The following is a 72,089-nucleotide window of genomic DNA, read 5'->3' on the forward strand; positions in this document are numbered from 1 at the left end:
GAAGAGAAGAGGAGAGAGAAGGGATGGGATGGGGAAGAGGAGAGGAGAGAAGAGAAAAGAAGAGAAGAGAAGACAAAGTCCTGGAGTTAAAGTCTAGAATATGAGTGATTATGGGAAGGAGTAACTAGACAAGTAGGAGAACTAGCAGAAAACAGTATCATGAACACCCAGAAGAGACCACTTGTGAGGAGGGATTGGTCAACAGTAACAAATGCTGCAGACAGGCAAAAGAAATGGGCGAATCAGAGAAAAAGCCATCATGTTTAGCTAAGAGATCAATGTTAACCGTGATGAGAGAGATTTCAGTTGAACTGTGGGATTGGAAGCCAGATTTTGAGTTGGAACATTGCTCACCTTTTCCTCTTCTTCTTTCTCTTCTTCCTCCTTATGCTTTTCTTCCTCCTCCTTCGTAATAATATACACTTTTTCTTCCTTTCACTGAGGTGCTAAAAAAGAACTTGGGGGTGGTGGAGAGGAGGAAAGGTGATCTCTTCAACAAAAACTTGATTCTTACACCCTCTGCGATCTGAAGGCAATCACTTTACCTCACCATATCTCTGTTTTACTCATCTGTGAAATGAGGGGTTTGAAACTAGAAGAGAGATTGTGTGGTGTCATAGATGGTATATGAGATCTGGAATCAAGAGAACCTGGGTTCGTATCCTGCCTTCCTCACTTACTAGCTGGGTCATCATAAGCAAGTCGTTTAAACTTTTTGAACTTAAATTTCTTCATCTGTAAAATGGGAATAATAGTTATAGTACCTACCTCCAAAAGTTGTAGTGAAGATCAAATGATATAATGTACATAAAGCATTTTGCATACCTTAAAGTTCTATGTAAATGTCAGCAATTTTATTATCTCCAAATCTAAAAAAATGCTGCATGTGTAACACACAAATAGTAGTTATTGTATTTTCTCTTCTAGAAGAACTGTGTACCCCAGGGCTTCCAAATACTGCTTTTAAAGAATTCCTGAACAGTGAGTAAGCAGTCTTATGAATAAAACATAGCACTGATTAAAAAAATGGATACATAAATGAATAATTTATTATCAGTTGTGAAAAACAATGAACACTGGCCAAACAAATTTGCCAGCCAGGGGATGATTCCTTATCTTTGTACATCAATAATTGCATTTCTGAGAAGGTGACCATGGATGCAAAGAGTATGTTCTTTGTTCCCTTTTTTATTTACAGTAATATTGTTTTAAGAACAACTTTGAATGAATAAGTCATTTTGACTATTATAAATACCCAAATTAACTACAAAGGACCTATGAAGGAAGGCACATCTGCAGAAAGAACTGATAAATGGAAGTATGTACAGGATGATTTTATATATATATTTGTGTCTAATGGTAGCCATCTCTAAGGGTGGGAGGGAGGGAAGAAGGAAAAAAAAGAAATTTACATGATAACTTTATTATATATTTAAGAGGAATAGCAAGTTGTACATAACAGATTTGTAGTTTCATGTGCATCTTTCTAATTATATTATGAAAATGCTTGTTTTATTCCATAAATTAAAAAATAAAAAAAGGCAAATTGATCTGCTTCAGGACTTACTATGTGGCATCTGCATTGTTTAACTACTTAGTCACGTATGTAGGAAAATGACCAAAAAATTGGCGTCTATTCTTTACTGAAACATACAACATAAAGGGATTAGAAAACATATGGGGAGTGAAAAGGGAAGAAAGGATGGGCTGGTGTAGCAATGTAGTCTTGGTGAGAGACAAGTTGGTTGTGGTTATTATGAGTTCTAATCCCAATCCCTTTCTACCTTGAATGAACACCTAATCTAATTTCTCTGTCATTTCCTGTCACATTCAGCTCCTCTCAACTCTTTGGTAGGAAGGAACACAGAGGTATGTTGCTAAGAACTCCTTTGCTTTTAAAACACTTTGCCAACACAAAGGGCTCTTAAATGTAATTGATGGTTACATAACACCTTTCTTCATTATTAGCAATCATAAATGTCTAACATTCAAAATGCAACAGACAAATTCACTGTTTGGCACTTTATAGACATTAACTTATCAACAGCCCAAGAGGCCAGACTGAAGCACCAGGAAGTGAAGACCACTTGACCACCCAAAGGGAGAGCCAGAAGAAGCCAGATTTCCTGAAAAATGTTCCAAATAAGTATAGTAATGATAACTGTCATTTATATAGTGCTTCTATTAAGTGGAAAGCACTGTATATATTTTATCTCATTTTATCCCCAAAATAACTGTAGGTACAATGGGCTATTATTTATAGGTTAGGAAAATGAAGTTAAGTGACTTGCCTGAGGTTACACAGCTACTGCAGTAAATGTCAGGGTCAGGACTCAAGGCCAGGTTCTCTTTACTCCAGTTGGAGAACTTGCTTCCATTTCATTCCTGTGACAAAAGACAATATGCATGCAATCCTTTTCAGAAAGTTTTGGAAGATTGTCCCTACCTCCTCCCTGACAGTTTTGAGGAAGGTACAACAGGTCTTTGTCATTGTTCAGTTGTGTCTGACTCTTCCTGACCCAATCTGAGGTTTTCTTGGCAAAGGTAATGGAGTGGTTTGCCATTTCCTTCTAACCCTTGTTAACAACAGGTAACTCATTGCAAATTTATCCTGCTTTTAAAGAACCTCAGGACAGCTAGGTGGTGCAGTGGATAGGACACTGGACCAGGAGTCAGGAGCACCTGAGTTGAAATCCAGCCCCAGATATTTACTAGCTATGTGACCCTGGGCAAGTCACTTAATCCTTTTTGCCTCAGTTTCCTCATCTGTAAAATGAACTGGAGAAGGAAATGGCAAACCACTCCAGTATCTTTGCCAAGAAAACTCCAAATGGGGTTAGAAAGAGTAGGACAGGACTGAAAAAAAAATTACTGAACTACTACAGAAACTTAATTTAAAGGAGCGTTACCTACAAGCAAACTGCTCCTTTGTTCTGCTTGCCAAGCTTCCCCACCTGGCCTGGCTCTCCTTTCAGGTGGTGAGTCCAGTTGTCGCTTCAGAAGTATTCCAAATCAGAGTGTATTAGGGAACAGGTGTTTATTTTTCCAGGATCTATTCTATCTCCGGAGAGTGAGTGGGAAATCATTATTGGCTGTTTTGTTTTGTTTTGTTTTTTCCTTCACAGGAGCTGCTACCCATATGTGACAATTTCTAAGCCTTCTCAGAACTGATTCAAGGCAAACCCTTTGGTGGAAGATGTCCCACCTCCATCACTGTTTTTCTGAGCAAACTGCCTGTAGCTTAGGCCCTCCCTGCCCAGCAATGGGGTATTCAGATGCCTCTGCCGTCTCTTTCAACGCTGCCATTCCGTATTCTACGAATCACGCTGGGGTGATTTTGTAAAGAGTCGCAAGAAGGAAAGAAGAGGCTGTAGATTGAAGGGTGGAGGTGTGATGTTGGGTGTTTATCCGAGGAGTAAGGAGAAGGGGGCGTGTCAGGTTACGTGAGAATGTTGGCTCAGGAAGGAGGTGTGTCTGCATGTCCTTGTGTCCTTCTACTCAGCACTAACTAGTAGGCAGTCCTTGGCTGGTTTAGGGGTGTGCTGTGGGAGTGGGATGGGAGGGGGCAGAAGGCGGGGCCTAACGCGTCACTTCGAGAGTGTAGTGAGAGAGGAAGGGCAGAGCCATGCTGCAGCAGCTGCAGTGACAGCAGCGGAAGCTAGAGCATTGGGGAGTACGGTCCCTGAGCTCCGGAGCTCCAGAGAAGGGTTTTTCGCTTCGGATACACTGGTCCATTCGGAGCCCATGGGAAGAGCGCAAGGAGAGGCTACGTCGTTGGCAGCGACCTCAGCCAGACGCAGGTCGTGCGGTAGGCTACAGGCAGAGGCAGAAGCCACAGCTGCTGGAGAGGGAGGTGCATCTTGCGCTTCGGTACCGAGCATCAGTGTGGATTCTGGAGCAACTCCCAGTGGGCGCTGGGAAGTGCTAAACCAACCAGAGAGAGACCTAAGAGCCCTACCGCCCAGATCGAAGAAATCCTAAAACGCGAAGCCAGGCATTGACCTGGGCATCCAATTCCAGACATCGCGGGATGTGGATCCAGGTACCTCTATTAGTGCATCCCCACATACGCTTCCAAGGAATGAGAGCGCATAGACAGCTAGGTCAAGATCAAAGAGAAAGGGGATCAGGAGCCGCACCCTAGGAAGAAAGAAGCAGGGAGCTCCACTCAACGAAATCTGGTAAGCCAGACCCGCATACGGGGAGTGGACGCCTTGTGGAAGGGCGCACAGCGTAGCAGGCGGTATGCGGGAGGAGACAACCTTGGCGCAGGCGGCTCACGGGGAGGTCCGGGGACCCGAAGAGGAGCAGCAGGGTGGAGGAGACTTCCCCGGGGCTGCTGGAGGTGGCGGTGGCTGCTGCAGCAGTGAGCGCCTGGTGATCAACATCTCGGGGCTGCGATTTGAGACACAATTGCGCACTCTGTCTCTGTTTCCTGACACACTTTTGGGAGACCCCGGGCGCCGAGTCCGCTTCTTTGACCCCTTGCGCAATGAGTACTTCTTTGATCGCAACCGACCCAGCTTCGACGCCATCCTGTACTACTACCAGTCTGGGGGCCGGCTACGGAGGCCCGTCAACGTGCCTCTGGATATCTTCCTGGAGGAGATCCGCTTCTACCAGCTGGGTGAGGAGGCCCTGGAGGCTTTCCGGGAGGATGAGGGCTGCCTTCCAGAGGGTGGTGAGCACCAGAAGCCCTTGCCTTCGCAGCCCTTCAAACGTCAGGTCTGGCTCCTCTTTGAATATCCTGAAAGCTCAGGCCCAGCTAGGGGCATCGCCATTGTCTCCGTACTGGTCATTCTCATCTCCATAGTTATCTTCTGCCTGGAAACCCTGCCCCAGTTCCGGCCAGACCCCAGAAGCAGAAGTGATGGTGGGAGGGTACATTCAGGTGGCCCAGCCCCCAGAGGGAGTCAGGAAGAAGATGAGGGAGACCACTCAGTATATAAGCTGTTAAATCCCAGTGTCATTGTCCAGGGAGGAGTTGTATCAGGACCTGGACCATCATCCCAACTGATCCCACTTGGGGGTCCTCCAGAGTCTGGCTCTTTCTTCACAGACCCTTTTTTTCTGGTAGAGACCCTCTGCATAGTGTGGTTCACCTTTGAGCTGCTGGTTCGTTTCTCTGCCTGCCCAAGCAAGCCAGCCTTCTTCCGCAACATCATGAACATCATAGATTTAGTGGCCATCTTCCCTTACTTTATCACCTTGGGCACAGAGTTGGTGCAACAGCAGGAACAGCAGCCTGGAAGCGCTGGAGGAGGTGGCAGCCAGAATGGGCAGCAGGCCATGTCCCTGGCAATCCTGCGAGTCATTCGCCTGGTCCGAGTTTTCCGCATCTTCAAACTTTCCCGACACTCCAAAGGTCTCCAAATCCTGGGCAAGACGTTGCAGGCCTCCATGAGGGAGCTCGGGCTCCTCATCTTCTTCCTCTTCATTGGAGTTATCCTCTTCTCCAGTGCTGTCTACTTTGCTGAGGCTGACGATGATGATTCACTCTTTTCCAGCATCCCTGATGCCTTCTGGTGGGCAGTGGTCACCATGACCACAGTTGGCTATGGGGACATGTACCCCATGACTGTAGGGGGCAAGATTGTGGGATCTCTGTGTGCCATTGCAGGCGTCCTCACCATTGCCCTACCAGTACCGGTCATTGTCTCCAACTTCAACTATTTTTACCACCGTGAAACAGAGCAAGAGGAACAAGGCCAATATACACATGTCACATGTGGGCAGCCTATACCAGACCTGAAAGGATTGGGTGGGGGACTTGGCAAACCAGATTTCTCTGAGATTGCTCCAGAACGGAGACCCAGCTACCTTTCCACCCCACATAGGGTTTATGCAGAAAAAAGGATGCTAACAGAAGTTTGATCATTGAGAGAGAGAAGTTGGGGATTGAGGGGAATGGAGTAATAAAGAACTGCAGTAGTTTTATAGTCACCCCCTATCTAGAACCAAGGTCTTCATCATTCCCTCTAACTGGAGTGACATAGATGGCTGAACTGTGAAACCCTATTGCCTGGACCTCTGACTCCAGTGACCAGAAGGATGTCTCTTGATATTTAAGATACATGATACACTTCCAGGGGTGTCATCTGATCATTCTTACTTTCCTAACAACTCTATGGAATATCTTATCTCATTATACTACCTGAAGACTGATTTTTCCATGCTTTGTCTGTAGTCTCAAAAGAACTAGAACTCTTGGGACCACTTTGGCACTCCCAACCTTAGTTTTCATCTGCTGAATTTCCATCCAAAGATGGAGGGTCAGGAACAACTCACTCAATCAACTATTTTTATATGGTGCCCTTTGTCATCTATCTATTCAGAAGACCCTGCCTTTAGCATCATGGATCTAAAACATTCTAATCATCTCTAAGTTTAACTAGGATGACAGATTTCAGGATCTAACCTTACCATTTAGAAGATATATAGGGAAATCTAAAAACAGTAGGATGATGATGATGATGATGATAATGATGATGATGATGATGATGATGATGGTGTGTGTGTGTGTGTGTGTGTGTGTGTGTGTGTGTGTGTGTGTGTTTTGGTACAAACATGCAACCCCTGATCCAGGTTTCTCCACTTCCAGGAGAATTGGTTCTCAAAGCCGAATATTAGTTATATGCAAGTGCCTTCCCATGCAAAGGGAATGGGGACCAGGGAATCACCAAGTCCAGAGAAGCACAGAAATGGAGTCACATATAACCCTTGGTTCAGTTTTTTGCCTCTGAAAGGCTGTAACATCTTGGTGCACAGTACAGTTTTCTCTATTGCCCTAACTGCTACACAGTAGCAGCTTTCACTGGCTCATCCGCCCAAAATGCTTCCAAGCCCTCCACAGCTGCCACATAGACTCAATGTTCTCCCTCTAACCTGGACATTTAAACTTGGGGATGCCTCTGATGTTTTGCTAAAGCAAACATCTGGCTTAAGCCCCCAGATTGGCAGATGCAAGGATATTGTAAAGTGGCCAAAGAAAAGATTTCTGAGCCTCCACAACTGTTTTCTCTTTTCATGGGCAATAGGAAATACCTATGTTAAGAAATTAGCAATTATTCTTTATGGGCAATCCTATTGTTAGAATCTTTTTGTTCAGTTAGATGAGCATTTATGAACCATATAGATCATATAGAAAGAGTACTGAATTTGGCATCCGAGATCCTGGATTCCAAACCTCCTGCCACTTAGTACTTAGATAACCTTGGACAAAACTTCGCCTCAATTTTCTCATCTATAAAATGAGGCATTGGACTTGATGATTCCTAGGGCCCCTTCCTGCTCTAAATCTGTGACTCCGTAACTGTCATTCATTTCTCTTTTAAGATTTTGATCCTCCATGCACCTAGGAACTCTCCTTTTGTTTTTCTATAGGGTGAGGTATTAGTCACATCTCTTCTGTGTGAATTTCAGAATCATGAAAGACTATCAGCCAGGTTTTGATTTTCTTTTTAAGGTTTGAGATTGCTTGGCAGAGACTTCTTTTCCCTCTAGGTGTGTCTAATGATGGATGTCCTTTTAAGGACAATTTTAATGAGTTGCACCCTAGATTAGAAGTTGACAGATTCACATTTTAGTTCCATTCTAACTTCCTTGGGTGACTTGGGGCAAATCACTTTCCCTCTCTGTACCTCAGTTTCCCCATCTCTTAAATGGGGAGTATAATCCTTCCCTCTCCCTACCTCATGAGACATCTCAATAAACTTTTCTGGTCAGATTGGAGATGATGCTATGCAAGCATATGATCTTATTAACAGGCATTGGCACCTTAGTCTTTGCCTTCTCTCTCAATCTTAGCCAAGGAACAATTCCCTCTTCTCCCCTTCCTGTATGAGTTCCTAGATTTCAGATCTAAAGCTAAAGGCAAGGAGAATGTCAAAAAGAAGCATATTTGAGTTCTCAAACTTCTTAAATCCCTCCTCAGTGTTGGGGCTGGTGCAGTCCTTACTTTCTCATCTTCTCTGGAGGAGAAAAGGGATTATCTGGTCTCAACCAGTATCTTTCAAGGATAAGGGACAGCTGCAGCTCCCCTAAGTTTGAACTACAGCTGGGGTAAAGCAGTTTTTTGATTCGGTAACATGCCGTCTAGATAAGAGTTGTTTTTCTGAAGCCCTTCAGTTACATCTGCTGGCCAGTTAGAGAGGGGAGCATTAAAGACACGGGGACAAAGGAAGAGTCCTGACCATGGATAAATATGTGAGTGTATGTATATATAATCCTATTCATAATCTATTACAAAACATTTCCTTTTCAAGACAGTGCACATATGAAGTTAAGGGTTTGTGGAAAACTGTTATTTCAAGGGATTCCTGTTGTCATAACAGCCTTTCAGCCTGTTTTCATATCTTCTGACTGGGAGACCAAACGGAAACAGCACAGTCCTGGTTTCCCAAATAGAGAGACCTTGATGATTCTTTTAGGTGCTACTGGTGGCCAGGGCAGGGCATATGGTTGGTCAGTCCCTGACATGGATCAAATGAATCATCAAACTTCCTTTGGTCCTTCTTTCATGCTACTTTGCCAGCTCTGGCCTCTCAGCTTCCTCAGTCACTTCTGCTTACCCTTCACTCACCTGTGTGCTTGTTACCTGTTTGAGAAACCATTGCTAACATGGACTCCAGAAAAACACAGGGATGTCTTGGAGGGGAGGAGTCTTACTTGGAAAGAAGAGGCTTTCTGACGGGATGATGTCTCTTTCCACTCAGAAGATGGCTATTCTCAGGTCTCATAGATAGAAACAAGTAAATCCTCCTTCTCTTCAGAGAACTTCCCAGCTGCTAAAAGGGAATTCTTTATAAACATGACACTAAAGAAAAGTTTCATAGACTAAAACCTTTGGAGGCTGTGGCTCAAGCCTAGTTTCTGTGAGGTTTATTAAATGTAGTCTTCTGAGACTTTTGTCTGCTTCCTGGGCTTTTGTTGCTACAGCTGTTGCTGTGGCAGTCGGACAACTCCATTGGGAAGACTGTGATGCTCAAGCCATCTGGGTCCCTGAGCATGGACCCAGCCAATGCCCCAAAGGAAATTCTGGGGACTTCCAACAAGAGGCAATGACACATCTCTGCAGAGAGACTTGAGCTCTTCCTGTTTCATCCCACAGGAGAGGAGGGAGTAAGAGCTGCTGTTTCGTTTAAGGTAGGTGTTACCACAACAAAAACGATCTGGTTTTTTAGGTAACATTTGAATCCCTGAGGGAGGGAAAGCTGTGCTTAATGTGATTCTGTATTCTTAGGCAGCATCTGTCTTTTATAGCTGGGATCAGCTGTAGCATTTCTGCTGAGACACTAGGTTTTCTCTCTTGGGTAAATGTGAAGGGGTTTACTGGGGAATATCCTATGATATACAATCATTCTTATGCTCTAAAGACAGTCAGTGTACCATCTTTCTATGTACAAAATTGCCTTCTGGTCATACTAGAATGGTAGAGAAGGAGAGAGGGAGAGAGAGAGAGAGAGAGAGAGAGAGAGAGAGAGAGAGAGAGAGAGAACAATAAAGAGGAAAAAATGGAGACATTGAAAGACAACACAGAGACAGACACAGAGAAAAACAAAGAAAAACTGAGATGATCTGTTGCATAAAAGATATTGTGCTAGGTACTATGGAAGAAACATACACATATTTATATTTCTATATAAAAATATATATGCATCTACATACAATATATGTAATATCTATTATGTTGTGCCTCTCTTGCTCCACCCTGCCCAACAATCCTTCAAGCCCTGTTCTTCTGCTTAATCATATTGAACAAAATCTTGTCATAAGCAGTACTTTCTGCCTCCCATATACCCCATATAATTGCTAGGTCAGATTCTCAAGGAACAACAGGGATGAGCAGCCTGATGGTATATGGTTGAGAGAATAGGTGCCCTATCTATCCTCTCACTGATTTGACTTTATATATTGCTCAGAAGAAGGAAAATGTAGTCCAAACCCCCTTTGTGATGGGTAATTTAAAGGAGAGAATGAAACACATTTTATTTTCAAAATCATAGGCTCTCCTTTTTATACCAGATTATTTACCATGACATATCTAGTTAGTGTCAAAGTGAGAACTAGATCCCAAATATGTCAGGTATTTTTTTGGATAAAGCCTAGGGAATTTGAATATTTGGGTCCATTGGCCTAGTCCTAGCTCTATCTACCACTGACACACTATGCATACAATTTCAGGCTTTCCTTCAGATACCTCCTCCCTGCATGACTATCCTCAAAGGAGTCTCTGTGTCAGGAAATCTGCAGGATTTACATTTTAGAGGTGTGGTTGGGGAGGAGTAATAGCTCAACTTCACTGAAATTTGACTATAAGTATTCACGGAGCCCATACAGGTTGATCCCTGAAAATCAGATATATATACATATGTATGTATGTTTATATAGATATTTATATAATGTATATAAACATATATATGCATGTTTGCATATATACATATAAAATTACAAGGATAGAGCCAGATGATGCTACTGCAAGAGTTGGAGAGCCCCACTGAATTTTAAACATGCTGTAAATAAGAGGTAAATCAAGGAAGGAATAAGATTGCTATCTTGAGTGGATAGGATGATGATAATAGATGAGAGAACAAAATGAGAACTACTTTATTTGTGTTTTGCTTCTTATTTCTCTACCAAAGATACTCCAGATTGGGAAATATAAAATAAAATCAAATAACAAAAACTAAAATCCAAGATGAGTGAGGTGACAGAAAGCTACCTAGCTGTCTTCAAGACAGTCACCAGAACAGAACAAACTACACTCCAAGTACTGATCTAACTTGTAGATGGAACAGCTGAGCCACTGTTAGGAATCTTTGATAGACACTGTTGAGAAGAGTTGAGTTGCTGTTGGACCAGAGTTGAACAAATATCTCTTTTTTCAAAAGATGTCTTTCATGAGATAGATTCTCCAGTCCATAGGCATTAGCTTGGGTCTATGTAGAGCTTGATTGATTGCTAATGAAGTAGTGGAAGACATAATCAAAGGGTTTGTGAGCACTTGGGTGAACAGTGATCACTATAAAAACAATGTGGGTCCATTAAAAAGATAATACCAATCTAATTTACTATTTCGACAGTTATTAGACTGGAAGGCATGCCATAAACATTGTGTTTCCAGATATCAGCAAGATACTTGACAAAGTATCTCATGATATCTTCATGGGCACTTTGGAGAGAAATGGGATGAATAGTATGGTCAGGTGGATTTGGAACTAGTTAAATGACTGAACCCCAAAAATGATAATAGTGGATTAATGACAACTTGTCATTTTTGAGGATGGTAGGCAAAAAGGTCACCATAATTCAATAAGTCAACAAGCATTTATTAATTTCTTACTATGTTCCATGCACTGTGAGGATAATTATTCCTGTGTGATATCAAGGGCTGAAGAGGTAGAGAAATACTATGGAGAACCTAACAAAATCTTCCATACCATTTTAGCAGATTTTTTGATACTCGGTGATTTCAATGTGAAAGTGGGATAGGGAAGTCTCAGTTTCTTCATCAGAATATGAAGAGTTTGAGCTAGTTAGGGTCCCTTTAGCTCTAGGTTAATGATCCTAAGCTTCAATAGGATGTTTTCCAATAAACTATTGCTGCTGACATATGGGAAATGACATACACATTGACCTTAATTATCATTATTTCCTATAGATGTTTAACCAATGTAAGACAAACACACATTGAGAGATGCCTCCCCTCCAATAAATAAATACTCCAACAAATGCTTGATCACTTTGTTAAGTGGAAGGAGATGCCAGCCAAGCACAGCACTGCTTTAGAATTCCACATTTGTGAAACATTACAGAAGAGGATCTCAGAAGGTTTTGAGTAGTGAGTTGCCTCATAAAACAGAAAAACATTGTCTACTAAAGCCTTGGAATGACAATCAGATCATCCTAAGAGTACTCAAAGATAAAACTGACAGGGCAACAAATGGAGAGAAAATAGAAAAAAAATGATCAAAATTTGGAGGCCAGAAAAACCTGAGAAAATTTGACTATCATAGAAGCAAGATGAGCAGAACAAAAGAGGCAGTAGTTCTAGTTCTGCTGACCTCTGTCCTGGTCTACTCACATCTAGAATATTATGTTCAGTTCTGGGCACCACATTTTAGGAAGACCTTTGTTTAATCTAGAGCACATTAAGTGAAAGGATGACCTGGATTATGAAGTTTCTGGACACTGTATCATAGACGGTTTTTTTTTAATTCATAGAGGATGTTTTATAAGAACTGGAAATATTTAGCCTGGAGAAGATAAGACTTAGGGGGAAATAAATAGGTGTATTCAAAAAACTGAAGCATTATCATTGTTGTTATTCAGTTATCTCTAGTTCTTCATGACCCCATTTGGGATTTTCTTGGCAAAGATACTGAAATGGTTTGCCATTTCCTTTTCTAGCTTGTTTTACAGATGAAGAAGCTGACACAAACAGGGTTAACTGACTCTCCCAGGGTCACACAGCTAGTAAGTGGCTGAGGCCGGATTTGAACTCAAGAAGAAGAGTCTTCTTGAATCCAGGCCTGGCACTCTATCTGCTGTACCACCTAGTTGCCCTTTATTATTATGGCATTATTATGTGGGGTGATTATTGCACTTGCTTTCTGGGGCCCATATGGCAGAACTTAGAATAATGGTTGAAAGTTGCAGAGAGGTGGATTTAAACTCTATATAAGAAGTTTGCCAACAATTAGACCTGCCCCTAAATGGAATTAACATATAAGGTGTTGAGTTTCCTATTACTAGAGATTTTCTAGTGGTTGCTAGGTGACCACTTGTCAGTGTTATTGTAAAAGAGACTTTTGACCAGGTATGGGTTGGACTAGATAAACTGTGAAATAAATCTCTTCTAACTTTGAGATTCTATGTCTATCTGTCACTGACAGAAGTAGGTATAAAAGACCTATGTCTGGGATCTAATCACCTTTTCGCTAGTATATTACATCTTTCAGGGGTCAGAGAGTAAATGATATCTAAGGGTGATTTCCCAAGGGCTCATCTAGGACAGTGAGTGACTGTCATTAGAGACTAAGAGAGATGGGTTAAGGGGAAAGTCACTATCGTGGACATGATCTATTCCCTGGAGTAGAGAAGAGCAGGGATTTAGTTTAGTGAAGTGCTTAGAGGTAAATAAGACTTCAGTGTGTACTATCGAAAAACAGAGTTCCCGTCATCGAAATCAATGGGTGAACAGTAAGTGAACTTTCTGTAGCCTTTAGAGTCAAGGGGATAATTCTGGTACTCTACTATCTTCTCCCATAATGGACTGATGTGAGTGACTACCACCTTTCTCTGTGTCTAATGACAGTCCGAACTTTTGTATTGAGCACATAATTTTTATTTCACGCAACTATGGAAGATGGAAGAATTGAGATGATTGTGATTTCTGAGATACATGTCCATTAATTGCATTTTATTGCCTTTTAATATAATTCAAGTGCTTACTATTATGATCCTTTGCATAGAGATGTGATTGCCCCAGCATACTATGGAGGGGGGGCGGTGAATTGTAAGTGGGAGGCCATGCTAGTGAGTAAATAAATCATACTCTTAGACTAAATGAGGCCCCAAGTGGTGATACGGCAATGTGGGTTGATGGACAGCCGCTGTTGTTCTTGGGTCTGATAGAGGATTGCACACACTCAACCGCTGCAAAGTGATTGGAGTCCTTGCCATATGGGGAAGTCAGAAGGAAGAGTTGGTTTTGTAGAAAACATGATTAGTTCTGGTTTGGCTATGTTTAATTTGACATTCTTGTGAGACATTCAAATGCCCTGAAAGAAGTTGAAAATGCAGGTTTGGAACTTGGGAAAGAGGTGAAAACTAAAGATATAAATTTCAGAGTATTATGGTACATTGGGAAGAGTGCTGGGTTTCAATTCCAGTCTTGCCACTTACCTTTGGTCTTTGGCAAGTCACCACACACCTCTGGGTCCCAGTTTCCTCATCTTTAAAATGAGAGGACTAGATTAGATAATTTCTAAAGCTCATCTGTCAATTATAATACTATGATCCACATAGAGGTGAGAGTTGAGAGGCAGCATGATTTAGTGGGAAAATGACTGTTTTTGGACTTAGAGACCATGGAATCAAATCCTAGTCCTGCTATTTTGCTGCCTTTTTGACCTTGGACAAATCTGGGTCTCAGTTTCTTCATCTACAGGACGTGGAGGTTGGATTAGATGATTTTAAAGGTTCCTCCCTGTTCTAAATCCCATGAAGTTCATAGGGAAAGAAGGTGGAGAGAGAAGAGAAAATGGGTAAGACAGAACTCTAGGAACACACACTTTAAGGGGTCAAGAACAGGAAGAAGGATGATAAAAGGAGAGGAAAAAAGCTCCAGATTCCATTGGAGACCTTTTTTGGGGGGACATAGTTTTGTACAACTGGAGAGCAATGTGAGAAAATGAAAGATAGAACAGCCAAGAAATCAATAAGAGGCAGGAAAATATTAAATTAGCATTTATATGGCACTTTCAGGTTTGCAAAAGTATTATACATGTCTATATATGTTAATATATCCCATATATTAATACATTTCATATTAATATTAATACCACCCATATATTAATATAGTTCATATTTATATATGACTGTATCCCATGTATTAATATATTATATATTCATATCCATATGTCTCTATCTATCTCATATGTTCCTCATAACAACCAAGTGAGGTAAATGTTATTATTAATATACATAGGAGGCAGCTAGGTGGTGCAGTGGAGAGAAAGCTGGGCTCGGAGTCAGGAAGACTTGTGTTCAAATTCAGCATCAGGCATTTACTAGCTGTGTGGCTCTGGGCAAGTGGCTTAACCTTTGTTTGCCTCAATTTTCTCAACTGTAAAATGAGGATAAATAATAGCACTGGGGTGTTATGAGGATCAAATGAGATAATACTTATTAAAAAAAAGTGCTTAGCAGGGCAGCTAGGTGGCACTATGGACAGAGCACAGGAAAACGAGTTCAAATGTGACCTCAGACACATAACTGACTGTGTGACTCTGGGCAAGTCACTTAACCCTGATTGCCTCCAAAAAAAAAGTGCTTAGCACAATGCCTGGCATATAATAAGTTCTATATAAATGCTATTCCCTTCCCTTCCTCATTTTATGAATGAGGACACTAAGACTGAGAGAGATTAAGTGACTTGACCAGTAAGTGAGGCAGAATTCAGTATTCCTGCTCCCAAGTCCTCTACAACCATACCACATAACTCCCTCAATCAAAATAGCTCCTCAGAGGCAGGGCCTGAGAAATTGCTGTTCCTTGACTTGGAGAAATCTAAGGGAAAACTTAATAATCTCTTGAGAGTCATAAAGGATAATTCTATAGAAGGTGACCTGAACAGCAAATAACTATCTTGGAAGAAATAAAACTATTCTATCTTCATTCAAGAGATTTTTTTAGGGGGCACTGCTGCTACTTGAGATGATTTCTATATTGTTTCAGACCTTTTCTGAAAAACCTCTAGTGAAAGAGTTATAATATAAACTCTCTTGTTAATCTTTTTTTAGGGCAGCTAGGTGGTGCAAAGGATAAAGTGCTGGGCCTAGAGTCAGGACAACTCATCTTCCTGAGTTCAAAATCTGGCCTTAGATACTTATTAGCTGTGTGATCCTGGGCAAGTCACTTAACCCTGTTTGCCTCAGTTTCCTCATCTGTAAAATGAGCTGGAGAAGGAAATGGCAAACCATTCCAGTATCTCTGCTGAGACAACCCCAAATGAGTTCATGAAGCAAAAAGACTTAACAATAAACAAACCCTTGCCATCAGGAAATTTTCCCTCAAATTTCACATTCTAGATTTTAAATTTAGATACTCATTCTTCTTTCATGAGTTTAGTATTTAGTATCACCATTAGAAGGTGAATAGCAGAGGAAAGAAGAAAAAGGCCTGTATAGCCTCAAGAAGAAATAATCAATTCCATTGTTGATTTTTTCAGTGAGGCACAGTTAACTCATCATGACTTATTTCTCACCCTATCTGCTGAACCCCCTATAGAAATCACAGTATGTGTCAACACTGAAGTCACACCCCTATACGACTACCCCAGTGCTGCCAATTCATTCTCTCCCAAGTTACTGTTTCCCATTACAAATTCTTCTGATTTCTGAACTTTCTTGACTGAACTGCACCAAGGATTCTCTCACATATTTCTCCTGACTTGTTCCCTTCTCCCCACATCCTTCTCGCCCCACCAGTAACCTGAGGCATTCTAAACTATCTTTTGGGAGGACAGATCTGTGGGACCAAAATATTCCCCAAGGCAATGAGAGTCCAGGTGACATCCCTGAACAGTCTGTCTCATTACAAATCAGACTATCAGAGGTCTCAGTTTCCTCATCTGTAAAGCAAAGAGGTTGGATTAGGTGATATATAATATTACTTCTTGCTCTAACTATGGTCCTATGATCCTTTGGACCAGCAAGTGGGGGGTGTCAAGAAGGAGAGGAGAAACACATGGGGGGTGGAGGGGAAGAGACACAGAGAGAGGCAGAGAGACAGATACAGAGAAAAAGTGAGAAACAGACAAAAAAAGACAAAGAGAGATAGAGATAGAGAGACAGAAACAGAGACCAAGAGAGACAGATAGAGATAGAGAGACAGAGACAGAGAAACAGACAAAGGCAGAGACAGTAAGAGACAAAGAGAGACAGAGACAGAAAGAGGCAAAGAGAGACAGAGACAGAGAAACAGAGAGAGATAGAGACAGAGAAACAGAGAGACATAGAAAGACTGGGTAATTGTTCACAATTCCATTTTCTCACCTCTCCCACCCCAATACAAGCTAGTTACAATACTCTCTAATCTAAATCCAAAACTTTTTGCTATTGTCCTCCCTACCCTCCACCCCCCACCCCTCACCCCCCACTCCCCTTTTGTACATACCCGTTTGCTTGAACAGTCTGTCTTGGACAAAATCCCAGTGATTGCAGGTTTGCAGTTTCTGTGTGGCAGAATCTTACAGTGGTTCTCATTGCAGATTCTCTGTGCCTAGGGTGATTGGTAGGTAGAGAGGGAGGCGGGGTTTTCCCCAAATAGGCAATACAGGCAGCAGAATTCCACCTTGGGAATAAGACCTTTTAAAAAGGCCTTATGCTGTTCTCTCCATTAGTGGCATTCCCTCCATTTTCTTCCTCTATTTAGAGGTACTGTGGCAAAGTGGATGGAATGCTGGGCTTCCAGTTAGGAGGACCAGATTTCAAATCTGGCTTCAGGCATGTATGACTTGTATGACCCTGAATAAGTCACTAAACTTCTCTGAGCCTCAGTATTCTCATTTGTAAAATGGAGATAATAGTAGTACCTACCTCATAAGGTTATTGTGAGGATTGAATGGAATAATATATGTGAAGTATTTTGCAAACCTTAAAAGCATAATATCAATGCCAGTTATTACTTCTTAGTAACTGAGATGATGTAACTTTCTATATTGCTGCAACTGATACGTTTTCCTTCTCTCTTGTTGGTATGGTCTGATTTGTAAAACTAAATTTAGCCTGGTATCCTGGGGGACATTCTGACCTGACAGGTTTGCCTTGTACAGAAGGGATGTTCCACAGTAGTAAAATGAACCCTACCATCAGACTTCCACAGTAATTATTTTGCAAGATAAAAGTCTTTTGGTCTTGCTCTGGGGAACTGACCAAATCTTTCCTTCAAGGTCAAAAGGAATTGTGGTACTGAAATGCAGAGCAGGCACTAGTAACAGTGAGGTTTCCTATGAACCATTAGGACTTGTGATACAAAAGCTTTCAAAAACAGGGTAGATTTTCATTGGTTTTTCAACATGTGCTCTTTAACATGCTAATAAGTAAGAAAATACATAGATATCACACTTACCAAAAACAAGACGAGATGGAGCATGTGTATGATCTTGGGCAAACTATTTAACTTTTGGGGGCCTCAGTGTTCTCATCTGTAAAATAAGGAGCTTGGATGATTTGACCTCTAGAGTCACTTTCAGCTCTATAGCATGGAAAATAGAGTCAGGATGTAAAAGATCTTGGTAGGCCACAATGTTGGCGCCAAATAATAATGATAAATGTAAAATCTTGTGTTCCTACTTTTGTGAATCTGTAACTTTTTCTGGGCTTGGATTGTAAAAAAATTGAGGGGTGTAGGAAGGTATGAGGAGACATAGAAAAACAGAGCATCTCCAAGGGGGAGAAGAAAGTATGCCATGTGTATAAATAAAGAAATATAAAATATATACAATGTAAATACAAAGTAATTGGGCAGGGAACAACACCAACGGCTGAGGAAATCAAAATAGGCCAAGCCTTCTAAAAAGATGGACGTGAAGAGGGAACATATTCCAAGCATGCTAGACAGCCTGTACAAAGTCACAGAGGTGGGAGATAGAATGCCATATATAAGGAAACAGCCAGTAGACCATTTTGACTTGAATGTAGAACAATTTCAGTCATGTTTTTAGTCATGTCAGACTCTTTGTAATCACATTTGGGGTTTTTTTTGGGCAGAAATCATGGAGTGGTTTGCTGTTTCCTTCTCCAACTCATTTTACAGATGGGAAAACTGAGGCAAACAGATTTGTGACTTGCCCAGCATCACACAGCTAAGTGTTGTAGACCAATTATGTTCCATCAAATACATTACAGGCTACTTTGGTGAATAATTGAACATTTATCTGTGGTCTTTTCAATAACTTACACTTTTTGACCTTTTTTTGGGACATCTGGGGATGGAGGCCTTCAGCCCTGTGCTGGCTTGATATCATGGTAATTTTCTCAACCAGCTTTGAGGCAATTACTCTTTTTCTGGTTGCTTCCTCCATACACTGAATTGCTTCATGTTTGAAGCTATATCCTAGCTGCCATCCATAAGCATAAATGAGGGAATTTCCATGGAACTCCCTACTTTCAAGGCCAAGTTCAAATCCTCCCTATTTTTTAAGAATCAATTCCCATAAAGCCTTCACCAGACACTCTGGCACACAGTGATCTATCTCAACTGGAGATGCAACTCACTGGAAGTGAAACTCTCTTCATGAATAGGCAAAAGTTTTTCCTTTTTTTTTATGGTAATTTTTATTTATTTTTTTTTGTTTTCAACATTTACTTCCACAAGATTTTGAGTTCCAAATTTTCACCCCATCTCGCCCCTCCCTCCACCCCAAGACGGCAAGCATTCTAAATACTCCTTCCCCTAGTCTGCCTTCCCTTCTATCTCTCCCCCCCTTCTCTTATCCCCTTCCCCTTCAATTTTCCTGTAGGGCAAGATGGATTTCTGTACCCCATTTCCTGTATTTCTTATTTCCCAGTTGCATGTGAAAACATTTTTTTAAACATGTGTTTTTAAAACTTTGGGTTCCAAATTTTCTCCCTTCCTCCCTCCCCACCCACCCTCATTGATAAGGCAAGCAAGTAAAATAGATTATATATGTGCAGTTATGCAAAACACTTCCATAGTAGACATGCTGTGAAAATCTAACTCTATTTCCCTTAATTCTATCCCACCCACCCATTTATTCTATTCTTTCTTTTGACCCTGTCCCTCCTTAGAAGTATTTGCTTCTGATCACCCCCTTTCCCAATCTGCCCTCCTCTCTATCATCCCCCTACTCTGTTGTCCTCTTCCCCTCCCCCCCATTATTCCTGTAGGGTAAGACAGATTTCCATATCCAATTGAATGTGTATGTTATGTCAAATCCTATGAGAATAAGATTCACTCATTCCCTCTCACCTTCCCCCATTTCCTCTCCACTGTAAGAGCCTTTTCTTTTGTTTTTTTTTGAGATAATTTACCCCGTTCTACCTCTCCCTTTCTCCTTCTCCTAGTATAATTCTCCCTCGCCCCTTAATTTTATTCTCCAGATATGACCCCTTCATTTTCAACTCACCCTGTGCCCTCTATCTATCTATCTATCTATCTATCTATCTATCTATCTATCTATCTATCTACCTATCTATCTATCTATCTACCTATGTATACATACGTATAATTTTCCCCCTCCAACTACCCTAATACTGACAAAGGTCTCATGAGTTACAAATATCAATCCATGGAGGAATGTAATAAGGCTCTTATGATTTTCTCTTTCCTGTTTACCTCTTCATATTCCACTTGAGTCTTGTATTTGAAAATAAAATTTACTATTCAACTGTGGTCATTTCATCAAGAATGCTTGAAAGTCCTCTATTTCACTGAATGACCATTTTTCCCCCTGCAGAATTACACTCAGTTTTGCTGGGTAGGTGATTCTTGGTTGTAATCCTATCTCCTTTGCCCTCTGGAATATTATATTCCATGCCCTGCAGTCCCTTAATGTAGAAGCAGTTAAATCTTGTGTTATCCTGATTGTGTTTCCACAATACTTGAATTGTTTCTTTCTGGCTGCTTGTAATATTTTCTCCTTGACCCGGGAACTCTGGAATTTGGCTACAATATTCCTAGGAGTTTTCTTTTGGGGATCTCTTTTAGGAGGAGATCAGTGGATTCTTTCAATTTCTATTTTGCCTTCTGGTTCTAAAATATCAGGACAGTTTTCCTGGATAATTTCTTGAAAGATGAGTTCTAGGCTCTTTTTTTGATCATAGCTTTCAGATAGTCAATAATTTTTAAATTCTCTCTCCTGGATCTATTTTCCAAGTCAGTTGTTTTTCCAATGAGATATTTCACATTGTTTTCTAATTTTTCATTCTTTTGGATTTGTTTTACAGTGTCTTGATTTCTCATAAAGTCACTAGCTTCCAATTGCACTATTCTAATTTTTAAGGAAGTATTTTCTTCAGTAATCTTTTGGACTTCCTTTTCCATTTGGCCAATTTTGCTTTTTAGGGCATTCTTCTCCTTATTGGCTTTTTGGACCTCTTTTGCCATTTGGGTTAGACTATTTTTTAAGGTGTTATTTCTTCAGTATTTTTTTGGGTCTCCTTTAGCAAGTTGTTGACTTGTTTTTCATGATTTTATTGCATCACTCTCAGTTTTTCCTCTACTCCTCTTACTTGCTTCTCAAAATCCCTTTTGAGCTCTTCCAAGGCCTGGGACTGATTCATATTTTTCTTGGAGGCTTTGGATGTAGGAGCTTTGGCTTCGTTGTCTTCTTCTGGTTGTATGTTTTGATCTTCTTTGTCACCAAAGTAAGATAATATAGTCTGACTCTTTCTGTGGTGTTTACTCATGATCTTGGCCAATTACTTGAGTTTTAAACTCTTTGTTAAGGTAAGAGTCTGCTTCCAATGTGGAAAATGTGCTGTCCCAAGCTTGGGGGGTTTGTACAGCTGTTTTCAGAGATATTTCTAGGATCTGAAAATTTTCAGTTCTTCCAAGGTGCTATGATAAGGGGCGAGGTGTTTCCTCTCCACTGCCACTACAAGCTCCACCACGCCAGCACTCCTCCTCACCCCAGGACTGCCCCTCAGAACTGTGACCCAGATCCAAGCATTGGCAAAGCAAGAGATTCCTGGCTCAGCACTGGCAAAGAGATCCCTCCAATCCCCCTCTGATCAGCCACTTGATTCCCCCTCCGTCTGTGGGCCAGAAGCTCAGAAAACAGTTGCAGCCTTGGGCCAGGCTCAAGACTTGTGGTTGAGACCTAGCTCCTCTCTCACCACAGTCACAGACTTTTCCCACTGACCTTCTAAGTTGTCTTTGGCGTTCCTGGGTTGAGAAGTCTGGAAAGTGCCACAGCTGCCCACGATTCAGTCCTCTGAGGCCTGCTCCAGGCTCACTGTGGCCTGCGTGCCCACGCTGAACTGCGCTCCTCTCCCTGCCCTGTGAGATATACCTTTCCAATAAGCCATTCAGGCTGTCTTTGGCTGGAAATTTGTTTCACTCTGTCTTTTTGTGGGTTCTTCTGCTTTAGAATTTGTTTAGAGTCATTTTTAAAATAGGTATTTGAAGGGGTTTGGGAAGAGGGCTCAAGCAAATCACTGCTTTCCCTCCGCCCTCTTGGCTCTGCCCAAGTTTTTCCTTTTTAAAATAAATTTTTACTGATGTTAAAAATAATTTTTTTTTGGAGGCAATCAGGTTTAAGTGACTTGCCCAGGGTCACCCAGCTAGTAAATATCTGATGTCAGATTTGAGCTTGGATCATCTTGACTCTAGGGCCAGTGCTCTATCTACTTGCCACTTAGCTGGGCTGGTTCACTCCCCCTTAGGCAGTCTTCTAGTGTTCCTCCTCTCAACATCTAGGCATCTGGGTGCTACAGTGGATAGAGTGCTACACCTGAAGTCAGGAAAACTTGAGTTCAAATCCTGTCTCAGATATTTGCTAGCTGTCTGACCCTGCACAAATTACCTAACCTCTATCTTGCTTCAGTTTTCTCATCTGTAAAATGGGAATGATAATAATAACTACTTCCCAGTATTGTTATGAGGTTAAAATGAGATAACATTTACAAAGTGCTTTGAAAATCTTCAAGTGTTATATAAAGTGCTAGCTATTATTATATTGATGCCAGATGGTGCAGACATCTGACTGACTTTAGCCCTATTGCAGCTCAGAACTTCAGAGCTCAAATGATTCACTGGCAAATTACAGGCATGCACCACTACATCTGGTAACACATGCTTTTCCTGCACATATTCCATGAATCTCATGAAATTGAGATCTTTTCACTTTGGTGATAATGCATCTTGACATATTGTACCCAACAATTCACAGGTCTTTCTTTAAAACAGGAATGTAGATTTATTAAGCATACAGAACTTTTTAAAAAAGTGTGTTTACATACATACATACATATGTACACATATATATACAGAGAGAAAGAGAGTCAGACAGAAGAACAGACAGAGACAAAGGGACAGAAAAAGAGAGACAAAGACAGAGAGAGAATATGAGGAAATTTTTAGCTCACAGAGAGGTACACAAATCATTATTCTTCTAAATGAGAACTTCGCTCAAATCAGTTAATTTGTATTAAGAAATTAGCTTTAACTTCCAATAGTAAATCACATAAACCACAATCAGAAGAAACATGCATGGAAGGAAAACAGGTGAATAGAGAGAAGGGTAGGATTCATCAGCAGGAAAAGATACATATGTGAACATAAAGAATTATGAGACACAGAGGAGGCTATGACTTGCAGTCACACACATACTAGTACTGCTGGAAAAATAGGACAGAGCAATAGAAACCATTCCCAGGGTCCTTTTGGACCATTCTTTCTGTGGTATATTTTGGAACTCCTTGTTAGGCAGAAGGAAAAAAAAAAAAGAGAGAGTTTCTAAGCCTCTCAGCCCTCAAGGAAAGAACTCTCAATAAAGAGCAAGTACCCTCTGAGCTCCTCTCTAGTTAGAGAGAGTAAAGAAAGTAAAAATAAATAAAGCCACTCTTTCCAAAAAAAGAAGCAGAAACAAGTGAAAATTCAAGAGAAGAGAGGTAAAGAACTGCTTCTGCTCTCTTCAGTATGCATGTATCTGTCTGTCTCTCTCTATGAATCATCTACCTAGTTACATATTATCTATCATCTATGTATCATTTATCTATCACCTGTCATCTATCTATTGATGTATCATCTATCCATCTATCATCTATGTATCTATCTGTCTACGTACCATCTATGTATCTGTCTATGTATCTATGTATCTATCTATGTACCATCTATGTATCTGTGCATGTATCTATGTATCTATCTTTTATCATCTATGTATCTGTCTGTCTTTATCACATCTTCATCATCTATTTATCTTTTCAAATTCAAGATACACAGATATTTGTGACCTCTTACTATCTTGTAGTTAGAATGCATACAGAACACTTCCTTTTCTATCTTCCTATCTCTATTTCGGTCTGTCTAGTTTCACAAACTTTACATGAACAAGTCATATAGCTGCACAGAAGATCTTCATGGAACATTTACTTCTCTTCCTCAAAAACCAGGCTAATTTATTGTGGGACTAGGAGGGAGGGAAACACCTCTGAGAGCCCACTATAAGTTGTATTCTGCCAAATTTTGGTCTAGGAATTACAGACTAATGTTGCATTGTTTTTCTGGTTCTACTTTCTTTTTATTTTTAGGTAAATTTTGGTTACAGAATGATCAGTTTCTGTTGTCTAAGAAGTCTAATAATTAATCTTGTGGCATACCAGGTGAGGGGCTGTCCCTTTCAAGGAAAGCAAAACAGTGGGGGCTTCAGAAAAAGTCCTGCCAACACTTCCCTGGGGCTCTTTTCCAATCCTTCTCTATTAACTTGTGACAGACAGTCAGAAGTATTCATAAGTATTGCTTCAGTATTTCTTTTATGAGCATAGTATCTCCTCTGGGACTACCTCCCTCAACTCATACTCACAAATTGGATCTCCAGGGGGTCATTACTCTTAGGTTCAATGTAGTCTGTGGGTCTACACTATGAAAATGATAACTCTCAACACACACTAGTGGCTTACCTTTAGAAGTTAGCTAGTAAACACAATTAGCTCAAAGCAAAGGCATTCACCGTTTTTAGAATGGTAAAGAAACATTTTCCCCATAAACCTGGGACTCCCTTTCCTGCAACTGCACCCAGTGTCGGTAGGAAGGACAGGCACACACTTAGGGAAGACATACACATAGGGAACAAGTTTGGACTTGGCTTCTGGCACAGGAGGGTCCCAGTGTCCTATCCCTTCTCATGGTGTTCTTATGTTGCTCCCCCGGGAGATCCCTGGGCCTGTTCATCTCTGTAGCTCAAATACACTGGCCAGGGCTGGCTTTCTTTTCAACTTGCAAAGCAAACACTACTCAAATATCTTGACTTCGGGGCCTATTCCCTGGTGGGTGTGGTGTCTCCAACTTGCCATTATGACCAATTGGGTGGTGGTGGTGGGGAGAAATATCTTTTCTTTCCACTTCTTTTTGGTTCTTTCCCCTTGGCTATCTTTTTTTTCTACTGTCACCAGGGGTGGAGCTTCTCATAGCTGTTTCCTGATTGCTTGACTGCTATTGCTTAGAGAACAAAAGGCCACCAGGGATTTGGCCTATCATTAACTAGCCAATGGCTAGCTGCCTTCTACTTCCATCAATTTTGATGGAGACCTTTATACCTCCTATAGGGTTAATGAAGTATATGTAACCCCTTCTTTAGACTTCTTACAAGACCTTAATATTTCCTGGGTCTGCTACCTTCCTCTGATCTTTGGTGATTATATCATATGAGCTAGGGGAAATAATTTGATTAGGGGTAGCCTGATCAACCTTACCCTACCCACCTCCAGTAACACTCCAATAAGCAGCCTACAACAGGCACTGGGACAACCTTAACAGGGTAGACAAGGTAGGCAACTGCCTAGGATGCAACAGGCAAGATGAGCTCAACAAAAAACAGCTTTTCTTATTACTCTAAAAGTACAGATACATTTAATGCCAGAAAACTCCATTTCCATTGCATATAGCTATTTATTTTGTGATATAAGAAGTCACATATTGATAAATACACTACCACTAATAACTGACATTTTACAAAAATTTGTGTTAAAACAACAAAATCCTCACAATAATCCTGTGGGGTAACAGTGCCAGCATTTTTATCTCCCTTTTCTATAGTAAGGAAGTGAGAATGAAAGAGGCTAAGTGACTTTTCTGGGCTCTTGGAGACGTTAAGAATCTGAGGCAGAAGATGAATTCTGATCCTAGTGACTCTACCATCCAGTGCTCTATCTATTAGACCATCTTGCTTCTCCAAGTGTAGGGAGGAGCAGTTTTTAAATCTTGTTTTGGGCGTACAGGAATTATGCATACAGGCCTACAAAACTCCTCTTAGACTTTGAGTCTTACCTATATGTAAATGTTTGTCTTTTCTTCCTTTGAGCTCCTAGGATAATTATTTTCTATACTATTTGGCATAGAATATATGCTACCATGCATTCAAATAAAAAAAATTACTGAGTACCTACTATGATCTAGGTGCCAAGTTTAGATACATAGATATTATCATATTGCTCTTTCCTGGCTTTCCTATCCACCTAGGTGCTCCTTCTCAGCCTTCTTCCCTAGATCATTATCTGTGTCACATTTCACATAGGCTCTGCAATTTTAATGGTTGATGATAGAATCTCTAAGAATGAGCCTTAGACTGGTACCTGAATAGTAATACCCTCCACAATTTCACCAAATGGTCATTTAGCCATTTCTTGAAATAAAATAATGGAAATTTCACTATCTCCAGAGGTAATCTGCTTCACTTTTGGACAATTCTAATTATTAGAAGGGCAGGTAGGTGAGTGCAGGCTCTGAAGTCAGGAAGACTCATCTTCATGAGTTCAAATCTGGTCTCAGACATTTACTAGCTGGGTAACCCTGGGCAAGTCACTTAACCCTGTTTGCCTCAGTTTCCTCATCTGTACAATGAGCTGGAGGAGGAAATAACAAACCATTCCAGTAACTTTGCCAACAAAATTCCAAATGGAGTCACAAAAAGTCAAACATGGCTGAAATGACCCAACAACAATGATTGTTAGAAAACTGCCTTGTTAATCTTGTTGAGTAAAGTTCAGTATTCCAGAGTGTGGTACAAGGAGTTGGTAGCAATTTGCCTTATGTGCCGCTCATGTTGCCATGGGGAAGATCTCAAGGGACATGTGATTCAGGGAAGGCCCCTAGTCATAGTCCCAGACTTTGTGTTCTACCTTGCCCAGACCAACCAGCTGATTCTTCTAAAGAAGAAACTGCTATGTCTGGGAGGTGGAGCCTCACAAAAAGGAACACAACATAAGAAGAGAGCTAATGGAGAGAAAACAAACAAGCAGAATAAGGAACAATCAGCTAGTTCCACTTTAGATTGTATTTATAGAGGCCCAGCATCCAGAAGGAGGAAGGTTTTAGTCCCATTGTATACTTCCATGGCCCCACCATATCCTAGTATTCATGTCTTCAAAGAGAAGCTCAATGACCATTTACTTGTCAGGAATCTGTAGGGGGAATTTTAATTAAGATGAAAAAGGACTTCTTTGAAGTTCTTTCAACTTTGTAGGACATGGAGTGTGAGCTTGAAGGGTCCTTAGAGGCAATTGGGTCTATTTCCCTCATTTTATAGGTGAGGAAAGTGATGAAATATAGGCACAGTGACTTGCCTAGGTTTACACTGTTGTTAAGTGTTGAACGCAATTCTTCTTGCCCCGAAGTCAAACACTCTATCCACCATACTGAGGCACCTCAAAACATGAGGCACTCATTGTTACCAGGCCATGTCTCATCTAAGTATAGACTGAAGAGAGCCTGAGAGATCAGAAGAGAGCTCCTGAGATCAGATAAAATAGGGCATGGCAGTAGGGTATGAGCAGATACTGAGATATATGATTCAGAAAGGGTTTTATAATATACAAATGCACATGATCATAGATTTAGAGATCAGAAGCCATCAATCCAACACCCTCATTTTACAGAGAAGGAGACTTACCCAAGGTCAGCTAGGTAGTAAGTGACAAAAGGAGTATTTAAACTCAGGCCCTCTGGTTCCAAATCCAGTATCCACTCTACTGTATCATGATGCCTCTCATGTTAGGGAATTTATAGTCTAAAAATGGGAGAGAACACAAATGCATGAACACTATATAAATTCATGCAATCAGCTCTCCAGAGAAGCTGGAGTAGTTATGAAATATTTTTAAAAATCAAATGATCCCCAAATCACTTTATTTTTGCTTTGGTGTACATCAGATTTGGAGATTCTGGGGAGTAAGTTGTCCTTTCTAAAGATGTTTTCCTAGAGCCAATCCAAACACATAATCATAGCAGGCTGGGGATTATGCAGTTACTCAACCCACTGCATGGCTAATGCCTGTTGTGTAGGGGATACAAAGTATAAGACACAATCTCTACCCCCTAGGAGTTTGGTAACCAGCTGAGGAAAGAAAAAAACTCTCTCTCTCTGTCTCTTTCTCTCCCTCTCTCTGTCTCCTTTCTCTCTGTCTCTCTCCCCCACCCACAAGATAACAATTAAGTGCTAAACTGAGCATTACAAATGTAATAGGAATTCAGAGAAGAGAGGGATCAGTGTAGGCAGGTACTTTGAGATGACTTTAGGAGAAGGTAAGACTTGGAAATAGGTCCTGAGGGATGTAGGGGGTTTCAGAGGGGAGGGGAGGAGAGGGCAGAGGAGAGAAGAGGAAGGTTAGAAACATAAATGAATAGTAGAAAATAGTATTGAATAGGTGGAATTATGGAATCAGTCAGTCAACACTGCACATTTATTAAGAACTATATTCCAGGCACTGTGCTGGGCACTGGGGATACAAATAAAGACAAAAACATGATCCTTGCCCTCATGGAGCTCACATTCTAGTGTGGGAGACAATAGGCAAATAATAATGAACATATGATATATATGTGTATATATATGTGTGTGTGTGTGTGTACACATATATATGTTTGCATATGTATATATACACCTATATACATATATACACATATACAGACATATATTTCATGAATGAGAGATAATCTCAGAGGGAAGACACTAGCAATGGGGGGAGGAAGGCAGCCAGAAAACGTCTCTTGTAGAAAGTAGCATTTGAAGTGTCTTAAAGGAGGTCAGGGAGAACAGGAGGTGGAGAGGAAGAGGGAGAGCATTCCAGTTATGGGGGAGGCCCATGAAAAAGTACAGAGTTGGTAGATGGAATGTTGTGTGAGAAGAACAGCAGGAAGGCTTTGCCAGACCATAAGAATATAGAGTAGTGTAAGGTCTAAGAAGACTGGAATGGTAGGAAGAGACCAAGTTGTGAAGGGCTTTAAAAGTCAAACAGAAGATTTTTATATTTATCCTGGAGGCAATAAGGAGTCATTGGAGTGTGTTGAGTCCCAAGAGTTGATCAATGTTATAAGAAGATCACTTTAGCAGCTGAATGGAGGATGAGTTAGAATGAGACAGGGAAGGGAAATGGGATGTTTTTATATAGTATTTGCTATGTGCCAGGCACTGGGCTAAGTGCTTTACAAATATCTCATTTTGATCCTCACAATAACCTTGTTATTAGGTACTTTTATTATCCCCATTTTACAGTTGAGAAAGCTGAAGCAAACAGAGGTTTAGTGATTTGCTCATGGTCCCACAGCTAGAAAGTGTCTGAGGTCAAATTTAAATCCAGGTCTTCCTGATTCCAAACCCAGAGCTCTATCCATTGGGCCTCCTAGACCAATCGCTAGATTATTGCAATAATGCAGGCTTGAAGTGATGAAGGACTCCATGTGAGCTGTAGCTATGTGATTGGAGAGATGTTGTGAGTAAGACCTGGCAACAGATTGATTGCAATCTGGGATTGCAATCAAACCTTGAAAGATTGTCGTGAGAACCAAATGAGATATTTTAAAGTGCTTAGCAGAGTGCTTGACATGAAGTAGGTGCTATATAAATGCTTATTCCCTTTCTCTCTGCCTTATTATCCCCAATAGGTGGGGTGAAAGCAAACAAATATGACAGTTGACACTTAGGTTGTGATCCCAGATGACTAGAAGGGTAGCAGTACCTATAGCTTAACAAGGAAGTTTGGAAAAGGGGAGGCTTTGGATCCAAAGATAATGAGTTCTGTTTGGACATATTGAACTTGGTATGTCAATGAGATGAACAATAGCAATTGGTGAATGAGACTGGAGGTGGGGAGAGAAGGTTAGGCCTGGATAAATAGATCTGAGATTCATCTGCATAGAGAGGATAATTGAACCTGTGGGAACTGATGACATCAGCAAGTGAGACAGAATAGGGGTAGAAGAGGACCCAGTAGCATCTTGGGAACATGCATGGTTACTGGATGTGACCTGGATGAAGATCCAGCAACAGAGGCTCAGAAGGAACCATGAGACAGATAGGAGAACCAGGAGAAAGTGTCACAAATACCTGGAGAGAAGACGGTAGAGAGGAGAAGAAGGTGAACAATAATGTCAAAGGCTAAGGGATCAAGAAGTATAAGGACTGTGAAAAGACCATTCAATCTGGCAAATAAGGATCATTGGTAACTTTGGAGAGAGCAGTTCAGTTGAATTATGAGGTTGAATGCTAGATGGCAAATGGTTGAAAACTGAGTGAGAGGAGGAGGACCTTGAAAAAGCAAGCAGAGGAATTTAGATTTAATTTGAGAAGAATAGGGAACCACCAGAGAACTTGAGCAGGAGCATGACCCAACAAAAACAACATTTGAGGAAGATTAGTCTGGTAGTGTTATGCAGGGTCAACTAGAGAAGGGAGCTTAGAAATAAGGAAAGCAACATAGGACAGGTAGTGTGAAAAGGGGCCATAGTTCATAGAATCCTTGCATCTCACTGCTGACTCGAACTGACCTTTCTCTTATATTTATGCTTCCCAGGCAAGCTAAGTGTGTATAACATGGCCCCAAGGAAGGAAACACCCACATTTGTATAGCAGCTCCTGAGAGAAAAGAAGACCTTGGATGGCCAAGTTGATCCTTGGACTGACTCCAGTTGCACATTTCTCCTATGGTTTTCTATGAACACAGTCTAGTCTGCAAGAAAGAGAGACATGATGGTGAGGGAAAGAAATGTGTTGCATACGGGAGGGGCATGAAGACTGGTGAATATGGAACCAAGGAGTGGAAAAGATAGAGGATCATAGCAATAGAGCTGAAAGGGGCCTGAAAAATTATTTTGTAATCCCTCTCCCTCCACCATTTTATAGATGAGGAAACTGAGGCTGAGAGAGGAAAGGTGACTTGATCAAAATCACAGTCATAATTCAAACTCAGATTCCTTGACTCCACATCTTTCCCCTGTGCTGCACAGTCTCAGGGCTGAGGGGTTCTTAGAAAATGCAGAACTTGGGGCAGCTAGGTGATGCAGTGGATAGAGCTCTGGCCTTGGAGTCAGGAGGACCTGAGTTCAAATCCTATCTCAGACACTTAACACTTACGAGCTGTGTGACTCCAGGCAAGTCACTTAACCCCAGCTGCCTCACCAAAAAAAAAAAAAAAAAATTCAGGACTTTGTACAGATCTATTTTGTTAAAGGATATTGTGGTGATTAAAAAGGTTCAAGACACATAGTTTCTGGGTAATTTAATCATTTTATATAAAGGCCAGCACATTATTAATAAAAGGATGGTCATTTGGCCATCTCTCTTAGATCAAAGACAATCATGGGGGGGGAACAGAAGGGGAAGTGGGGGGGTGTCACAGTTTATATACCATTGGAAGAGTAGGTGTTCCTAAGAGGCTGAGAGTGACATCATGTCACTCTTAGATAGAGAGATTTACCCAGATTACCCCCCAACCTTGGGCAATCTATTCAAAGAATGTATGCCTCACCCCCAAGCCTGAGCAGAACTCAATGGCTACTCCACTTGGGTGGGGTCTGAACAAGAAAGTTAGTCCAATCTGATTATTAGCAATGTCCTTCAAGAGACAGAACTTTTAAAAATCAGGACTTTAGAAAAAGAGAACTGGATATCATCCAAATAATTGGTTATTAATAATAATTTCTCTCCATATTTGTGAATATTAACCAATAAAAATATTGGCAAAACCCTGCAATCTTTAGATTACTATAGAAAAAAGATATATTCACAGCCAAGTTTTTTAGATGGGGTAAAACAGTGGTCCCTACAGAGCAAGTTGGGTAGATATTCTTTGGTGCCAGGCCACTGGGTGGTTTTCAGGGTTTGCTGGCTTTTGCTGCTCCCTGATGCCTGGAATAAATAAAACAATTTATACCATAGACCAACCACCAGATCAAATGCCCGATGCCTTCTGGAGTAATCTAACCCTATACGTGCTGAAGAGATTGATACATGAAGCTTTTGGTTTAGGTTAAAAGGTCCTCTGCTTTCTCTTCAGATATCTGTTGTCCATGACGATTAGGATCCAGAAGAAGGAAGAAGTCCAGTGCCATGGGATGGATGTATCTCCAGTTTTTACTTCTCTACCTCCTAAAGCATCCCAAAGGGGAAGAGACTCCAGACCTCACAGTAACACATGTTTCAGTGTCTCCCAGCCTGTTTACAGTAAGGTCATCCAGGTTTGCAAACCAAATGACTCTTACTCCATTGGACAAGACTGTTACTTCTATGTTCAACTGTTGATTATTTGCACTCAAGAAGAGAGGCTGTAGGATGAGTAATCGCTAGCAACAAATGAGATGAAAGTCGTTTCCATTGGACTTTGGATGTTTTTATTGCAGTAAATTTGCCTTCCAAATTAAGTTTGCTGTACTATAATGTATATTGATTTATATTCCTTGAGCATTTTATAAGCTGTATGAAAAGGCAATTTAGAGGCTCCATGTGCCTCAATTTCCTCATCTATAAAAAAGGATAATGATGCTTATACTACCTACCTCACTGTATTGTCGTGAGGAAAACTAACAGTATTTGCAGAGGTGGAGGACTGGGTATGGAACATTGTGGGACACCCTGTCAGATCAAAAGCACCCTGCTTGATGCTTTGGTCAAATTTGAAATACTCCTTTTTTTTTAATCCATTATTTTTTGTTATAAGGGATGACTCACTGAGGAGGGGGGGATAGATATAATTGGAAATGATGGTATTGTAAAAATAAATGATATCAATAAAAAGAAAAATAATAGAATGAGAAAGTGGTCCAGAAGTATGCTAGATGGCAAGCAAAAGAAAGTCTGAGATTTATTGTTGTCAGTCAGTCATTTTTTAGTCGTTCTGACTCTTGATGACCCCTTGTGTGGTTTTCTTGGCAAAGATACTGGAGTGTTTTGTCGTTTTCTTCTCTAGCTCATTTTACAGATGAAGATGAAGCAAACAGAGTTAAGTGATTTGCCCAGGATCACACAGCTAATAAGTGTCTGAGACCAGATTTGAACTCGTGAAGATGAATCCTCGACTCCAGGCTTGGTGCTCTATCCAGTCAGCCATAAGTCTGAGATTAATTACTAGATTATAACCTAGTCAAAGGGACAATCACTTCTGTATCCCCCTATTCATCTAATAGTAGATCATATAGAACACTCAAAGATTTACAAAGTATTTTATACACACTATCTTGGGGACAGCTAGGTGGAGCAGTGGATAAAGCACTGGCCCTGAAGTTAGGAGGACCTGAGTTCAAATTCGACCTCAGACACTAACTAGCTGAGTGACCCTGAGCAAGTCACTTAACCCCAACTGCCTCCAAAAGACCAGAAGCAACAAACCATTATCTTGACTATCTTTCTAACCACCCTTTGAATGGCATTTTACAGCTGAAGACACTGAGGCTTAGAGAGATGGAATGACTTACCCATGGTCACATAGCTAATTAGTGTGTCTGTGGCAGGATCTGAACTTAGATCTTGTCCACTACTGCATAGGTACTTTTTAATGCCAAGTAGAGTCTCAGACACAAGCATTAAATAAAAATACAACTAAGTAATCAGTTCAATATTGAAATTGAATGACTTTAATTTGCTATAGCTTATCTACAAGGCAAACAATTTATATGTGGCTAATTGAAATTTCATTACTTATCTTTCTATTTATGAAAACTATTATTATGCATCTCTCAACTTTTTCCTCTTGCTAGATAAAACCAACTTTTCTGAAAACCAATTTCCCAAAATGGGTTTCATTTTATAGTATATGTATGAGTGAATATGTGTAAAACATATACATATATAAAATGGGGTACATCTATATATATAACATGTAATACTAGCTGACATTTATATACTACTTTCAGGTTAGTAAAGCACTTTACAAATATTATCTTGTTCTGTCCTCACAACAATCCTGAGAGGTAAGTACTATTATGATCTCCATTTTGCAGAAGAGGAAACTGAGGAAGTTAAATGACTTACTCAGGTTTACATAGCTAGTAAGTATCTGAGACTAGATTTGAACTTGAATTCCTGACTGCAGGTCCAGTTCTCTATCCACTGTGCCACCCAGCTGCCTCTATATATCAGACATCATGAAAGCAGTATAGCTGACAAAGGGGATGATGTGGTCTAGGACACTACAGTTCCTGCTTGAGCCACTGGGAATCCAGCTAGTAGAAAGCAGGTTTGGATGTTTTGGTAGGAGTATATGTTTCCATCTGGTTATACAGTATGTCTTCTGTGTCTGACTTCTCCCCATCTCACAATAAACACAATAGAATTTAACTCCTCTTCCCCTACTCCTCCTACCCCATTACTTCTTTCATTCAATTTATCAGTGAGGCGAGTTTTTCTTGTGGTATCTTTCTTAGCTTGTCTGGCTCCCTGATTCCATATTCCAAAGAGAATGCTTCTGAGTTTCCATCTCCTCTCTCACTTCTTTCCTTTTCATCTTCTTTTGTTGTTTTCCTTCATCCGCCTCCGAAGTAGAGAAAGATGGTTTCTAGGTAATGGAGAGAAGGCAGGGTTACTTTACTCTGTTCCATAAAGAACTCTTACACCATCCATTGAATTAAGTAGTCAAAAGATAATGGAGTGTAGAAAGGCAACGAAGCTTCCTCATCCAATAATTTTGAAACCTCTCTCTGCTTTTTCCACTTCTTAGACAGCCAGCGACGAGTCTGTCACTAAGTCTTGTCCTTGCATCACCATCTCTGGGAAGGACAAACTAAAAAAGGAAGCAAGAGGTAGCGATAAGACAGGGAATATAAGAGGTAAGAATACAGAGAAAGATAGCATATGTGACTTCCTGCAGCAAGAGCAGAGGCCAAAAATTGGGTTAGGAGATGAAGAAAAATATAATGATGATTGCTTTCATTTCCACATCGCTTTAAGACTTACAGAGCATTTTATTCACAACAACCCTGAGGGGTTAGGTAGTACAAATATTATTGCCTTTATTTTTCAGCTGAGAAAACTGATATTCTGAAAGGTACAATTTTTTGTCCATGATCATAGTGCCTGATGGCAGGAGTTAACCCAAAATACGTAATTGCAGTCAGGCAGATTTATCATAACCCCAAACAAGGCCACAAAAAGGTCTTTTCCAATCTGGTTGGATGAAAAAGGAAAGAAAAGAACACAGAGGGGGTGATCAGCAGTCAAATGTAACCCATAAGGTCTGGGTTTCTTTATGGTCTATGGGCTGGATTGGTGTTTTTGGCAATAAAGCTCTCTGACTTATTTTTGCCCCTACTCAGATTTATATTTCTCTAATTAGCTTGCTTCTACTGTAGTCTGTGACTCAACTGCTGGCAAACTAAGAAAAAACAGACTAAGAAAAAAACACTGAAACATAAAACATTGATTCAGAGCAGAAATGAATAGTAAAGCAACAGAAAATAATCAAAGATTGTTCTAATCACACTAGAAAAATCACCAAGCTATATTTATCTTTTGACCCAGTGATACCACTAGTAGGCACATAACTCTAGTCAGCTTAAAAAAAAGTAGAAGGAATGACTCTATGTATACAAAAAAATATAAATTTTCTTTTTTTTTGTAATAGCAAAGAAATGAAGAAAAAGTGGGTGTCCATCGATTGAAGAATAGTTGAATCAATTGTGGCATATGATCATAGATTTAGACCTAGAAGGGACCTTGGAGATTATCCCATTTTCTTCATTTTACAAATGAAGAAACTGAGGCCTACATGGGTTAAGTTACTTGCCCTAGGTCAAATAGTTACCAAGTGACAGAGCTGGGATTTGCATCAGGTCCTCTCACATCAAAACCAGCACTGTTAGGCTGATTGCATAGAATATTATCACACTCTCTTCCCCTAAACCCACTCTAACACCATCCTTCCTCACCAAACCACCCTAGAACTCTAGTCAATCCAGATTCAGTCTAGACTTTACAGGACTGAAAGAAGTCAAATCAACAAGCAGTTATTGTTGCCTAGGTTCTAGACTTTGTGATGGGCATGTTGTTGTTGTTGTCTTTGGTTTTCTGAAGAGGACTAATGACATCTATATGCAAAAACAAAGATGGTCTCTGCCCTCAAGGAGTGTATAGTCTAGTGGGGGAAGACAGTATATGAAAGGAAGTTGAAAAGTTGGGGGCATGGTGGCCAAGTCCAGAGAGTCAGAAGCAGAGGCAAGAGAGGAATGAAGGCTAGCTGGCAAAATGGCCGTTCTGAGAAGAACTCACCAATAGGAGAATGGAGTCATGGGGCAGAAGGATGCTCCACAGTGAGAAGAAGCATTGCATGGGTGAGAGGGTGAGGTGTTTGAGGAAAGATGAAGAGGTCTGGAGACTCAGAAGGAGAACAAATAAAAGCAGGAAACAGAAAAAGAAAAGTATGCCTCTCAACTCTTGCCAGAGAAATGATGAAGTGTAAGTGCAGAATGAGGCATACATTAGCAGACATGACTACTATGCTGATCATTTTGCTTCACGACACTTTGTTATAAGAGAGAGTTTTTATAGAGGTGGAGGAAGTCATTATGAAGTCATAATGATATTTTAAAAAGCATCAATTAAACATTTATTAAAATTAAAGTAATCACAGCCTGCATTTTCTGTAAGAACTGTATAGCATATTCTTTCCCTTCTGCCAAGATAATTTGGTTTTCAAACCCTTCTAAAAAGTTTTAACTTTAAAAGGGAAGGCATTGGCAAGATCTCTCTGTATCTAGCCTCTAGAGTGAGAGGTTGGGAACTGACATCAGTTCTCCCATCTGTGCCTAAACCTTAGCCAGTTTTGTCACCTCTGGGTAGCCAGGATGTCTCAGTCTTGATTTATGGGGCCCTCAGGAATAATCCTGGGTCCCTTTATGTCTATATTGACTGTGTAGCTCTGATTCTCTCTTACCAATCAATAGCTGTGTTCTGAACCTCATCAGAAATGGAGTCCTAGTTGTTCAATGAATGTTTGTGTTCTGGGCCCATACATCCTCAGAAATATAGAAGTTTTCCTAAAGGACAAGCCTATTACAGAATTATTATTTTGCATATCTAGGTGGTGCATGGGAATGTGCTGGGCAAAGTTAACCTGAGGTTAAAAATTTGCATTGTAGAAATTCAGATTGATAAAGAAGATGACTTTCATACCTGGAAAATGAAGAGCTGACTACATCTTACAAAGTATCTCCAACAGTATTCTTTTTCTATTAAGGAATGCCCCAATACATGACTAATTTTTGTAAAGGTGACCCATATATTTGAGAAATATGTAAATTTCTTCCTATTCTCATATAATAATTGCAAGAGATCTATCATCTATCATTTTTTAAAAGTTCTTTTCAGATCCTTAACTTCCTTCTTTTTTATCTTTTGGTTAGATTTATTTGTCCAGGACATAAAGGGGGTACATTGAGGTCTCCTGTTATTATAGTTTTCTATCTGTTTTTCTCTGTAATTTGCTGAACTTTTCCATTACATATTCAGATTCTGTGCTTTTTAGTATGTATATATTAAATATTGCTATTGATTAATTATCTATGGTACTCTTAAGTATAATGTATTTTTGTATATCTTTTTATTATACCTATATTTACTACAGCCTTTTATGAAATTATGATTGTTACATCTAATCTGAAGTCTGCTACCTCTGATTTTTTCATTTCTCCTGAAGCATAATAAATTTTATTCCAGTTCTTCATTTTGATGATAGGTGAATTTTAATATTTTAAGTGTATTTCTTACAAACAGTATATTGTTAGATTCTGTTTTCTATTCCATTCTATTAGTCTTTCCATTTTATGGATAAATTCTCATTCATAGTTATGGTTAATAATTGTGCATTTCACTCAGTCCTGTCTTCTTATACATTTTCCTCTCTTTGCTTCCACCATCTTTGCAGATAAGAAGGTGATAAAACAAGAGTTTGCCTAACACTTGTGATCTAGGATTGAAACAGCCTATTTCTACACTGTTGCCCCTTTTCTCCTCCCCTGCATTGTTTTTTTGTTGATCAACAGTTTCAGTCTTGTCTGACTCTTTGCGATCCCATTTTGGGGTTTTCTTGGCAAAGATACAAGAGTGGTTTGCTCTTTCCTTCTCTAGCTCATTTTACAGATGAGGAACAGGGTTAAATGACTTTCCCAGGGTCACACAGCTATTGAATGTCTGAGGCCAGATTTGAAGTCATGAAGATAATTCTTCCTGACTCCAGGCTAGGTATTCTATCCATTATACTATCTAGCTGCCCTCTCTTCCCCTTGCCCCACCCCAATCCCATATTTTCACTCTTTCTGCTTTTCTTTTTAATTCTCATTCTTTTATCCACCTCTTTTCTTCTTGCCTCTCCTATTTCCATTTTGAGTTTAATGTATTTCTATATTACTATGTTTATGTGTATGTGTTTTGGGGGAGGGATATATGTAATTGTCTTCAATGTTCCTTTGTCCAGTTCAGATGAAAGGTAAGGTTCATGGGATGCTGTTCCCTTCACACCTTCCTCCATGTTAAAATATACCTCATCTTATTAACTTCCATTATGTGATAGTGATTTCCCTTGCTTTTTTCCCCCTTTTTCCTTCCTAGTACAGACCTCTCTCCCTCCCATTTCTGTCTCCCAAGATCATAAAAATAGAACAGAACCTCCCCAGGACCTCTGGATGACATATTTTCCCTACTCTATGGCACTTGAAGATATTAGAGTTCTGAGAAGACATTTGTTTCTTATCCCCCCATTAGCATGTAAGTAATTCTCTCCACATAGTCCTGTTCAGTTGAACAGATGTGTCCACCTTTTTGCATTTCTCTTGCCATTTGCATTTCCATTTCAAAATGTCCACTTACTTCTTCTGGCTGTTTCATTAGGTGTGCTTGGAAATCCTCTATTTCATTAAGGGTTTTTTTTTCCCCCTCCTCTATATTACATTTGGTTTTGCCAGATAGGTTATCGGTGATTGTAAGGCTTTATGTTTTGCCTTGGGAAATATCATATTCCAAATTCTCCTCTTTTTTTTTATAGTGGCAGCTGCCAAATCTTGTATCATCTTTATTGTATCTCTTTGGTATTTGATGTCTTTCAAAAGATAAATCAGGCAAGAATGACTGCTTGTATTTTTTTTTCTTTGATATGTGGGCTCTGAATTTTGGCTATGATATTCCTGGGAATTTTCATTTTGGGTTTATTTCTGGAAGCAGCTGGTAGATTTTATTTTCATTTTGCCTTCTGGTTTTAAGAGTTTTGGATAGTTTTCATATATGTTTTCTGGAAACATAGTATCCAAGCTTTTGTGTATGTGTGTATGTGTGTGTGTGTGTGTGTGTGTGGTTACAATTTTCAAATAGTCTTGTAAAGATAGATTAAGAAAATAATTAAGTAAGACAGGTTAAGGTTAAGTCTCCTTAACCTGTTTTTTTTATTATATTTCTTATATTTTCTTCCATTTTCTCCCTTCAAACTTTTGATTTTGTTTTATTATTTCTTACTGAAACATTTGAAGTGTTGTTTTCTGTTTAAATCATTCTAATTTTCAGGCACTCAATTTTAGGTTTATTACCATCTGTTCTAGGTATCACTCCTTGCAATTCTTTCCTCCCTAGTTATTGCATTTTATGTCTTTTCTTTCATTTCTTCCAGGTACTCTTGTAGTCCTTGGGGCCAGAACTTTTTTCTCTGAAGGTTTACTTAGACTAGTTGTGGTGTTACTCTCTTCTTTGGCATTTACTTCTAGAGAAGCTTTAATTCCAAGATATTTCTTTATAATATTTGGTGTTTTGTTTTGCTCTGTTTTTGGGTCTGCTCATAAGGGGCAGACTCAGAGTCTGGGTTGGAGTGTGCTGTTCCTGGGACAAACTTTGATTCCTTTCTTGTGCTATTGTCACACTGCTGAAGCCTTTTCCTCCTGCTGTAGGGACTCATGGGTACTCTCTTTCCGGGCTTTGCTTGTGGTCTTTCTCCTTTTACTTGCTTGCATCTCCTTCCTCACTATTACCACAGGGCTATGACCTATCTTTATTTGGGTTCTGCCTGGGATTTTTCTTTTGCTGCTAGGTTACAGAACTGCTCCCTATCCCCCACCCCCACACATTGGGCTCTTCCCTTGGAACCCACCTCTTCCTGGGCTGTCCTACCACAATGCTGTTTGGTGTCGTGCCTTGTATATTTCAGGGTTGGGACTGCAGGTGGTTCTTCCTTGGTCTAGTCCAAGGTAGAGGAGTCTACAGCCAAATATTTTTCTTCTTTTTTTAACTGGCGTATTTTCAAGCTTTGCTTGAGTGTTTGTGGGACATCTGGAATTCTCTAGATCCTAACACATCACCATCTGCAGAGAAAATCTCGTTCAACTATTTGTAATAACAGTTAGGCAGGGCATGCATGAAACAGGAAGATGTATGCTTTGCAAAGGCATTCTCTGCTATGATGGGGAATGTTTAAGTACAGTGTTCAAGCTGAATAGCTATTCTCTGTGGTTGGCGAGGTCCTCCAGATATTGTATACTTGTGTTTGTGAATGACATTGTGCTAGTTACAGCAAAATATGGAATGTTGCAAGGCTTAATGGAAGAAATCTTTATCCCTCGAAGGAGCTTAATCTGTTTATCCGCACAGGAAAAATGAAATGGATAAAGAATGTCTCTTATCCAGTTTATGAATGCAGTTCAATTGACAGCTTAGAGAGCTTATCCTTTAATGTGTGTGTGCGTGTGTGTGTGTGTATGTATGTGTGTATGCATGTATGTAGTATATACAAAGGGCAGTTGGGTTTTGTAGTGGATAGGGTACTGGGCCTGGAGTCAGGAAGCCTCATCTTCCTGAGTTTAAATCTGGCCTCAGACATTTACTAGCTGTGTAACCCTGGGCAAGTTACTTAACCCTGTTTGTCTCAGTTTCCTCATCTGTAAAATGAGCTGAAGAAGGAAATGGCAAAGACACTCCAGTATCTTTGCCCAAAAAACCCCACAAGAAGTCATGAAAAGTCAGACATGACTGAAAATGGCTGAATAACAATGTATACATACACACAGATATATACATGTACATATGCATATATACATACATCCATCTGTGTGTGTGTGTGTGTATGTGTGTATCTGTTGCAGACGTGTTGGCCCAGAATTGAACCAGAGCAGGAAAGAATGTTGGGTTCCTTTCAGGAAATTTCAAAGCATCTTTAATGAAGCAATAGCCTATCTTTTTTTAATATCATACCAGTATTCTACCAGTATCTCCACATGGCTACAGATCATGGAACATTAGTCTTTGAAAAATAAAAAATTAGCATCACACAGAGGGCAATAGAGAGAGAGGTACGTGGTGGGTGTGAGCGGGCTGCAATATATACATAAGGAGAGGGAGGACAGTGCAGTGGATAGAAAGTCAGAGTCATGAATATCTGGGTTCAAGTGACACTCACTCAGTGTACACTCACAGTGCGAATCTAGCCAAGTTCGTAAACTTCTTGGTGCCTTAGCCCCCCTCACTGGGAATTCTCTATCACCGTGAAATCACTAGTCTGGTAAACAAAATAAAACACATAATAAATGAGCACTTTCAAAGAAGAACTAAAATTAAAGCTGTCATCTGGGAAATGTGTGATTGAAAAAGGTAGAGTGGTCACATGGGAAGAGCAAGGGATAAGAGCTTCTATGCAGGCTGAATGCTCCACGTTTATCCTTTCCAGCGTCCCCTGGTGTTCCTAGGAGGTGGATACCCCAGGTCTGAGGTGCTCTCTGTGTCTATCTATACTCCCCAAACTAGAGTTCATGAGTCCCCACCAATGTGTTTACTTTCAATAGTCAGCTAGAGTACACTTTTAGCTCAAAGCAAAGATATTTGCTGAAATAGCATGGTAAGAACAGTAACTACAAGACATTTGCTCCGTAAACCTGAAGAACGGGCACACCCAGAGAATTCACAAGTCCAGGGGCACATAGAAGTCATGTAAAAGCACATTTATATCACTGCAGTTGCACTGTCTTTCCTCTTTCCTGGTAGCCATCTTATTTCATTGGGTTTCCTGGATCTGCTCTTCTCCACAGCTCAACTCAGCCTGAATTATACTCTGTGCTGGCTCTCTTCTGTGTATAGTATCTACTTCTAGGCAAGATGATCAGCTGAAAGACACCATTGTTGATGGTGTTGATGGTGGGTGGGAAGGGCAGGCTGGAAAGAGAAAAAAATCCCTTCTCTCTACTCACTACTGGACTCCAAAAGGGACACAAGGCAAAAGGATCATAGATTAAAATCTGTAAGGTACCTTAACAGCCATCAAGTCCAAACTTCTAAGTTTTACAAATGAAGAAACTAAGGCAGAGAGAAGTTAACTGACTTGTCCAGAGTCACATACTAAGTGGCTGTGGCTGGAGCTGAACCCATGTTTTCAAGACTCTCAGTCCAGTACCCTATCCTAGCTTCTGAGGTGTAAATGCTCACACTGAACATTTAACAATCAACTCATGATGACTCCAGCACAACCCTGCTTCAGATGGCACTGTTGTTCCATTACCAGTCTTGCTGCTAGCCATCCTCTCTTCCTCAGCTCACAAGGAATAAGATAACTGGGCCAACTTGCCTCTGAATTATTTGGTACATTTCTAGTTCTTTTGGAAAGATCTAGGATTGGAATGCCACCAAATCATTTAACCTTTTTCTTCTTTCTTTCCCATTCAGATCCCCTAGACCTGACCTGAACACAAGAAGTCCCTATTAAGCAGTTGTGAAGAATACTCAACCTTACCTTCTAAACCAGAAGTCACTCGTAGCTAAGTTAGAATAACTGGGTGGTGCAGCAGATAGTGGGCTGGACCAGGAGTCAGGAAGACCAGAGTTCAAATCCTGCCTCAGATACTTACCAGCTGTGTGACCCTGAACAATTCACTTAACCCTGTTTGCCTCAGTTTCCTCCTATGTAAAATGACCTGGAGAAGGAAATGGCAAGCCATTCCAGTATCTTTGCCAAGAAAATTCCAAATGGGATCATGAAGACTTGAACACAACTGAATAACAAACAGCTAGTTGCGACAATTTAATTCCAAACACTTCTCTATTTCCATACATCGCCTCCATACACCCACGTAGGCAGCATTTCCCACAGAGATTTTGGGGGGCTCAGAAAACACTTTTTCCATTCATCTATCTGTTCCTCATCTGTCAATTCTTCCCCACAATTCCTATGACTAGAGTCATATCATATGAATTTCCTCAAGACTGAAAGATCTCAATAAATCACTAGACACACATATGGAGAAAGGGTTATAACCAGGGGGTGCTGGTAAATTTTTCTGTTTAACAACTGCTTCCACAAATAAATAATATATATTACACATTTGAAAGTTTATTCTGCATTATTACTACTTTAAGTCTAGGCAATCAACATAACAAAAAACCAATCCCTGATTTGTAGCATTTACTGAAGTGTTAATGCTCACACTGGAAATGCCGTCCAGCACATCCTTGAATAGTTGGCAGACCCTCAGGAAAACCTTGTCATGATGGTAAGGACTCATGTTCTTGTTCTGCTGTCACTGGATTAATTAAAACATCTATTCTGAACTGCCATTATGTCTGCTACACAGTTTAAGGAATGGAAGAAACACTGAGGTGCTATGGCCAATAAGAATATATTTACTACTGAAAGAGCTCTTGAAAAGATTCTGGACCATTCTTTAATAACTCATCTTAGTGTTCCTTCTGAATATACAGTGCTGCCTAATTATTTTGTTTGTAGAGCTATAACTAGTGTGGGGCCACTGGAACTTTGCCTCAAGGCACCAGCATGAAAGGGAGTGAACTCTTTCACCATGATGGTAGAAGGGAAAGAGACTCCCAGTAATGTTATAAGATCTTCAGTGCAGATCACAACTCATCCATTTGTTTCATCCTGTGCGACTCACCTGACCACACCTGAAATGAAAAGGGAGTGGAGGACAGGGCCACAGCCCTGGACCATCACCAAAGTGATATGGGGTTCAGGGATTGCAATGCTGAGAAGGGGGCACCTGTATAGCTGCTGCTATGAGTGCATGGGTCTGGATGCCCTTTTCGGCCTATAGTCAGTGAAGAAGAGGAAAGTTGGGAGGTGACACAACTTTGGGAGGAGGTGAGCTGAAAGAGTGGTGCTGAAATGGGTGTAGGACAGATATGATTGTGTTAGAGACAGATTATTATGGGGTGGGTGGTATGTGGCCCACCTTAGGGATGTCATAACCCCCCAAGGGCCATGGCCCTCACTTTGGAGACCACTGTGATTTTTCCATTCACAGAGCCAGGATGGGTCAGCTGAAGAACTTGAAACTAGGCCAGGGGTGAGAAACCTGCAGCCTCGAGGCCACAGGTGGCCCTCTAGGTCCTCAAGTGCATCCCTTTGACTGAATCCAACTTCACAAAACAAATCCCCTCTAGGTCCTCAAGTGTGTCCCTTTGACTGAATCCAACTCCACAAAACAAATCCCCTTAATAAAAGGATTTGTTCTGTAAAACTTGGACTCAGTCAAAAGGCCACACCCGAGGACCTAGAAGGCTACATGTGACTTGGAGGCCACAGGTTCCCCACCCCTGAACTAGGCCTTCCCAACTCTGAGGATGCATTTTAATGACTACACTTGCCTCTTAGTAAGTGTACTTATTACTTACAGTGTTCTGTATGTCCCAGGAGATATTTCAGTGATGTCTTCTGGTTAAAGTGAACTATGAATGAATGTAATAGTACTTTTTTTTGTGAGTGGAGCACATTTTAAACACATTGTCAGCAATTCAACTAAGGAAAATTTCATAGGATTTCAGAAACAATACTGCTTGCTAAAACAAACTATTGGTTGCAATGAGGAAGACTGCTTTGATTTTCTGTTACTAATATACTTAGCAGACAACAAGAGTTATGAAGATTTATTGGGTACTATATGTATATATATATGTAGTATATGTATATAGACATACTTGAAATTATAGTACTGTACTATTATATAGAAAATGAAATTCAGAACAAGCACAGTCAACAATGAGGAGACTGTTAGCAACTTATTTATTTGTTCACTCATTCATTCATTCATTTATTTGTTTGTTTGTTTATAGAAAAAAGATACTAATGCCTTGTATCATGGCACATGCCTGTAGGCCCAGACACCTGGGATGCAGAGGCTGTTTAAACTTGGAAATTCTAAGTAACAGTAGGGTTAAAGCAGGTTGAGTGTTTGCACTGTCTGACACTAACATGGTGATCCCCACGGAGTAGAGGCCACAAAGCTGCTTATTATGGGGCAAACTGACCAAAGTTGGAAAAATGGGACTGGTTGGTCTCTATGCAGAGACCAATGGGATGGGGCCAGTGAATAGCCACTACACTTAGATCCTGGGTGAGACAGGAATACCTAGTTAAAAAAAAAAGAAACCAACAAAGTTCACTAGATATTAGATTTAGAATTGGAAGAGAGCTTAGAGGTTTTGTACTCTAACTGCTTCATTTGTTTGTTGGTTTGGTTTTTTTGGCCTTTTTGGCAAGGCAGCTGGGGTTAAGTGACTTGCCCAGAGTCACACAGCTAGTAAGTGTCATATGTCTGAGGCCAGATATGAACTCAGGTCCTCTTGACTCCAAGGCTGGAGCTCTATCCACTGCGCCATCTAGCTGCCTCCATTTGTTTGTTTTGATTTAGATTTTTTTTTTGCTCTAGATCCATGTTTTCAGTGGTATAGGTTACTCCAAAGGAGGAGCTCCTTCAACCACTACATGTCAGCAAGTGCCACATGCAATGGGGATACACTAGAAGCTTTCCCCATGGAATGAATGACCAACAAAATTGATGGATCTTTATCTAATGGGATTAAAAAGTAGGAGCAGAAAGAACTGAAAGGATTATTAGAGCCTACTAGGCACAGTCAGATGCCAACAAAACTGAGAATGAAAGAGAAATGGAGGATTGCCTTGATAAATATAAAATAGCCAAGCTAATAGAAGGCCAAAGAGAGATCTTAAATAATAAAATAACAGAAAATGAAAACAAACTAACTATAAAGGAACTGTCAAAGAAAAACTTCTCCTGGTTCCAGTGGGCTTATGGGGGAATTATCTCAAAGATAATTTTAAAGATAATACATAAAATATTCTCAAAAACTGAGAAAGAAAGCACTCTATCAAACTCCTTTTATGAGACAAATATAATCCCCAAACATGAATCAGGAAAGAATAAAGCAAAAGAAGGAGAACTATAGGTGAATATAGTTAATGAATATCCTGCCAAAAAGGCTATAGAAATTTATCCAAGGAATCACTCGGTATGACCAAAATTGATCTACATCAGGAATGCAACAATGTTTAAATATTAAGAAAACAATCAGGGGTGCAGTGGATAGAGCACTGGCCCTGGAGTCAGGAGTTCAAAACTGGCCTCAGACACTTACTAGCTGTGTGACCTTGGGCAAGTCACTTAACCTTGATTGTCTCCCTGCCTCTTCTACCCCCTCCCCCGAAAAAAAGAAAAAGAAAAGAAAAAAACATAACCAATCATATTTTTAAGAAATTCAGAATCACATGAATATTTTAATAGATGCAAAAAAGCCTTTGACAAAGTACACTTATTTATTAAAATTTACCCTAAAAGTATGAGCATATGGGGATCTTTTTTTTAAAAAATAAATCATTAAAAAGTATCTAAAGGGACTAAAATGTCCATACCTTTTGACCTAGAGATTCCACTGTAGAGAAATATACTCCAAGGAGATGTTTGATTAAGAAGAAAGTATTTATATACACAAAAATATTTATTTGTTGTTTGAGTCATTTTTCAGTTGTGTCCAAATCTTTGTGACCCCATTTTTTTTTAAACAAAGACACTGTAGTAGTTTACTATTTCTTTCTCCAGCTCATCCTACAAAGGAGGAAACAGGCAAACAGGGTTAAGTGACTTGATCAGGGTCACACAGGTAGTAAGTATCTGAGGCAGATTTGAACACAGGAAGATGAGTCTTCCTGACTCCAGGCCCAGCACTCTATCTACTGTACCATCTAGCTTCCCATAAAATATTTATAGCAGTACTTTTTGTGGAAGTGAAGAATTGGAAAGAAAGTAGATGCTCTTTAACTGAGAAACGGATACACAAATTGAGACATGAATATAATGGGATATTACTTTGTTGTAAGAAATTATAAATAATGATGAAGCATGTAAAGACTTACATGAATTGATATAAAGTGAAGTAAGCAGAGCTAAGAAAACAATATACATTATCTTTAAAACAATATGTGGGGCAGCTAGGTGGCATAATGGATAGAGTTAGAGGCATAGAATCATGAAGACTCTACTTTCCGAGTCCAAATCTGGCCTCAGACACTTACTAGCTGTGTGACCCTGGGCAAGTCACAACCCCATTTGCCTCAGTTTCCTCATCTGTAAAATGAGGTGGAGAAGGAAATGGCAGACCATTCCAGTATCTTTGCCAAGAAAACTGCGAAAGGGGCCACAAAGAGCCGAACGTGACTGAAACAACTGAATAACAACAAAAATGGAAGGAACGATAACCACAAAATAATAAAAAATGTGTGTTACAAATTTCAAAGAACAAACTTAGCTCCAAAGAAGAAATATGATTAAAGACATCTTTTTCCCACCTCCCTACCCCCACTTTTTTGCAGAGGTGGGAGGGTCCATGAGTGTGAAACAATGTATGAATTGTTAGATTTTTTAAAAAATTTACTAATCAGTTTTATGAATTTTTTTCCTCTTTTTTTAATGGCTCTCTGGTGTGGGAGGGCAACGTGGGGGAGAGATTTAAGTGATATTAAAAAAAAACAGAAGATATCAATAAAATCTTATTTTAAAAAAGTATTAGTCAAGGTGCCTCACCTCCCTTATGACCAGGGTGCTTATAGGGTGAAGACAGATGTTTTATGTGTCTTGTTGTGGTTAGACTCTTTATTCAGAATGAGCATCGTGATGGTAAGAGAACTGAGCCAAACACCGAACACAGAGGCATATTGGAAAGCCAGTCTACGTAAAGTATGTGTTTGTCTTTCATGTGTAAGATAATTTCTCGTTCCTTTATATTTATTAAACTGAGTGCTTCTGGAGTCCTCAAAGTGGACACCTAAGTAAGGTGTAAATTTCCTTCCAATAAAAGGATGGATTTTTTTTTTGTCATAAATGTAAAAACAAAAAAATTATTAGAGCTGACTGAGGCACTGCTAAGTTAGGTGGTTTGTCTAGTGCTTGACAGCCCTTATGTGTCAGAGGTAGGACTTGAACCAGGTCTTCCTGGCTCTCTATCCACTATTCCACACTGATTCGTAATAACTGGTGACATTTCTATAGCAAATTAAAGTTTGCAAAGTGTTTTTGCATTATGGAACCAAGATGGTGCATACTTAGATAACTTAAGATGGAATCACCCACGTGGAAGATGATAGGGATTTGCTTCTGGGAGATGGAGACCCGGCGTATGTGTGGACATTCTGTGGGAGCAGCCTCTTTTCATGGACTACATAGCCAGAACTGTCTTCACCTTTAAATCTCTTTGACTGAGGCATAGTCTTCCTCCTTCCTTCTATGGGAAAAGCTCATTCACTCCCAGCCAGGACGACACGAAGTTAGTAGGGAAGGGACTGAGGGCTGCCTTCTTTCCCCTCAGGACTTGTAGCCACAAGAAACAGGCTTGGGGTTCTGGTCTTGGTTCGTTTATCCTTTTCAGTTTGAGGTGCAGAGAGTGGAGACCTTGATTCAGAAGTCAAGCCATGGCGACCTTGGAGTCCAGGATTCCAGGCCAAATGTTGTAACGAGCCCAGCAGTGAACTTGAGAATCTAGGGGATCTGGATGCAAGCCCAGGGATCCCTTGTCCCAGCTTTGGATTTGGTACCTGATGGGACTAATGCTATGTAGGAAGTGAAGTAAGCTATGAACTGAATCTCCCTTTCTTCCCCAGAGACTGAGGTGATGTAGGGGAGATTAGGACCTTAAGGTGTTTCAATGTTGTGTTTATGTGGTTGTTTTTGCTATGCCTTTGAAGTAGATATTCCTTTATAAAAGCTAATTTGACTTTTAAGGGGTTAAATGGAACTGATGTGTTTGGACCCCCTGAAAACAGGAGAACATTATCGCTGGGGACCTAGTCAACAGCAGAGACAAGAGATTTCAACTCCTTAAGGCTACTAGAGAATTCTGGGGCTGGGCTGAAAATTTAGAGGTGTGCTGGAGCAAGCTTATACTGGCTCCAGAGAGCAGGTTGTCAAATTTTCAGTGTGAGCATTTGCAACTTGGAAATTGGCAATCGCTGCAAATCAGGGCTTCACATTGTTTTGCTGGTTGTCTAGACTTAAGAAAGTTATGGAGGAAATGTTAATAATACAGATTAAACTTAACAGTGTGGAGAAGCATTTTTGAAGAGCTGGTTGTTAAACATTTATCAGCTTATGGCTGAGTAAAATGCCATCTACTTGGCCTTCAGGTAGTGAGGGTGGCAAAGAATCACTGTTATATAGATATTATCTCATCGGATCCTCTCAATAGTCTTATGAGGTGGGTACTACTATTATCCCCATAGAGGAAATAGATTCAGGTTAAGTGATTTGCCCAGGGTTACACAGACAACTAGCATTCGAACTCAGATCCTTTGACTCCTAGTCCAGTGTTCTTTCCACTGCACTAGCTGCTGTTAATTTCTGGGTAGTTACACTTTGAAGCAGCTGGAATAGTTTGTTCTCCCACCTCTTGGTAATGAGAGTGTAGCAGTAACTGAATGTGCAGCTTTGGAACTTTGATATATTGGCTAATTACCATTCTTGCCAGCTCTGCCTTCTTATTGTATGTGGGAATGTAATCTGCCCACCAGAGTAAATTCTCAGGAATCTTAGACTGAAGGGGAAAAGTTATGGGAAAAAGGATGAATGAGCATAACTTTTCGATGTAACACATAGCCCAGAACCTTAATCTTTGGCTAACATGAACCAGGTTTGATCTTAGGGATAATCCTTAAAACTATATCTCTCTTTGATTTGAATTGGTCCTACCCAGTATTGCCTCTGGGAATCATCAGTATATAGGTCAACTATGTTTTACCTCTGAGTCTTCACAAATATGGGTGAAAAGGATCTCCAGCTCTCATAAGAACTAGGTAGAGGTTCTTAAAAATGTGTGCATATGCACATATATACACACATATAAAGACACATACCCCCACAAGTATGTACATATATACATCACACATGATATAATACATCATATATGATATGGTACATCACATATGATATGATATATGTATATATGTACATACTCATTTGTACATATATACATCATATATAACTGTATTTTAATAGAATTTATTTCCTCTGCAACACTACATATTATTTTATGGATTTAAAAACATTATTCTGAGTTTATAAGTGTCACCAGATTGTCAAAAGAGTCCATGACACAAACTAGCAAAGGTTAAGAATTCTTGACTTCAAGTAAAAAATCATTACAAGGTTTCTGCAAGTCTTTATTTCATCCCGTAGAAATTGTAAAACCAACAATAAGGAATAATAGTGATGCATAAGCTATTAATAAAATTATCATACCTCATCTTTTGCAGTGGCTTTTCAAAAGTCCTTCAGACTCATAGCAAAACTTTGTGGCTCCTCAGAGAGGGAACAAATATGAGATTACTAGGGAAGCAAATGACCAACATTTCAGTGGGTCCCACTTTCATCCTAGAGGTAGGAATCTAACCTTATGGTACTATTATCAGGCACTTGGAATCCCCACAGAAGGAAATGAATTAGAGATTAAAATAGAATCAACCTTCTTTCACATAACTATTCAAATAGCTCACAATAGGAGGGGAGGGTAAAATCTAGGTCTTCAGTTTGCTTCTTTTTGTATCCCCAGCACTTAGCACAGTGCCTGGCACACAGTAGGCAATTAATAGATGTTGATTGATTATGTCATGATTCAGACTCACCTATTTAGCTTCAGGGATACCTGCACAATCCTCTTCTCCCTCTAGATGACTGACTCTGCTCAGGAACTCCTCTTGTCCTGCTGAAAAAGGCTAGCTCTTAACTCTTGACCTTAATGTTGATACGCTGGCAACTGTCATATTGGTCATGCACTGGAACTCCCCTCCTCTCTCTGGGAGGTTGAGTCCTGGATGGAACTCTCAAACTCCAAACCTGAATACTGCCTGTCTAATCACTACACCATGCTGACTCTCCAAGTGTCCTTATTCCTCTGAATATTCCACATGAAGACATTGCTAGGTATCTAGCCTTGAGATATTTCTAGGATGTCTGCTGAAGTCAAAAACCCATTTTGAATGAATGAGGAAAGTGCTTTGTGTATGAGCACATTTACACATAGGGGAAGGAGTCCAGCCAGTGGCTCACATACTACCATTATAAGATTGATTTGCTCATATATAGTAAAAACAATAAATTTGGGGGGAGAGGGTATTATTGTTTCTTAACAGCTATAATATCTAACATTTATGTAGTACTTTAAAGTTTGCAAATATTATTTCATTTACAAATATCTCACTTTACAAATATTATCTCATTTTATCTTCATGAGAACCTTGGGATTGAGAGAAATTGATTATTAATAACCAGTGATTTGGGGAGATTCAGATTTCCCCTTTTTTCTATTATCCTTATTTTAAGACCTTCTCCTCTATCTGACCCCATCCAACCTTACAAGAAATCTCTAGTCTAAGGTGAATTCCATTCAATTAAACTTGGGCAGAGAAAGATCCTTTTGTCTAGATTGCCCAAGGCTTGGGGTAGTCTGGGTATAGGGAGAGTCTCTGTCCAAGAGTGACATCATGTGACATGTGACATGATGTCATTTTCAGCCCCTCATTGGAGTGAATTTGTTTCTCTTTGTAAAGTCCACCTTTCATTAATTGTTAACCAATCAGAGTTGATTGTCACCCTCAGGAACACTCCTTTTCCAAAAAAGCACATAAGTTGTGAGCCTGCCACCATGATTGTCTTTGGTCTAAGAGAGAGAGACAGCCAAATGACCAGCCTTTTATTAAAATGCTGGCATTATTAATAAAATGATTTAATTACCCAAGGTGATGTAGTAAAGGCAGGGACTTGTCTGAGCTCTTAAATTCCCCTCCAAGTAACTTTAAAATAACACCTCAAAATGAATTCTAGAGCGGCAAAACTATCAAAAGGACAGAGCAAAACAATTTTCTAGTCCAAGATAACTTAGGAGGTCCACAAGAAATGTCTGTCTCACTGGGGTGGGACTGGAGTGCAATCTAGCACAGGCCAATCCCCAGCAAACCAGCAGCAGGCCTTGGGGGTGTCTTCTGGAGCTCTTCGCTCACAGATGATAAGGGGGTTGTACAACTGATCCTTTGCTGGCACTGGGTACAGGATTCTGTTGCATTGCCTATTCACAGTTACAGGTCACAGTCCCAGGGCAAGGAGGAGCACTAGCACACTAAAGTGCAGGGGAACTGGGACCCTGGTCACAATTCTAGACCAGAAAAGATTGCTTGTTGTTGCTTATAGACCAGCACACAGGCCAGGAGAGCAGTGATTACACCTTTCCTTTAGATCATACTATTTTGGAAGAACTGAAAACTTACACACCCCTAGAACTATCTCTGAAAACAGAAGCACAAAAAAATTTAAGCTTGGGTCGTTGCCCCCTCCACCTAGATAGAAGAGCCCAAATTTAACATAAGGTTAAAAGTCAAGAAATAGTCTGGAAAAATGAACAAAGAACCTGACCATAGAAAGTTATTATGGTGACAAGGAAGATCAAAACACAAACTCAGAAGAAGACAATAAAGTCAAAACAGCTATATCCAAAAACCCAAAGAAAAACATGAATTGGTCTCTGGCCCAAAAATAATTTATGGAAGAGCTCAAAAATATTTTAAAAAATCAAATAAGAGAGGTAGAGGAAAAGATAGAGAGCAACTTCTGTGATTCAGTAGATAGAACACTGGGATTGGAATCTGAAAGACTTAGCTACATGAGCTCAAATCCAGCCTCAGACCTTACTAGCTATGTGACCCCGGCCAAGTCACTTAATCCTGTCTGCCTTAGCTCCTCATCTGTAAAATGAGCTGGAGGAGGAAATGGCAAATCATTCCAGTATCTTGCCAAGGAAACCCCAAAACGGGATCATGGAGAGTCAGACACAACTGAAACGACTGAACAGTAACAACAACAAAAAGGAAAAAAAATTGGGAAAAGAAATGAGAGTAATGCAAAATAATAACAAAAAAAGAGTCAACAGCTTAGTAAAAGAAGCACAAAAGATACTGAAGAAAATAACACCTTAAAAACCATAATAGGCTAAATGGAAAAAGATGTACAAAAATTCACTGAAAAAAAAGAACATTTTAAAAAGTGGAATTGGCCAAATGGAAAAAGATGTACAAAAGTTCACTGAAAAGAATAATTCCTTAAAAATTAGAATTGGGCAAGCAGAAGCTAATGATTCCATGAAACATTAAGAAAAAATAAAACAAAATCAAAACAATGAAAAAATAGGTGAAAATGTGAAATATCTCATTAGAAAAAACAACTAAACTAGAAAATAGATCAAGGAGAGATAATTTTAAAATTACTGGACTACCTGAAAGCTACAATCAAAAAAAGATCCTGGACATCATCTTTCAAGAAATTATCTTATTTTCTTTTCTTCCTTTTTTTGGCTAGGCAATGGGGTTAAGTGACTTGCCTAGGTTCACACAGCTAGGAAGTGTTATGTGTCTCAGTTCGGATTTGAATTCAGATCCTCCTGAATCCAGGGCCGGCGCTCTATCTGCTGCACCACCTAGCTGCCCCCTTTCAAGAAATTATCAAGGAAAATTGCTCTGGTATCCTAGAACTGGAGAGTAAAATAGAAGTTGAAAGAACTCACCTGAAAGAGATCCCAAAATGAAAACTCCCAGGAATATTATAGCCAAATTCTAGAACTTCTAGGTTAAGGAGAAAATATTGCAAGCAGCCAGAATGAAACAATTCAAATATCATAAAGCTAATCAGAATAACACATGATTTAGCAGCTTCTATATTAAAGGATTAGAGGGCTTGGAATATATTTTGAAAGGCAAAGGAACTAGGATTACAATCAAGAATCACTTATTCAGTAAATCTTTTAGCAGAGAAAATAAGTGTTTAATGAAATAGAGGACTTTCAAGTATTCTTGATGAAAAGACCAGAGCTGAATAGGAAATCTGACTTTCAAATACAAGAATCAAGAGAAGCATAAAAAGGTAAATAGGAAAGAGGAATCATAAGGGACTTAATTAGGTTAAACTGTTAACATTCCTACATTGGAAGATGAAACTTATAACTTCTAAGAACTTTATCATTATTATGGCAGTTAGAAGGAGTATATATAGACAGAGTTGACTAGGATGGGATGACATCTAAACAAATAAAATTAAAAGGTAAGAAAGAGGGAAACACTGGGAGAAAGGGGAAGGGAGGGGTCGAATGGTGTAAATTATCTCACGTAAAAGAGACACTAAAGAGCTTTTTATCGGGGAGGGAAACATGGGGTGGTGGTGGCAGGCAATGCTTGAACCTTATATTCATTTGATTTGGTTCAAAGAAGGAATAGCAGACACTCAGTTGGGTATAGAAATCTATCTTACCCTATAAGAAAGGTGGAAGGGAAGGGGATAAGAGGTGGTGGTGGTGGTAGTGGTGGTGGTGGTAGCTGTAGAAGGGAGGGTGGATGGGAGGAGGCACTGGTCAGAAATAAAATATTTTTGAGGAGGGACAGGGGAAAAGAGAGGAAGAAAGGATAAACTATGTGGAAAAAATGTTTACAGCAAATTTCTCTGATAAAGACCTAATTTCTCAAATATATAGAAAACTGAGTCAAATTTATGAGAATACAAGTCATTGACCAATTGATAAATGGTCAAAGGATATGAACAGGCAGTTTTCAGATGAAGGAATCAAAGCTATCTATAGTCATACCAAAAAATGCTCTAAATCATTATTGATTAGAGAAATGCAAATTACAACAACTCTGAAGTACCACCTCACTCCCATAAGATTGGCTAATATGATAAGAAAGGGAAATGACAAATGTTGGAGAGGATATGGGAAAATTTTGGTGGAATTGTGAACTGATCCAGCCATTCTGGAGAGCAGTTTGGAATTATGCCCAAAGGGCTATAAAACTATACATCCCCCTTGAACCAGCAATGCTACTACTAGGTCTGTCCCAAAGAGATTAGCAAAAAGAAAAGAATCTAAATATACAAAAATATTTGTAACAACTTTTTTTTTTGTGGTGGCAAAGAATTGAAAATTGAGGGGATGCTCATCAACATGGGAAAGGCTAAACAAGTTGTGGTATATGATTGTGATGAAATACTATTGTGCTATAAGAAATGATGAGCAGGATGGTTTTAGAAAATCCTGCAAAGACTTACATGAACTGATGCAAAGTGAAGTAAGCAGAACCAGGAAGACATTGTGTACAGTAACAGAGATATTATACGATGATCAACTATAAATGACAGCTATTCTCAGCAATGCAACGATATAGACAACTGTAAAGGACTTATGATTAAAAATGCTCTCCACTCCCAGAGAAAGAAATAATGGAGTCTGAAATGTAGAACAAAACATACCTTTAAAAAATACTTTATTTTTCTTGCTTTTTTAATCTGTGTTTTCTTTACATGATTAATATAGAAATATGATTTTCAACATGATTAATATAGAAATATGTTTTGTATGACTACATAGAAATATGTTTTGTAAGACTGCACATCTATAACCTATATCAAATTGCTTGCTTTCTCAATAAAAAGGCAGTGGGGGAGAGAATTTGGAATTCAAAATTTAAAAAAATAAATGTTAAAAATTGTTTTTACATGTAATTGGAAAAATATTTAAAAAATAAATGGATACATAAATATATATTGTATATAAATATGCTATGTATTATATTATTATCTAAACATATTTTATAAGTGGAAATAAAAATACCTAACTTAAACTAGGAAATAGAAAATCTGAACAAAGAGAAATAGGAAGAGAAATAGAATAAACCATAAATGAATTATCAATGAAAAAAACAAACTCTAGTCCAGATGGATGTACAAGTTAAATCTAGCAAATATTTGTAAAACAAATGACTCCTATGTTATGTAAACTGTTCCCAAAAGTAGAGAAATAAAACATTTCACCAAACTCATATGAGAAAAATATGGTCCTGATACTCTGAATAGGGAGAGGTTAAGCAATGTAAAACAAAACAAAACAAAAAAAGCTATAAAACAACAACACACGAATGTAATGGGAAATATTAAATAGTAGCATAAAGACTACAGAACTATAATAAAATCATTCAATGTGACTAGTTTGTATTCATGCTAGTAAGGCAATGATATTAAAAGTTAGGAGAGGTATAAGCATAATTAATCATATTAATTACAAAAATAAGAAAATCAAATATCAATAGAACCTGGACTTGTGATTTCATTGCTGTAGGGGAGGCCTCAATGAAGAAACTCTGCCTACTCATGCAAATCAGCACTCTCTCTGAAATTAATAATCTTCAAAAGAGTTGCCTAGTTCACTGAAAGATTAAGTGACCAATCTGGGATAACAAAGCTAGTAGGTGTCAGAAGTGAGACCTGAACCCACTGAGGCCAGTTACTTATCTACTACACCATACTGCCTGTTTAATATCAATACAACTTTAAAATATAAATTTTTTATGTTGAAAACACTGAAAAGCAGAGGAATAAAAATGATTTATGCTTGATATGATCAAAAGGTTCTCTCTGAAAACAAGAGCTAATGTTTTGTGTACCAGGAAAACAGTGGAAATTTTTGCCGCAAGATTAAAGATAAAGCAAGGATCTCCAAGAAAGAGCAGCTAGATAGTATAGTGGGTAGAGACTAGGCCTGGAATCAGGAAGACTCACCCTCATGAGTTCAAATTTAGACTCAGACACTTATAATCTGTGCAAGTTACTCAATGCTGTTTGACTCATTTCCTCAACTGAATAATGAGCTGGAAAATTTTCCTGGAAAAGAAAATGGCAAATCACTCATGTATCTTTGCCAAGAAAACCCCAAATGGGGTCACAAAGAATCGGATATGACTGAACGACAAGAAGGATGCCCACTGTCTCCACTATTATCTGCCACAGTACTTGAAATTATGGCTATAGCAACAAGACAAAAAAGAGAGATTGAGGAAATAAGCAGAGACAAAGAGGAGACCATTTTATCTCTCTTTGTAGCTTATTTAGAAAAGTCTTTGATTGGGAATTGATGGAAAAATTAATAGCTTCAATAAAGTAGCAGGATCTGAAATAACTTTATAAAAATAATAAACCTTTCTACATGTTACTAGAAAGAGTAGAGGAAGAAATAGGAAGAGATACTTCACTTTAGATAACTAATAAATATTTGGGACATAACATAAAACACATGTAGGACTTTTTTTAACCACACCAGAGAGTAATTTTCATAGAAACAAAAGACCTAAATAGTTGTAAAGATCTTCAATGCTCATTCAATACAATAAAAATGATACTACAGACATTGCAACACTAATCACCTTACCAAAGACATACTTTATAGAATTAGATAACAAAATTCATTTTGCAGAATAAAAAGTCAATAGTAATAACATCTAACATTTATGTAACATTGTAAGGTTTGAAAAGTGCTTTACAAATATAATGATTGTTTCTGTTCTGGCTAGAAACTCTGAGGGTTTTTCCCCTCTGATTAAGCCTTTTGTGAAGGCAAACTAGGACATCTTTTGCCCCAATTCTTACCTAGCCTTTAATGAGTGTTGTCTAGACAAACTGAGTCCTGGGAAAGATCTTAGATTAAAAGAGCCAAGGTCTCCTGCTGCATCCTGGGCCATTGCCAGTCATCTTGACCTGTGTCTTGCCACTGGATTCTGATAACTCTGGAGGAGAGAGTGAGGCTAACAACTCTGACAGCCCTGCCTCATTTAAATCCAATTCACTTGTAAGTTAAGATATTACCCTCCTGATGGTCCTCTTTGAGGATGAATAATTAACAACAACAACAACCAAACTAATATAGCTAGTAGGTGCCATAGTGCACACAACACTGGTCCTGGAGTCGGGAAGACCTGAATTTAAATCTGACCTCAGACACTGACCTAGGGTTGTTGTGATATTTATAAAGCCCTTAGCACAGTGCCTGGCATGTAGTAGGCGTTATACAAATGCAAGTTATTATTATTTTTTCATTTTATCTCCATAACAACTTTGGGAGGTAGGTGTTATTATTACCATTCCCATTTTACAGATGATGAAATTGAGGCAATTGACATTGAGACTTAATTATAATTTGAACTCAGGTTTGGGACCTGAGTTGTGCAAAGTTGCCAGCCTCGCTCCTGACTCCTGGTCCAGTGCTCTCTCCACTGTGCTAACTAGCTGGGAATTAATAGTAATCAAAAGAAGGAAAGAGGAGTGCTTGATGCTCTTAGACCTCAGCCTTCAGGCACCAAAATAGTTTTTACCCAAACTATCTGATATTGGATAAAAAATAAGAGCAGGGAAGGAAATAAACATTTACATGGTATCTACTATGTTCCAGGTACCATGCTAAGTGCTTTGCAAATACTATCTCATTTGACCCACCCAACAACTCTGTGAGGTGGGTGCTATAATTATCTCCACTTTATAGTTGAGGAAACTGAAGAAAGCAAATGTTAAGTGGCTTTCCCAGGGTCACATAGTTTGTGTCTGAGGCTGGATTTAAACCCAGGTCTTCCTGACTCCAGGCCAGGTACTCCTTCCATTGTACCACCTAACTGCCTCAAAGAAAGTAGATCAATGGAATTGACTAGATAAATAAGACCTGAAAACAAATGAACACAGAATTTTAGTGTTTGAAAATTTAAGGGCTCAAACTACTAGAGTAGGAGCTGATTATTCAACAAAAACTGCTTGAGAAACTGCAAAGCAGTTGTATGAAAGATACATTTAGATCAGCATTTTACATGTTACACTCTAATAAATTCCAAGTGGACAAATGACCTAAATATTAAAAAATTATACCATAAAAACTTAGAGAAGGTTATAGATTTATATTTTTTACTGCCGTTGATGGAGGTAAATTATATATGTATATTTTATATGTAATTATAAATGATATAAAATTATATATTTTTATATATTTTAGTATTGTTGATAGAGGTAAAATTTAGAATTAGTTCCAGGACAGAAAGATCTAAAAGACAAAATAGAAAATCTTAAGAACATCTAAAAACTTTTGCACAAATAAAGTTAATGCAACTAGATATTTGTATTCAATATCTCTACAAAAAAAGCTTGACGTTCAAAAGAAGCCATGTTTCCCTCAATACGCATCATACATTTCAATGTAATGCACATATCAAAGGACATATCAATTTTCCAAAGAAGAGCTAAAAACTATCACTTGGCACCTAACAGTGTTTACTATCATTAATTATCTGAAAAAAATGCCAATTAAAATACCCACCAAGCTAGGAAAGATGCAAAAACTAGTGCTGGATGAGCTGTGGGAAGACAGACACAGTAATTCAGCCCTGGTGGAGATTTGAAACATGCCAACAATTCTAGCAAACCATTTTGGAGTCATTCCAAAAAAGTCATGAAATTGTTCATACTCACTGACCCATATATTTCGTTACTGAGACTGTGTCTTATGGTCATTACAGATTGCAAGAAAAGACCAAGATGTACAGGAATGTTCTTAGTGTCATTGATACTCAGTCATTTTTTAATTGTGTCTGACTCTCTGTGACCCCATTTGGGGTTTTCTTGACAAAGATACTGGAGTGGTTTGCCATTTCCTTCTCTAGTTCATTTTACAGATGAGGAAACTGAGGCAAACAGGGTTAAGTGACTTCCAGGGTCAAATAGCTAGTCAGTGTCTGAGGCCAGATTTGAACTCAGGAAGATGAGTCATTCTGACTGCAGGCTTGGTGATCTATGCACTGTGAACATTATTTAGGACAAAAACGTGGTAACTGACTACACACCAAATGACTGTGGAACAGTTGAACCAATTAGGGTATTTAATGTAATGTAATATTATTCTATAATGAATAAGGCAAGTGTGAAGGATTCAAAGAAATGTAGGAAGACATATAAACTGATTCAGTGTTAAGAAAGTAGAGATAAAATGAAAATATTGTTTTCATCAAGCTAGAGAACCTCTAGGTGTAAAGTTTACCTCTCCCTATGTAGATTGACATCTATATCTATAATCTATAGGTCTGTAATTTATAGTATTAGAGAGTTGCTCAGAGTACTGAAAGGTAAATTGAATTTCCCATGATCACACAGCTAACCTGTATTGGAGGTAGAATCTTGAACCCAGGTTTTCTTGATTCCAAAAACAGCCTTCTAACCAAGTTACCTTTCATATGATACAAATAAAATTAAAGTGAGACATTGACAAAATTTCTGACTAAATGTTAGTGCAACGGGGGCCTAGCACATTCCCAGGCTAGCTGAGATAGCATCCTTTCATGTGGAGAGGCTGAGGGGCAGCTTGCAGGATAGTCATGAGAGACTGGAGCATTCAGTAATTTGGTTCTGGTTGGCTAACTCTGTGGTGGGCCAACTTCAGCTTTAGCCACTTCTTTGTTGCATTTGAGTCTGGAAAAACAAGTGGTTCAGCTCACAGTGGTGATGAGAGACAATACTGTAAGGGAAAGGCTTGAGGGCCTTCTTCCCCTCTGAGGCCATGTGACCTCCAAGAAATGAGGTCTCCTTGGCCTGTTTGTTCTTTTCTTCTAGGTACAAGGAGTAGTTAGTGTCTTTGATCTGGCCTGGGAACACAAGTTAAAGGAATCTGGGAGTCTGAATTTGTCGTTTCTCTTCATCTTAATCACTGTCTCGTCTTGTCCATCCTTTGGATTTTCCCCTTCTCTCTGTGTGTCTGTTTAAGAAATATTTTATTTCCCTCTAGGTATCTTCCTGTTATCATTTAAGCTTGGCTCTACCCCATGGAGAAAGTAGTTTCAGTTGAGTGGTAGCATGGGCAGCCAGATTTCTGTGGATTAAAAAGTAATTGGATAATAAGAGAAATGAGTTGAGAAGTGAGTAATTGAAAGTGAATAAGGGTGAAGCTCTATAGGTATCATTTCGTGCATGCATACACATAACACTAAACAAAATAAATGATCTCTAAGATTCTTTCCATGAAACTGCACTTTTAAATTTTATGAACCTATTGATGATTAGAGTTTCATTTCCTGTTTCCTTCATTATCTTGTCATAGGGGGGAAAAACACAGCTGAAAAATTAGAGTATAAGTCAGTAAAAGATTCATGAAGATTATTCTTTTAAGCCATGACAGGGATAGGCTAGTTCCACAGGATTTCCTATGTAAATCAAATGGATTTTGATTAAAAGTCATTTCTAAGTAGTGTATATATACATATCTGTATATGTCTCTGCAAACTTATATACATATATGTATAAAATGAGAAAGAGCAAAGATAGTTATGCTGGATGTCAAATTATTACTAAGTACAAAGAGATATAAAGACAGAGCAAACAGTTGTCAAATATGGTTTTGAGATATTAATCATGAAGCATTAAGTGCCTATTGTGTATTAAATGAAAAAAAATGAAGCCATCTCTGCTCTCTAGGAATTTCCATTTTTTTTTTGCAAGGCAATTGGGGTTAAGTGACTTGCCCAGGGTCCCATAGCTAGTAAGTGTCAATGTCAAGTGTCTGGTTTGAGATCAGATTTGAACTCAGGTCCTCCTGACTCCAGGGCTGGTGATCTATCCACTGCTCCACCTAGCTGTCCCAGGAATTTCCATTCTAACAAAGGAAACATATTCATATATAAATGTTTGGAATAAATACAATTTAGTTAGTGTTTGCATTTGGGAGTGAGCAGGAAAGGTTTTGTGGAGAAGGTGATGTTTTTGAGTTACATCTTGAAGGAACTGAGGGATTCTTTGAGGCAAGGAAAGGGAAGGAATATGGTCCAGGCATGAGGGACAGCCAATGCAGAGCCAAGAAGATGGGAGAACAGAAGTCAGTTTGACTCAATTGTAGTATATGGGAAGGGGAGTAATATATAAATGGGACCAGAGATGTATAATGAGGTTAGGGCCAGGTGGCAAAAGACTTCTAAAGCCAGAGGACTTTATTTTTATTTTTAAAAAATCTATATTGATTCATCTATTTTTAGCATTCATTAAAATTTTTTTGAGTTCCAAATTCTAGCCCTCTGTCCTACCCCTCCCCTACCCACTGAGAAGGCAAACAATATGTCAGTTATACAGGTGAAGTCATGCAAAACATATTTCCACGTTAGCCATCTTGCAAAAAAAAAACAACAACAAAAATAATGTGAAAAAATATGCTTCAATGTGCTTCAATCTGTATTCCGATTTCCTCAGTTCCCTGTGGAGGTGGACAGCATTTTTCATCACAAGTCCTCTGGAATGGCTTGGATCACTGTATTAATTAGGGTAGCTAAGTCTTTTATAGTTGATCATTGTTACAATATTGCTATTACTGTGTATGATGTTTTCTTGGCTCTGCTCACTTCACTTTACATTAGTTCATGTCTTTCCAGGATTTTCTGAAACCATTCCCCCTATCATTTCTTACAGCACAATAGTATTCTATCACAATCATATATCACAACTTGTTAAGCAATTTCTTAATTTATGGGCATCCCTTTAATTTCCAGTTCTTTGCCACCACAAAAAGAGCTGTTACAAACATTTTTGTACATATAGTTCCTTTCCCTTTTTCGTTGATTTCTTTGGGATGCAGATCAATAGTGGTGTTGCTGGGACAAAGAGTATGCAGAGTTTTATAGCCTTTTAGGCATGGTTCCAAATTGTCCTCCAAAATAGTTGGATCAGTTCACAACTCCACCAACAGTACATTACTGCACCTATTTTCCCACATCCTTGCCAGTATTTTCTGTCATGTTAGCCTCAGAGTTATTTTAATTTGCATTTCTCTAACCATTAGTGGTTTGGAACATTTTTTCACGTGACTATTGATAGCTCTGATTTCTTCTTCTGAAAATTGCCTATTCATATCCTTTGACCATTTATCAATTGGGGAATGGCTCTTTTTTTAATAAATTTGGCCCAGTTCTCTATATATTAAGAAATGAGGCCTTTATCAGAGAAACTTACTGTAAAATTTCCCCCTTCCCCCTCCCTGCTTTCCTTCTAATTTGGAGTGCATTGGTTTTGTTTGTGCAAAACCTTTTTAAGTTCAGATAATCAAATTATCCATTTTACTTCCTGTGATGATCTATCTCTTGTTTGGTCATAAACTCTTCCTTTATTCATAGATCTGACAGGTAAAATTTTCCACCATCCCCTAGTTGGCTTATGATATCACTCTTTATGTCTAAATCATGCCCCATTTTGATGTTATCTTGACATACAGTATGAGATGGTAGTCTATGCTTAGTTTCTGTCAAACTGCTTTTGTTTCCCTAGAAATTTTGTGAGTTCTTGCTCCAAATGCTTGGATCTTTGGATTTATCAGACACTAAATTACTATGTCACTTACTACTGTATATTGTGTGCCTATTCTATGCAATCTATTCCACTGATCCACCATTCTATTTCTTAACTAGTACCAGATTGTTTTGATGATTACTATTTTGTTCAGCTTAGTTTGAAATCAGAAGCTGCTGGGCCACCTTCCTTCACATTATTTTTTCATTAATTCCCTTGCCACTCTTGACCTTTTGTTCTTTCAGGCACAGAGGACTTTATAGTTGATTCCAGAGGCAATGGGAGTAGTTGCAGCTTATTAAGGTGGTAGTGACGTAGTTACATTTGTCCTTAGGAGGAAAAAAAAAAACGCTTTGTTAGTTGTGTGGATGATGAAATGAAGTGGGGAGGGACTTGAGATGGGGAGACCAATTAATAGTCTAATTAATTGTGATAGTCCAGGAGAGAGATAATAAAGATCTGAATTAAGGTAGTGGTTTTGTGAGTCAAGAGAAGTCAGAAGGAAGAGATGTTATGGAGGGTACGAAGGGCAAGGCATGACGATTGATTGGATACGTGGTGTGAGAGAGAGTGACAATTTGAGGATAATGCAGGTTATGCTGTTGGGAGACCAGAAGGATGATGGTGCCCTATATAGACAGCAAAATGTGCTAAAGGGGTGGGTTTTGGGGGAAGATAAAGAGTTCTATTTTAGATACGTTGAGTTTGAAATGTCTTTGGGACATCCAGTTGGAGATGTCCAGTAAGTCTGTAACATCTGTAAGTCATTTTTGCAGAAAATAATTAAATTTATGGGAGCTGGTGAAATCCCTGAGAGGCTTGGGAGAGAAGATAAGAGAGTGCAGGACAGAGCCTTGGGATATACTGTCAGTTAGGGAACATAATATGAATGATAAACCAACAAGGGTGAATGAGGTATCGAGAACCAGGAGAAAGTAGTGTCACAAAGATCCATATAAGAGTGAAATGGGTGGTAACCAGTGTCAAATGGGCAAATGTAGCATAGAAGTCAAGAAGGATAGGGATTAAGAAAAGATATGTCAAATTGCACTAATAAAGACACTGGTGATGATAAGAAAATATTATGAAATTTGGAAAACAGACCAGGGTGGGGATAAAATCTAAATAGAGAGAAGCAAATGGGACTGCTCATTTTGCAGTGTAATGGAGGCTAACAACAACAAAAACAACAACAACAACAATAAATAACATTTATATTGCTCCTCCCATGTGCCAGGTACTAAGTGCTTTAAAATTATTAACCCATTTGAGTTTCAAATTATTACCCCCATTTTACCATTGAGGAAACTGAGGCAGATAGCGGTTACATGACTTGCCCAGGGTCACATATAGCTAGTAAGGGGCTGAGGACAGATTTGAATTTAGATCTTCCTTATTCCAGGCTCAGTGCTCTACCCACCAAACCATCTAGCTGCTTCACCACTTTAAAGATGGAGTTATTTATATTCAAAGGGAAAGCATAGGGGTTCTTTTTTCTTTGCCTGCACAATTCCTCAGCTCAGCTCCCTATATTTATTTGATTATCTCTTGTGCATGTCTGGTTTTACAGCCATAAAGCAGTCTGATGACCAAAGGTTCAGGTAGGGAAGCCAGACCTTTGGCTACTGTTTGCCTCTGTTTTTCTTCAGCATACACCCTTTCCCCACTCTGTCACTAAGTCTGACAGGCAGCGAGAGGAAAAGCAATATCTGGGATTAGGTTCTATTATTTTGCTACTGCTTCTTTTTCCCCCTTCCCTAGATGCTGAATGCTATTTTTAGAAGAGCTTTTTCCCCCAGGGGATGTATAGTCTATTTAAAAAAATCTTCACAGAGGAGCAAACCATGCACTTATTCCTTGGAGGTGGGGGATTATTGCAAGATACTTGGAGAGGATGTGAAAAGGGGAAATAAGGGGGGGGGGGTGTCCGCATAATAGAGCACTGCAAAAAAGGTCACGAGGGACAAGATCCCCAGAAAAAGCCATGGTGATGTTGCAATCTTATCTAACTAAATACCGATCTTTCTCTCACGTTGCCCAGGGTTGTCAGGACTAGAGTAGCTTTGTACTCTTATCATCTCCAATGGCTGCAAACTAGGTTTCCTTCAAGTATTGCTGTTGATTTTATTAGTCAAAAACATTCCCTGCTCTGGCTGGAATTCCTTGCTACTACTCTTTTTCAGCCCCTACCTCCCTTTCCTATCCTATGCATATGTTTTCTCCCCCAGTGGTATATAAACTCCTTGAGGGAAGAGATTGTTTCATTTTTGCATTTGGGTCTCCAGTGCCTGACACGTAGCAGCTGCTTAATAAATGTTTGCTGATTCTCTAATTGTTTGAAAAAAAAAATCTCATTTTTCTAGGATGAATTTAAACCTTCAAATTCCAATGGAGGGATAGGCCATAGTGGCTCATCACTGCCCACATTTCCGCAATGTGTTCCCGGGAGCAAATCCACAAGTAGGTTGTGAGATCATTATTATCCCACATGATATGGAGCAAGAAAGTAAGAATCGGCAGGGTTGAATCACCTGCTAATTGTGTCTGATCCAGGACTTTCTGACCTCAAGTCTAGTGTCCCTTCCAGGACTAAGTTTCCTGGGGGTGTAGGTGGGATTTTATTTTGAAATGAATTTAATATAAAAGCAAAAGACTTGCATAAAATGTGAGGTTGAACAAGATTGTCCCTAAATTTCCTCCTATGATTCTTGGATGGGGTCTTGCTCTCAAGCTATGCATTTGACAAGTCTAAGCTAAAGTATTAGATGATAATGGCTTAAGTTATTATTCTTGTCAGAGGCATTTGAATTTAAATGGGGGACTATTTAGGTCCTGAAGGAACCTATTCCAAATGATAGAATTTTAGGCGTCATGATAAGAGGAAGGACAAGGAAGATAATTGGGGGCAGTGGACCTATCCCAAATACCTCATACTTTATTAGCTATCTACATTCACTTGCAATGTGGCAGGATCCAAGTCATTTTTTGCCATTATACTTGTAGTTAGAGATCCAGGTTTCAAATCCCAGATCTGACACTTACTACTTGTGTGACACTGAAAAATTCTCTTAACTTTTCTAGTGCCTCAATTTCCTAATTTGCAAAATGAGAGAGTTGGTCTCAGTGACCTCTAAAACTCCTTGCAACTCTAAATCTATAATTCTGTGATCTTATGTTTGACCTGAAGCTTTCAGAGAAGAGTAAGTAAGTAAGCTGTCCATTCTATAAAGTTGTCTTTGGTGAGACACACGGGCAGACTTCAAGACAAATTCTTACTGATGGTAATGAAAAAGAAACAGTTACCTACTAAGACCATGCAGCTAGTGATAGAATTCAGGTTTAGAACCTAGGGCCCCTAACTCCTAGTTTAGTACAGAGCTTGGGACACAAAGAAAGGTAAAAAAACAATTCTTGCCCCTCCAGGAGCTCACACTAATGGGACAGGCAACATGCAAATAGCTATGTATATACCAGACATATATAGGGTTAATTGGAAGTCATTTCAGAGGGGAGACAATAGCATTTAAGAGTAACTGCCGAGGGCTTCTTGAAGAAGTGAGATTTTAGCTAAGGTCTGAAGGAAGCCTGGGAGGTCAGGAGATGGAGATGAGGAGAGAAAGAATTCTGGACTTGGGAGCCAGCCAATGAAAATGCACAGAATCAGGAAATGGGATGTCTTATGCAAGGAACAAAAAGGAGATCTCAAGAGTATGTGGAGGGGAGCAAAGTGCAAGAAGACTAGAAAGGTAGGAGGGGGCCAGATTATAAAAGGCTTTAAAAGTCAAACAGAGGATCTCAGATTTGATTCTTGAGGTAATAGGGAGCCACTGGAGTTAATTGAGTAAGGGGTAGTTTAATTACTTTTGCTTTCTCGGTGCTAAGATCATTTCCCCTCATTTCCGAAAGGGTGAAAAGTGCTGTCAAAATAGAAATGTAACAAACTTACAAATGTCACAGTCATTTTTGTACCCTCTAAATTTCAGTGTCCTGGAGCAGAGTTCTGATAGCCCTTCCCTAGTTATGGCTCTGTCCAAGGGGAACAGGTCTTTGCTTCAACTTATAAGAATGCTGTGTGTCATAGTAACCTGGGACTTGAACACACACACACATGCATGTGGACACACATACCTCCCCATAGATATCACCATGGAGTTTTGCTTATAAAAACAAATGCAAAGGGTGGTCACTTCAGAGATTCTAGTTGTGTTTTATTTGCCTTTTTTTTTCTATTCTATCTTCTATACCAAAGCTATGGCTACTGTCAGAGCAGGCCTCATTAGATGACTGTCCAGCAGTATTAGGCACATATACAGTGGCTTGAGTTTGTAGCAGGAAGCTGACCAGAAATCCAGGAAGACGAGACAAAGCCTAAAGATAACAAAGCTTCCATAAGTGAGAGCAAGCAGCAGGTCAGAAATCTGGATGAGTAAATAAGACAGTCAATAATTAGGCATCATCTCTAAGATAACTATACGTTTAAGCTGGTGCAAGGTGCTGGCCCAGTCAAAGCCTTCTTATATACCTGATTTAGGACAGAAACTAACCAGAGATAGTGAGAGAACGTGGGTAGTAGCCAAAAGCAGTTTAAAAGTCTACAGTAGGCTGGAAACAGTCCATGTCCAAGGCTTAGGAATGGCAATTTAGGTCAGATAGTGGACATTTGGGGCTTAGGAACTAGGTAGACTGTTCGACTGGGGAAAATAATATGGGAAGGATCTAGGAGTGAGTAATAATGGGAAATCTGAATTCATGGATGGAGTAACAACTTAGCCTGTGGATATATAGAAGGCTATGTAGATATAGATATAGATATACATACATATATAGATATGTCTAGTTACAGAAGAATTTAGGCTAAAAAATTAGAGGTTCTTAACATTTTTTGTGTCATGGACTCTTTTGGCAGTTTGATAAAGCCTGAAATTACTGTGGTCTGTTGTCTACATTCATAATAGAAGAAAATACTTAATTTTAGATTTAGGTTAGTGAAAATAAAGATGTAATTAAAAAATAATAATAGCTAGCATTTACATATCATTTTAAAGTCTGCAAAGGTCTTTATAAATATTATTTTATTCTCACAACTCTGGAAGGTAGGTGCTATTATTATCCTCATTTTACAGAAGAGGAAATTGAGGCTGACAGAGATTAAGTGACTTGCCCAGGGTCTCACATTTAGTAAGCGTCTGAGGCCAGATCTGAACTTAGGTCTTCCCGACTCCAGGTCCACTGCATTATTTAGTTTCCTGATAAGGTAACAAGGCATGGGCTTAGTCAGAAAGAACAAAACAGCGGCTCAGTCTAATGAGACTGTGTGAGGTACCAGGTCAGGGAATGACTTCAACAGCAAGGTGAAAGTCCACTTATTAGAATGGAGTCCGAGTGGAAACAGCCCAAGACTGGCTTGGTGCTGACATTGAGTTCTGAGTTGAGGATTCATACTCATATGCTTACATGCAGGAATCATCCCATGGTTTGCAGGTAGGATGAGCCTGAAAGAGGGAATTAAGTAGGCTCTAAAAAAAGGAAAGGATCCATGGTGGCTGAGCCACAAGGGGAGATAAGAGTCTTCACTTGGATACAAAGGCTGATTGGTAGGTGCTTAGCACTTGAAGCATAGATTGAGTTCTTTGGGACCTCTTTCCTTTTGCAGTGGATTTGAAGACAAGAAAGGGCAAAAGAGAAGGGCCATGCCATGTGTGGAGAGGTGATGGGTCCTTTGAGGATCCAGTATACAACTCCCATCCCTCTGTCTGTCTTGGACAGAAAGCTCTGGAGGCTTTTGTAAGGAAGACATTACTGCCATTGTGAGAAGGGCTGAGCTGTAAATGGAGAGCTTCCATCTCTCCCAACCTTCTCTGCAAATGCCCAATCACCAGAAGCAGGCTGACATGCTGACAGAGAACAGGGACTTCTTGTTTACCAAGCTCACCATCTGGACCAGCAAGGCAACCTCCAAGAACATGAATGCATGTGAATACGTGAAGTGGGTCTCCCTGGCTCCCACCTTACACCTGCTCCTAAGAGTTCAGTTACTTTTCCACCATATTCTTTTCCCATCCTGTATACGAGAGCTGGGAAAGGTAGAAGACAGGCAAGACATTCATAACCAAAGCATCCTGGGCTTTAGTCTTGAAAGGAAGGTTAGAGATTATCTAATTTATTCTCTAATTTTACAGATGAAGAAATGAGGCCTGGAGAGCTCAGAGGATTTACCCAAGTCTACACAGCTAGTAAGTACCAGGTCCAGTACTAAAACCTCCACCCTCTGATTCTGAATACACTGTTCCATTGGAGTCTTTTTATCTGGAGAAGAGAATTCTGAGATAAGTCATAAAATCACAGTAAGCTTGATACAATGGAAGGGACACTAGACTTGGGGTCAGAAAGTTCTGGCTCAGAAACTGTTAAGCAGGTCATTTAACCTTGCTGAATCTTACTTTCTTACTCTGTATTGTGTGGAATAATAATGATCTCACAACCTACCTTGTGGGGTTGCTCTGAAGAATATATTGGGCAAATCTAAAAGGACTTCATGTAGAAATGTGGGCAATGGGGAGCCAGTATGCTCTATCTCTCCCCTGGAGTTTGAAGGTTTAAATTTATCCCAGGAAAATGAGATTTTTCAATTAATCAATGAATCAATAAACATTTATTAAGCACCTGCTAAAATGCAAAAACGAAACAATTCCTTTCCTCAGGGAGCTTATATTCAATTGGGGGAGAAGACATATGCATATATTTGCAAAAAAATAATTTTTTGAGAGGGAAGTCCTTGCATGGGGGGAGGGGGAACGGACACAGAAATGACCTCATTTAGAAAATGGCTTATTGAACTTTGAAGGAAACTAGGGATTCTAAGATATGAGGAGGGAACGCATGATAAGCTTAAGGGACAGCCTGTGTTCATGATTGGGCAGATTTGTCTATTATAATATTCAATTTAGGCAAATCACTGTAGATTCCAGGTCCCCCTTCACAAGGGGATATATCTCCCACTTTCCCCAAACATTCTTCCCCCAAAACATTCTTTTATTTCCACTGGCCAGATCTATTTGGATTTCTAATCTCCTCCTCCTATACTCCATGATAAAGAAGTCAGCTTTAAAAGAAAGAAGTCATTTGTACTAAAGCCGAGATTCTGGGATCTTTGTTTTGTGGATATGTGGTCCAGCCTGAAGAGGTCAGTGCAGAACTAGAAAAGCAGTGTCCGAGAAACAAGCCAATACTGGGAAGATTTTCTAAGTAAAATCAGTGATGTCATTGTTCAAAGTCATCAATCAATAACTATTTGAACACTTAACATGAGTGATGTTTGCTTAGAAAATATGAATTAGAAACCTTGTTTGGACTGTGTGTTTCCTCTCCATTATCTAATGAAACACTTTTTTTTTCTTTTTGTTGGTCTAATGCACTGAATTTCACCTGAAGTTTAGAAGCCTTTGTCACTATTCAGATTTGATTTATATCAGATAAGCTAGAAAGGCTCTTAGAATAGAGAAGTAGGCATACTTTTACTACACTTTCAAGTCAAGTATAGTAAATTCCATTGTGGTGGTGCTGCTGTTGCTGTTGCTGTTGTTTTTCAGTCATTTTCAGTTGTGCCCAACTCTTTGTGACCCCATTTAGGATTTTCTTGGCAGAGATACTGGAGTAGTTTGCCATTTCCTTCTCCAGCTCATTTTGCAGATGAGGAAATTGAGGCAAACGGGGTTAAGTGACTTGATCAGGGTCACCCAGCTAGTAAATGTCTGAGGCCAGGTTTGAACTCAGGAAGTTGAGTCTTTCTGACTTTAGGCCCTGCACTCTCTGTACCTGAATCCAGACTAAAAGAATTCTGAAAACCCTTTTTCAGTAAAAAAGAGATTATTCGAGAACATCTGTGTAAGCATACAGAACCACTCCTGGGCTGAGTAGGACTGACACACTCACCTTCTCCTCAAAGGGCTCACGTTGGTAGAAAGGAATCAGTCCTAGGAGACCTTGGTTCTGAAATAGAAGGATAATGTTCTTTTCCTTGATCTCTCTGGCTCTTTATACCTTCATTCCAGGTAAAAATCACTTAAAGCTCAAGTTTGGCTCACGTTCAGGGACGCCCCAAAAGGGAGTCAAATGGTCTCCAATGTACAGGATAGGTCAGGTATAGGACAGCTATTTATTTCTTCTCCACAGAAGAAATACTTTAAACACAAAAGACTCTTAAACCCATCCAGCTGAAGAAGACTTAAACCTGAAGCAATAATTAAAAACTATTATAATGTTCTCCCAGAAGATTGACACTTAAAATATTAAAAAAAGGAAGCACTTAGATGTGCTGTTGATTAGTCATTTCACCTTCACCCTGGCTTTCTGGCAGGCCAGGGGCTGTTCTCATCTTCTCAGTGGTTATGGTGATTATTTACTGAAGCTGCTGCAGAGGTGCATCTAGGCTAGATGGAGGGATTCAGGAACTCCCAAGGTAGCCATTCCCATAAAAGACTGTCTCACTATGGCTATTCAGGCACCCAGAGGCAGGGAAAGAAATACTAGGCAGAAGAGCTAAATAGGTCCCGAGGCTCAGGCTATGGCTCGTGTAGGGAACACCTATATTCAAGACCACCATAACTGCTAGGAAGAAGGAGGAAGTGTCAAGAGGGAATGCCACAGGATAGTCAATATACCAAGTGGGCAGCTTTTTTTTTTTTTTTGTCTCTGTGTTGCATCCTTATTGACTCTGCCCCTTCCTCTGCTGGTATCATGGGAGTCAAAGGATTAGTGTGTCATCCTGAAGCACTAAGTCTTTCAGCACTGAGCCAACGCTTGGCCCACTGGAAAGTGATAGAGCAAATGTGTCACTGGAAGGGACTAGATCCAAGGACAGCACATGTGATACTGGAAGGGATTGAGATACAAGCATGCTCTATGGGGTATATTCTAGCCAGAGCCGATCAGAGGGTTGTGATTAC

At 39.5% G+C, this 72,089-nt stretch overlaps 1 protein-coding gene across 2 annotated transcripts; it reads left to right on the forward strand.

Moving 5' to 3' along the window:
• The first annotated feature begins 4,218 nt into the window (after window positions 1-4,218).
• KCNA6 (potassium voltage-gated channel subfamily A member 6) lies at window positions 4,219-32,440 on the forward strand. 2 transcript variants are annotated; one of them, XM_027838900.1, is made up of 3 exons: window positions 4,219-9,144; window positions 30,255-30,433; window positions 31,737-32,440. In XM_027838900.1, exon 1 carries the CDS (start codon window positions 4,246-4,248, stop codon window positions 5,872-5,874), a length of 1,629 nt encoding a protein of 542 aa, XP_027694701.1. In that variant the 5' UTR covers window positions 4,219-4,245; the 3' UTR covers window positions 5,875-9,144; window positions 30,255-30,433; window positions 31,737-32,440. The 2 variants fall into 2 exon arrangements, with proteins under 2 accessions (XP_027694701.1, XP_027694702.1); XM_027838901.1 differs by lacking the exons at window positions 30,255-30,433; window positions 31,737-32,440 and adding an exon at window positions 11,660-11,729.
• Window positions 32,441-72,089: the final 39,649 nt, after the last annotated feature.

Source organism: Vombatus ursinus, unplaced genomic scaffold (assembly GCF_900497805.2).
Source record: "Vombatus ursinus unplaced genomic scaffold, bare-nosed wombat genome assembly UNPS02014830.1, whole genome shotgun sequence".
NCBI lineage: Eukaryota > Metazoa > Chordata > Mammalia > Diprotodontia > Vombatidae > Vombatus > Vombatus ursinus.

Bases quoted from the DNA above. Each gene is read 5' to 3' on its own strand.
- KCNA6 (XM_027838900.1), top strand. From the start codon at position 4,246: ATGCGGGAGGAGACAACCTTGGCGCAGGCGGCTCACGGGGAGGTCCGG.